Source organism: Microtus pennsylvanicus, chromosome 1 (assembly GCF_037038515.1).
Source record: "Microtus pennsylvanicus isolate mMicPen1 chromosome 1, mMicPen1.hap1, whole genome shotgun sequence".
Taxonomy (NCBI): domain Eukaryota; kingdom Metazoa; phylum Chordata; class Mammalia; order Rodentia; family Cricetidae; genus Microtus; species Microtus pennsylvanicus.
In genome coordinates this window covers 143,332,723-143,404,811 of record NC_134579.1, presented here as the reverse complement: position 1 = coordinate 143,404,811, position 72,089 = coordinate 143,332,723, and the positions used below count along the sequence as shown (strand labels likewise).

The following is a 72,089-nucleotide window of genomic DNA, read 5'->3' as shown; positions in this document are numbered from 1 at the left end:
TCTGAAAACATTCATCTGAAATATCTGGGGTGTTGTCAGAGTGGTTAATGCACTGATTCCTATCATATAGGGCCAAAGTTCTGTTCCCATCACGCACATGGCAGCTTATAGTCGTCTGTAACTCTAGATCCAGGAGATTCAATGTCCTCTTCTGACTTTTTTTGGCACAAGATTTGCTTGTGTTTGTAGATATACATGCGGCCAAAAATGGTGTACACATAAAGAAAAACAGAAGAAAGAAAATAACCATTGGTATTTCAGGAAATATCTATGCATGCTCCTTACCTGTGTGAGACAGGGCGTTGTTGGCTAGGTACCAAACAATGGTCCTGTTTGAAGGCTCTATATCTCCCATGCTGTAAGTACACCTGCTTACTTATTGTGACAAGGTGTGGTGGTTTGAGTAGGTATGGTTCCCATAAACTCCTATTTTTTAAATGCTTGGATAATAGGACAGAGTGATGTTAGAAGGTGTGGCCTGTTGGGGCAGGCTATATGGATTTATATGATCAAACTAGGGCTAGTTTAATACACTGTTTTTCCTGCTGCCTGCAGATCAAGATGTAGAACTCTCTGCTCCTTCTTCAACACCATGTTCTGCCATGATGATAATGTGTTAAACTTCTGAAACTGTAAGCCAGACTTAATTAAATATTTTCCTTAACATAAATTTAATATGAATTGCCATGGTCGTGGTGTCTCCTTACAGCAATAGAAATTATAACAAAGATACAATAAAAATGCTAATTGTTATGGCTTGTGAAGGAACTTTTCAGGCTCATTTTGGAGGGGCTTATGACAAGACTGAGACTGTGACAATTTTGTTGAAAGCAATCAGACCTTTTGTATCCTTATCAGAAACAGAACACAGTAGCAATTGCTGGGATCAATAAGTTGTAGTTGCCAGGATGTAGTGATATCTCCAAGTCTTCAGGGTACTAAAGATTAATGAATGTCTCAGGCCAACTAACTCTTCTGTCACCTATATGCTTTCTTAATTTCTAAGGGAACATAGAGAACAGTGAATGCCTCACTACCTGAGGTATCACATCAGATTCTCAGGAACTGAGTCACACAGTACTGTAGGAGTCATGAACTCTAACCTGAAAAAAACCTATGTCACATGCCTCTCAAAGCAGCTAGGAAGGGCCAACTCCATGGTGCCCTTCAATTTTCACTTTTTTATTTTTGTAATTTCAGGTTATACAAGTAAATATTTAAAACAGACATTGAGTAGCAAGTCAATCTCAAGGCTATAATGTTTTCCCATATAACTAACAAAAAATTGTAGAGACATTCCTATGGATTACATTTTAGAATAATAACTGGATATAGAAAAATAATGATCAAAAATCTTTAGGAGGTTTCATTCAGAAAAGCGGGAGTATAATTTATATATCTTTGAATGCTGAATTATTTTTCTTCATGCAAGGCTTGAACTTAAATTGTCAAATGACCATGTTCCTATAACATGATTACAAGTCTGACTCCAGTTAAACTGAGAATCATGATGAGGGCCATTAGCAACAAAAACCCAGGAATAATTAGCATGACACCTCAAGAAAATTTTCATTTTTGAGCTTTGTACCTCAATACCAACCACAAACGGAAATTGTTCTAATATATTTTAAAGCATTTCAGTTTCCTTTCTGCTGTAGAATATGCTTTTTCACTAGTGAATATATGTTACTGTGACCGGTTTAATAAAGAATCTGACTGGCCAGTAACAGAACAGGAAGAGATTGGGCAGGAAAGTCAGACTAGAAAAATGCTGGGAGGAAGAATAGGGTAGTCTGGAGTCACCAGCCAGATGTAGAGGGAGCAGGGGATGAATGTGCCATGCTAAGAAAAGTAACAATGCACGACAGAGTTTAAATAATGAATATGGTTTAACTTAAAATGTAAGAGCTACTTAATAATAAACCTGAGCTATTACATAATTTGGCTGAGCATTTGTAATTATTATTGTACTCAGTTTGTCTATTTGAGAGCAACTGTGGGACAAGAAACCTCAGCCTACAACTGGACTTTTAAAAACTGAGTCCATAAAGTGTATGAAAGAGTCTTAGAATGACCATTTACAAATCCAGCTATATGTACCTCTTGAGTTAAAGCTACTCCATTAATAGTAACAGAGGCTATGAGTGTAACAGTAACAGTAATATCTAGTAGAATCAATCTCCCAGTCTGCAGAAGAAAGGCCATCTTTGCCCAAATTTTAAAAATTTACAGTATATAACCAGGAAGATAAAATATTGTAAGGAGTAGCTGTAGAACACTACTCTCTTTATTTTAAATATCATTTTAGTCATCTATTATTTCATTCCACCAAAGATTCAGAAGGATAATATTGAATGCCTGCTATGGGACAATGGTCTTTTATCCTGTCACCTGAATTATTTTTAATAAATTGTTGATTGGCCAGTAGTCAGGCAGGAAGTATAGGCAGGGCAATAACAACCAGGCAGGAAGTAGAAGCATGACAATGAGAATTATGGGAGGAGGGAAGTTTCAGTCTGCAGTTATGACCCAGATGCAAAGGAAGGAAGATGTGACTGCCTCACCAAATAAGGTATTGAGCCATGTGGCTAACACAGACAAGAATTATTGGCTGATATAAGTTATAAGAATTTATTAATAGGAAGCTTGAGCTACTGGGACAATAAGTTTATGATTAATGTAGACCTCTGTTTGATTTCTTTGGCACTTAATGACTGTGGGAACTGGGCAGGACAGAAACTTCAGACAACAGAATGGCACCCTATGTGGGAAAACTGCAGCCACATAAAACCTGAGAGAGCTTGGGAAGTAATTCTAGACACAACAGTGTTAAGCATGCGCTCTTGATAGCTGCACTTTTTTGTGTGTGCTCTGTTTGCTAGAGGCAAGCATGTCTCATTTAAGAGAGGCTTCTTAACTCAGTTTTAGCTTCAAAACCTTGCAGTTCTTTTAAGAGGTCCTGCCACAAAACACTTAAATGGTGTAGATGATAAGCTGTCTGTATGCATTTTGGTGGTGGTATAGACCTTGAAATTATTGTTTATAAATATTTGTTTACAGTTAAAGGGGGATATGATATAGAAAAGGATACTTTGCATTGTTATAGATTTTGGTTTATTGATACAAATTTAAGGTCAATTTTGTTATACTGTGTATATGTATTTCTGCTCTTGTTTAAGGTATTGTGTATGTAATTCATTTAAAAATGTAATGTATAAGCCGGGCGGTGGTGGCGCACGCCTTTAAATCCAGCACTCGGGAGGCAGAGGCAGGTGGATCTCTGTGAGTTCAAGACCAGCCTGATCTACAAGAGCTAGTTCCAGGACAGGCTCCAAAACCACAGAGAAACCCTGTCTCGAAAAACCAAAAAAAATGTAATGTATAATTAAGAAATATAGGCTAATAGATTGTCATCTATAATAGTCAAACTTATAGTAAAGCTAGTTAGGTTTTCTATATGTTCAGGATATATTTCAGATGGATAGGTATTCTTCAGCTATTTCAAAGACTACAGAATATGGCACTTAAAACATTTTAAGAACTTAGGACTTTTCATGACAATGAAACACATCTGCTCCTGGCAGTACAAATCTACTTCAAGAGGATGATGGGCATCAAAGAATTTCCCCATGGAGCTTGTTAGCCATTTGGGTGAGAAACTGCTCTTCACTGGACTGCTTGATGTTATGCTGTATGAACTGAACTTGCAGGACCCACAGAGAAATGACTGCTGATCTTGTCTAAAGATGGTGAGACCATCTTTTGAGGTTCCTGATTCATGAAAGAGTCTGCCAGACATTCTGTAGGACCCAGAAGAAAGTTACTGACACACTGCCAATATAGGTGAAACTGTCTTTGAAATTTTCTGCTTTATGGAAAAGTCTGCCAGATACTATCAGCCTGTGGGCTGAAGACTGGATGCTCCAACAATACAGAACATCTTTGGGCAACTGACTGTTCCGGTAGTAAAATGTCTCTGACATTTTTAAATCTTTGGAAGTTGCCTACAATGCACTTCCTGTTTACTTAGGTAATATTATATCCTTCTGGAGTCTTTGATGGAGTTGAAGAATAGTTATAATTATAGTTTTCCTTAGCTATGATAAGAGATAAAGGAGATTTAAAAATTGTAACTATAATTCTTGCTTGGTAACTTTTGTTATATATAATTTTGTTATGTTAAAGTTGAAATCTTCCTTTTATTTAAACAGAAAAAGGGAAATGGCACGGGGAGTCCTTCTGTATATGTGTTGCTTTATTGGTAAATGAATAAAGAATCTGCCTTGCCTGTGATAGGGCAGAGTAATGCTAGTCAGGGAAAATTAAATTTAATGCTGCCAGAAAGAAGGCAGAGTCAGGAGATGCCATGTTGCCTCCTCCAGAGCAGATGAGCTGGAACCTTCCTGGTAAGCCACAGTCATGTGGCAATATACAGATTAATACAAATGGGTTAAATAAGATATAAGAGCTAGCCATTAAGAAGCTAGAGATAATAGACCAAGCACTGATTTAATTAATACAGTTTCTGTGTGATTATTTTGGGGCTGAACAGCTGGGAATAAACAGGCAGGCTCCTAGAACCCATTCTCTGTTTCTCCTTTTCTCCCATTTCTCTACCACATACTTGTTCATTGTAGTGGCACTCACCACTACTTTAAATATGCATGTATTTAAAGAACAACTTCCACTTTATTCTTCCATGGTATTTTTTTCTTCTATCCTTATAATGTTACCTCTTTACATAGACTTTTCTGGAGGCTGTGCTGCAACATTAATGGGTCTAAATAGTGGTAGGGGTGTTCAGTCTTTCTGTGCTTCAGGAGAATGATTACTGAATACCTTGTTATAAAATGGCACAGTCCGTGAAGTCATACAGCTTGACACAGTTTGGGAAGGACATAAGCATGGAAAACAGTTGTTTTGGATATGTACCTGACAGTGGAGGCTTCTTTAATGTTCCCTGTGATGAACTTCCTAAAGGCCTTGCCTTTGGACCCACACTGGGCACAGTTTGCACATTAATTTGGATTCACATGGCTGTGATTATTTTTGGTAATACTGTTTCTTCTTTTTTGTCATCTTGATGCCAAGAACCAAAAGAGCCAAAAATAAAAAAAAAATTAAATGCCATATTCAGAAATTTTTTAACAAGTCAGAGAACAATTATCTATGAACCTTCTGAGATAAATACACGTTGTTTGTTTTCAGTTGTTTTAGGTTTAACCTTGAAAAGATATACAGGAAGCTTAATAAAGCTTAATTCTGTAATGTACTTAACATGACTACAAGTATAATTTATAACATATTAAAAAGGATTTGATTATTTATGAGGTGACTTTTCATTAACTTTAATGTCTTAATTTTCTTTAACAGTTTATAATAATTTAGTAGTTTTATTAATTAAATATAATACTTATTTGACATACTGACTATAGCTTCCCCATACTCTCATCCTCTCTTCCATCTCCCTTTTGCCACCCCCATCCAGTCTTCCTCCTCTGATGGAGGAGTTACTTTCATTGGTTAATAAAGAAACTGCCTTGGCCCATTTGATAGGCCAGCCCTTAGGTGGGTGGAGTAGATAGAACAGAATGCTGGGAGGAAGTGAGGCAGATGCCATGCCTCTCCTTTCTGGGTCAGATGTGATGAAGCGCCAGCCCAAGATGGGCATATACTAGAATCTTCCAGGTAAGCCAAACCTTGTGGTGCTACACAGATTACTAGATATGGGTTAAAGCAAGATATGAGAATTAGCCAGTAAGAGGCTAGAGCTAATGGGCCAGGTAGGTTTAAATGAATACAATTTGTGTGTTGTTATTTCTGTGTAAAGCTAACCATGTGGGAGCTGGGCAGAACGAAAAGCAGGCCTGCCCGCAGCTCCTTCTACACTCCTCTAATGGATTTCAAAAAACAAAGGGTGCTGGGCAGTGGTGGTACATGCTTTTAATCCCAGCACTCAGGAGGCAGAAACCAGTGAATCTCTGTGAGTTAGAGGCAAGCCCAGTTTACAAGAACTATTTCCAGGTCAGACACCAAAGACATACAGAGTAACCATGTCTTGAAAAATGAAAAAGGGATCTAAATTTGCAATAGGACTAAGCACCTCATCTTGTATTCAGGCTGGGTAAGGCAGTCTGGTACTTGCAAAAGTCAGCTAAAGCATTAAGATAGGCCCTGTTCTCACTGTTAGGAGTCCCATGAGAAGTCTAGACTACAAAACGTCACATATAAGTAGAGGGCCTAGGTCAGCCCCATGCAGTCTCCCTGGATTTCATTTCAGTCTCTGTAAGCCCCTATGAGCACAGGTTAGTGGATTCTGTGAATTTTCTTGTGATGTCCTTGACCCCAATAGCTCATAGGATCCTTCCATCAACTCTTCCCTGGCATTCCTCGGTTTAGCATAGAAGAACCACAAAGGAAACTGAAGAAAGCAAAGAATGAAGATGTGGGCTCTAAGGGGAAAAAGTACACAAGAATCATAATCTCAAGCACAGTGTGCACAGTGCTTGACTGAAGGCAGTCAAGGCAGCCATGGAGATATCTCAGGCGAGAGCTCCATGCAGAGGAAATGATGCGATGATATTTTGTTTATACTATGACAAATAAAGCTTGCCTGAAGATCAGAAGGCAGAGCTAGCCACTAGTTAACCATAGAGGTCCAGAGAGCTGTACAGACGGTCAGAAAATGATGTGGCTCAGTGGAGAGAGTTAGAGAGAGATAGGAGTGCACTCTCTTTCTGGACTGTGGTGGGTTAGTTGTCTGTATGATTATACAATGCATAATTTAAAATATGAACTATTAAATCAACTAAAAGAAAGGATAAACAACTTAACTGGGATTGACATAATGTTAATTATCATCTTGATAATTCTTAGTTACCTTTAAAAATGTTAGTTGATATGAGTGTCAAGACACAGGACTTAGAAAAACTTATTAAACAGATCATAGAGATATTCAGATCCAGAGAGAGAAGAATTTAGTGAAGAACCAATTTTAGCCTTGCATTATAAGGTTAGAGAGGAAGAGACTAACATTTTAAAACAAGCAAGTTTAATTTGTCCAGTCACATACAGGAACAACTGACAAATGATAGATATCCCCAAGGCGCTGCAAAACGTGAAGAAACACTGGCGGAAATGTTAGGTTTAAGGAGATTCAAGAAAGTAATAATCTTGTAAGATATGCATTCGCATAGGCTTGGCAGAGAGAGGAATATAAGGCAAAAGGAGACAGGAACTCATTTCCTTTTTGGGCAGAGAGTCATAGAGGTAAGATTTCTAAGTGACTGCCTGCTCTTCTTCTCTGATCTTTCAGCTTTCAGCCCTTAATATCTGACTGCAGGTTTTCATTATTGTTACAAATTAGAACTTGTGCAACAAAATGGCATGTTCAGGGTCCCTGAGTGAATGGAAGTTGTGTTTTTGACTTCCACGAGGTGCAATAGAAACACCCACACCTGTATCATTAGGCTGAGTGAAGAATCCACTTGCTTAAGATGAAGGTTGTCATCTTTCTACCAAGCACAATAATCTTTGTGATAACGTTTTCTCTTTTCCCTTTCAACCTCTCTTTCTAGTTGCTGTGATGCTCTCAGCTATGGCCAACGCATAATGGAGCCAGTGTTACAGAATAATGCTAAAGGGGAAAAGTTTCTTCTCCTTGCTCATAATCAGCCAGAAGATCTGTGAACATTTTCTTGGCACAAACTGATGCAGTGCATCCAGATGTTTAAAACAAAAAAAAAATGGAAGAGCCAAAAATTCCATCTCTTGGGGGCCTGCACACAGCAAAAGAGACATAGTGTATACCAATAGACCTCTTCTGTTCCAGGGTTCCACTGAGGAAGAAGCAGAATTGTACACATTAGACACGTTAAGCAGTGATTAAAAGTACACATGTACAACTCCATGTAAACTGTAAATGATTCTCCACGGCAACCAGCTTCTGAGTGTGGCTTATCCTACTTGATACACTGGACTGCCAGGACCGGGATGTGCCTCATAACCCTTTCAGTATATTGTGTTCTTGTACTGCTGTTTGTGCCCTTCCTGTTGGCCACACATAGGGTAGAAAAACAGTGATAGATCATAACCACTCATCTGTCTTTACTTGAAGACTGCAATATCTGTGCTGGGTTAACTCAGTCCCAGGATGCCAGCTGCATCCCAGACACTTGGAGCTCTCACCATGCACATGCCCTCAGAAAGACTCTGTGGGAGTCAGGCAGTCCCTGATTGATGAAGACATAAGATCCTAACAGAGACATTAGTAAGCATTGGCTGCAAATCTCTGTCCTTGCCCTGGACTCAAGATGCCAAGTGGAAGATTTTTTTCACTGCATGGTTTTGATTTCCTGTGAGAAGTGATTGTAGGCAGAGACTGCTCATTTGTTTCCCAGCTTCCCAGACCCAAATAACCACACAGGAACTATATTAATTACAACACTGCTTGGCCAATGGCTTAGGCATATTGCTAGCTAGCCTTTACACTTTAACCTGCTTCTCTAATCTGTGCATTGCTACTATGTTGTGGTTTACCTGAACTGGCATGTTACTCCTTAGGCAGCTACATGGCATCCCTGTGACTCTGGCTACTCTCTCTATATATCTCTGTTTGGATTTCCCACCTGGCTTTGCTCTGCTAAGTCATTGACCAAAAACAGCTTCTTTATTAATTAATGTTAATAAAACATTCACATCATACAGAGAGGAATGCTAAATCAAGTGATAGGGGACAAGGCTTTATTGGTTTGAGGAGTCAGCCAGTGTTGGTCATGAGAGCTATGGTTAAGCTAGGTTCTTTGGTTTATCTTCCCCAGAGACACTACAAGGTGAGTATGGTTAGGTGCTGAGAACATTACTATACTGATGGAATTCTGACACACCACAGGAATGTCAGGGTCTCCAAGGGAAGGAACAAACAACATACGTTCTTCTTGTAAGTTACTGTCCTCTGGATTCCAGCTCTGGAATTCTTTTGTGCAGAAAAATAGTAACTGAGGTGCTGATCTGGACAATTCACAGACATGAGTGCAGTTCCTCTAATTAATCATTAGGTGGCAGTAGAAGAACACACAACACCTAGGAACATTTTAAGGAGTCATGAGCTTAATTGTTTTCAAGCTTCCACTCCTATCCCTACACAGCTGGAGGTCATTAACAGTGTCCTCATACCTACTGACTGTTTTCTGTGTTTCTAATAATTCTACTATACAAAACAATATTGGTTATGACCACCTCCCTCCAGGAACCTCAGGATATTCACCTAGGCAGAGGTTAGCTGTATCCTCGTAAAGACTGGAGAAATTCAAGGCATGACTCAGCCATCACAGAAAGTTGGGGGGTTCCTTGGAAGGTATTTCTAGGCTGATGTAGCCACCATCCTTTCTCCAGAACTCAAGTCACTTCCTGTTTCACATCCACATTCATCTTCTCAAAAAATCCTCTAAGATAGTAAGTACATCCCGATAGACATATACTTGTAATCCTTTCATAAAGCCATGCACAAGAAAAGGCCTGGACATAGCAACTCCATTTTTTTTTTCAGTTATATGTCTGGTTTAATGTGATTTAAAATCATATATAATGGTCACATTTTTGTTAATTAAACTACTTTAATATGCTACGCAATCCTTGACTCAACTGAATTTCAATTTAAAGCAGTTAATTCTATTTTTGCCCCTTCTCTCAGGTGCAGACTTTATTTATATTTTATTTATTTATTTATTTATTAAAGATTTCTGCATCCTCCCCACCACTGCCTCCAATTTCCCTCCCTCTCCCCCGATCAAGTCCCCTTCCCTCCTCAGCCCAAAGAGCAATCAGGGTTCCCTGCCCTGTGGGAAGTCCAAGGACCACCCACCTCCATCCAGGTCTAGCAAGGTGAGCATCGAAACTGCCTAGGCTCCCAGGAAGCCAGTACGTGCAGGAGGATCAAAAACCCATTGCCATTGTTCTTGAGTTCTCAGTAGTCCTCATTGTCCTCTATGTTGAGCAAGTCCGGTTTTATCCCATGCTTTTTCAGACCCAGGCCAGCTGGCCTTGGTGAGTTCCCGATAGAACATCCCCATTTTCTCAGTGGGTGGGTGCACCCCTTGCCGTCCTGAGTTCCTTGCTCGTGCTCTCTCTCCTTCTGCTCCTGATTTGGACCTTGAGATTTCTGTCCAGTGCTCCAATGTGGGTCTCTGTCTCTGTCTCCTTTCATGGCCTGATGAAGGTTAGTATTCAGGAGGATGCCTATATGTTTTTCTTTGGGTTCACCTTCTTATTTAGCTTCTCTAGGATCACAAATTATAGGCTCAATGTCCTTGGCTTCTGGCTAGAAACCAAATATGAGTGAGTACATCCCATGTTCCTCTTTTTGGGTCTGGCTTACCTCACTCAGGATAGTGTTTTCTATTTCCATCCATTTGCTTCCAAAATTCAAGAAGTCATTGTTTTTACTGCTGAGTAATACTGTAATATGTATATATTACATACTTTCTTCATCCATTCTTCCATTGAAGGGCATCTAGGTTGTTTCCAGGTTCTGTCTATTATAAACAATGCTGCTAGAACATAGTTGAGCATATACTTTTGTTGTATGATAGGGCCTCTCTTGGGTATATTCCCAAGAATGGTAATGCTGGGTCCAGAAGTAGGTTGATCCAGAATTTTCTGAGAAACAGCCACACTGCTTTCCAAAGTGGTTGCACAAGTTTCCATTCCCACCAGCAATGGATGAGTGTACCCCTTTCTCCACAACTTCTCCAGCAAAGGCTATCATTGGTGTTTTTTATTTTAGCCATTCTGACAGGTGTAAGAGGGTATCTTAAAGTTTTCTTGATTTGCATTTCCCTGATCACTAAGGAAGTTGAGCATGATCTTAAGTGTCTTTTGGCCATTTGAACTTCTTCTGTTGAGAATTCTCTGTTCAGTTCAGTGCCCCATTTTATAATTGGGTTGATTAGCATTTTACGGTCTAGTTTCTTGAGTTCTTTATATATTTTAGAGATCAGACCTTTGTCTGTTGCGGGGTTGGCGAAGATCTTCTCCCAGTCAGTGGGTTTCCTTTTTGTCTTAACGACAGTGTCCTTTGCTTTGCAGAAGCTTCTCAGTCTCAGGAGGTCCCATTTATTCAATGATGCCCTTAATGTCTGTGCTGCTGGGGTTATACCTAGGAAGTGGTCTCCTGTGCCCATGCATTGTAGCGTACTTCCCACTTTCTCTTCTATAACGTTCAGTGTGTTCAGACTGATATTGAGGTCTTCAATCCATTTGGACTTGAGTTTTGTGCATGGTGATAGATATGGATCTATTTTCATTCTTCTACAGGTTGATATCCAGTTTTGCCAGCACAATTTGTTGAAGATGATCTCTTTTTTCCATTGTATACTTTTAGCTCCTTTATCGAAAATCAGGTGTTCATGGGTTTGTGGGTTAAAATCCGGGTCTTCTATTCGATTCCATTGGTCGACTTCTCTGTTTTTATGCCAGTATCAAGCTGTTTTCAATAGTGTAGCTACATAATAGAGTTTGAAGTCAGGGATGGTAATGCCTCCAGAAGTTCCTTTATTATATAAGACTGTTTTGGCTATCCTGGGTTTTTTGTTTTTCCATATAAAGTTGATTATTGTCCTCTTAAGATCTGTGAAGGATTTTGATGGGACCTTGGTGGGGATTGCATTGAATCTATAAATTGCCTTTGGTAGAATTGCCATTTTTACTATGTTGATCCTCCCAATCCAAGAGCAAGGGAGATCCTTCCATTTTCTGGTGTCCTCTTCAATTTCTTTCTTCAATGCCTTAAAGTTCTTGTCAAATAGATCTTTCACTTCCTTGGTCAGAGTTACCTAAAGATATTTTATGCTATTTGTGGCTATCATGAAAGGTGATGCTTCTCTGATTTCTCTCTCTGCTTCCTTATCCTTAGGGTATAGGAAGGCCACTGATTTTTTGGAGTTGATCTTGTATCCTGCCACATTACCAAAGTTGTTTATCAGCTGTAGGAGTTCTTCGGTAGAGTTTTTGGGTTGCTTATGTAAACTATCATATCATTTGCAAATAACGAAAGCTTAACTACTTCCCTTCCAATATAATCTCCTTGATCCCCTTATGTTGTCTTACTGATATTGCTAGAAGTTCAAGCACTATATTGAAGAGGTATGGAGAGAGTGGACAGCCTTGTCTTGTTCCTGATTTTAGTGGGATGGCTTTGAGTTTTTCTCCGTTTAATTTGATGTTAGCTGTTGGCTTGCTGTAAATAGCTTTTATTATATTTAGGTATGACCCTTGTATCCCTAATCTTTCCAAGACCTTTATCATAAAGGGGTGTTGAATTTTGTCGAATGCTTTTTCAGCATCTAATGAAATGATCATATGGTTTTTTTCTTTCAGTTTATTTATATGCTGGATTACATTGATAGATTTTCGTATGTTGAACCAGCCCTGCATCTGTGGGATGAAGCCTACTTGATCATAATGGATAATTTTTCTAATGTGTTCTTGGATTCGGTTTGCCAGTATTTTGTTGAGGATTTTTGCGTCGATGTTCATGAGTGAGATAGGCCTGTAATTATCTTTCTTGGTTGGGTCTTTGTGTGGTTTTGGTATCAGGGTAACTGTAGCTTCATAAAAGAAATTTGGCAATGACTCTTCTGTTTCTATATTGTGAAATACATTAAGGAGTATAGGTATTAGCTCTTCTTGGAAGTTCTGGTAGAATTCCGCATTGAAACCATCTGGTCCTGGGCTTTTTTTGGAAGGGAGATTTTTGATAACAGTTTCTAATTCTTCGCGACTAACAGGGCTATTTAGATCGTTCGCCTGGTCTTGATTTAGCTTTGATATATGGTATTTATCTAAAAAAATGTCCATTTCTTTTGTATTTTCCAGTTTTGTGGCATACAGGCTTTTGTAGTAAGATCTCATGCTTCTCTGAATTTCCTCTGTGTCTGTGGTTATGTCCCCCTTTTCATTTCTGATCTTATTTATTTGCGTGTTCGCTTACTGTCGTTTAATTAGTTTGGATAGTGGTTTGTCGATCTTGTTGATTTTCTCCAAGAACCAACTTTTTATTTCATTGATTCTTTGGACTGATTTCTGTGTTTCTAGTTTGTTGATTTCAGACCTCAGTTTGATTATTTCCAGTCTTCTACTCCTCCTGGGAGTGTCTGCTTCTTTTTTTTTTAGAGCTCTCAGGTGTGCTCTTAAGTTTCCAATGTATGCTTTTTCTGTTTTCTTTAAGTGGGCACTTAGTGCTATGAACTTTCCTCTGAGTACTGCTTTCATCATGTCCCATAGGTGTGAGTATGTTGTCTCTTTATTTTCGCCAAATTCAAGGAAGACTTTAATTTCTTTCTTAATTTCTTCCTTGACCCAGGTGCAGTTTAGTATTTGACTGTTCAGTTTCCATGAGTTTGGCGGCTTTCTGAGGGTAGAATTGTTGTTGCCTTCTAACTTTAATCCGTGGTGATCTGATAAGACGCAGGTGGACACTGATATTTTTTTGTATCTGTGGAAGTTTTCTTTGTTTCCTAGTATGTGGTCGATTTTCAAGAAGGTTCCATGAGCTGCAGAGAAGAAGGTATATTCTTTCCTATTTGGGTGGAGTGTTCTATAGATGTCTGTTAAGTCCATTTGCTTCATTACCTTTAACAATTCTCTTAATTCTCTATTAGGTTTCTAATATTATGGATTGACCTGTCCATTGGTGAGATAGGAGTGTTGAAGTCTCCTACTGTTAGTGTGGGTGGTTTGATGTCTGCCTTGAATTTTAGTAATATTTCTTTTACATAAGTGGGTACTTTTATATTAGGGGCATAGATATTCAGGATTGAGACTTCATCCTAATGAATTTTTCCTGTTATGAGTATAAAGTGTCCATATATATATATCTCTTCTGATTGATTTTAGTTTGAAGTCAGTTTTGTTAGAAATTAGTATGGCCACACCTGCTTTTTTTTTTTTAGGACCATTTGCTCAAAATCCTTTTCTCAAGCCTTTACTCTGAGTAGATGCCTGTCTTTGTTGTTGAGATGTATTTCTTGCAAACATCAGAATGTTGGATCCTGTTTTCTTATCCAATCTCTTAGCCTGTGCCTTTTTATAGGTGAATTGAGTCCATTAATATTAAGTGATATTAATGACCAGTGGTTGTTTACTCAGGTTATTCTTATTGTTTTTGGCAGTAGAGTTCGTGTGTCTCCCTTCTTTGAGTTGTGCTGGTGAAGGGTCGCTAGATGCCTGATTTATTATAGCCAATGTTGGTTATGTTGGATTTTTTTGGTTAGTGATTTTCCTTCTATTACTTTCTGTAGTGCTGGAATTGTGGCTACATATTGTTTACTTATCCTGGAATGTCTTGTTTTTTCCATTGATAGTGAACGATAGCTTGGCTGGGTATAGTATTTTGGGTTTGCATCCATGTTCTCTTAGTTTCTTCAGTACCTCTATCCAGGACCTTCTGGCTTTCATAGTTTCCATCGAGAAGTCAGGTGTAAGTCTGATTGGTTTACCTTTATAAGTTACTTGTCCTTTTCCCCCTGCAGCTCTTAATATTCTTTCTTAAATCTGTATATTTTGTGTTTTGATTATTATATGGCAAGGGGATGTTTTTTTTGATCCAGTCTGTTTGTGTTCTGTATGCTTCTTGAATATTCAAAGGAATATCTTTCTTTATGTTGGGAAAGTTTTCTTCCATAATTTTGTTAAGAGTATTTTCTGGGCCTTTGTGCTGTGACTCTTCTCCTTCTTCTATCCCTATTATTCTTAGGTTTGGACTTTTTACTGTGTCCCGTATTTCCTGTATGTTTTGTGATGAAAATTTGTTGGCTTTGCATGTCCAGTTCAGCAGTTCAGGCAAGAGCAGTTTCTTGCCCAAATGGCTATCCAACTCCATAAGGAGCCTCTTTGATGTCCATCTTTCTCTTGAAGTATATTGGTGCTGTCAAGAGCAGATGTGTCTCACCATCAATAAAAGTCTTAAGTTCCTAAACATTATAAATGCCATAATCTGAAGGTCTCTGAAAGATCTGAAGAATACCTAACTAACTGAAATACATCTCTATACATCCAGAAAATCTAACTAAACTGACTAAAATATTAACTATTATAGATGACTTTCTATTAAACTATATTTTAAATCATACATTACATTTTTAAATAAACTATACAAACACAATACCTTAATCAAGAGCAGAAATATACATATAACAAAATGGACCTTAAATTTGTATCGATAAATCAAGAGCCATGCCTATGCATATTATTCATATCTATATCATATTCTCCTTTAAATGTAAAGAAACATTTACAAACGATGTTTGGGAATAGGGGCGTAGTTCTGTCCGAACTTCTTCTTGCTGCTTATTGGGTGAAGTATTTTGTTTTTGGTGATGTTTACAGCAACCTTTCAGGGACCTTGTTCCATAAAACCATATTGGTCTGGAAGGACTCCATAGGTTCTTATCTTCTGTGAAAACAAAAGAAGAGCTTCTTTTCCAAGGCAACATAACCTTAACTCAAATTTTGGAATCAAGATACCTTTATGTTAGTTTAACTTAGCAGTCTATACAATGAAATGTGTCTCTTAACTCCTTCACAGTCAAAAAATTTAAAGAAAACACAGTAATATACATAATCCATACTCTCTCTGTAAATTTTCCATCTTTATGTGGCTTATTTTTCTTTACTTCTTTTAATCTATGATTTCCTGTACTCTGTCTCTTTAAAGACTTTACCCCTTTTTAAAAGCATTAACTTTATTTTATGACTCTCTATACTCTTTTTCTTCTCTCTCCCAAGCTTACGTACATTTATCTATACTATGACCCATGTAGAATTCTTTTATGTCTGATCCCACTGCCTGCCCAGACAGGAAGCACAGAGACATCGGCATGGTCTCAGTCACTTTCCTCCCACACTAAGTGGGCTCACAAACACCTGGGCTCACAAATTCCATTTAAATGCTCCATAACCAGAGTTTGAGCTGACAGCATGGCCCAGGAAGCTGTGTTTTAAAACTGTGCGGATTTTTTTCTGCTGCAACTGAATCAAGAAAATCTCTCTTAAAGGAGCTGTGGCACACCACCAGCAAACAGCAAGAAGCTCTGTTAAGCTCTGTATTTTTGTGTCTAGAATTCCTTTACAAGCCCTCCAAGGTTTTACATTGTTGTGCCAATTTGTAGGATGAGGTCGCTTACTCTTCCTGGCTACCTGGGTAGCTTTGACCAGAAATAATTACACAGAAACTGTGTTCATTAAATCACTGCTTGATCCATTAGCTCTAGCTTCTTACTGGCTAACTCTTATATTAATTTAATCTATTTCTGTTAATCTGTATATTGCCATGTGGCAGTGGCTTGCCAGCAAAGATTCAGCATGTCTGACTCTGGTGACTCCATGGTGTCTCTCCTACTCTGCCTCCTTTCTCTTAGCATCCTATTCAGTTTATCCCACCTTCCTAAGTTCTGCCCTATTGACAGGCCAAGGCAGTTCTTTATTCATTAACCAATAAAAGCAATATACAGACAAAAGAACCTCCCACACCATTTCATTGTTTCCTAGAATATGAAGAATGGTCTTTATTTTGTGAAGATATCCTGAACTTACAGAACAAGGCTTTGAGGATCTGTCCCAGAAGACTCAAAGCTGTGAACTAGACTTATAGCATTTGATGTTTCTATGTCAGCTAACAACTGAGGGAAAGAATTAGTAGTCCTACTCAGTTGTGATATTTACAAGCCATAGAAATGACCAGCATGGCATGATATCCCTAAAGGTCCAAAGTGTCACTTATATCTTGCAGGTAACCAACAACTGTCTAAGTAGACTTAGAAGTCCTTGCTAGTAAGGAAATCATTTCTGGTATGGGATCCTAAATGATCACATTTGGCTAGTAAGTTCATTGATCCTAGAGGAGAACATAGCATGGCCAAATTTCTAAACTAGTATAATTTTTAGGTAAATTTATACATACCTATGCCCACAGCTAAATATGGCTCTCATAGACGTCAAGGAAAGCTCTATTTTTACAAATAAAGACAAGCAAAAAAATCCAAAACTTGTCCAAATGCATAGAACAACAGACACCACAGGGTGTCCAGCTCCAACTTATTTATCTATATTGATCCCATCGTTTGAACTCATAGAACACTTCAGAAAAGGGGCTGGAAAGGCTGCAAGAATCAGAGGACTGGGATGTTTATTGTGAGATTGTATGTTCTATATATGACCAGGAAGCTGCATCCAAGAATTTCCAACTATATGGTTGCATAAACAAGACCTAAACACTGACAACACCATCTTAAATTCCAGCATGAAAGAGAAAGTTTCCCAGGTCTCTACCCATAAATAAAGATCTACAGTAATTAGTGCGTGCTGAGGGAAAATCAGTATTTTTCATGGATGAGCCCATGATAGATTACCAATTCCAAATGGTCAGCCATAAAACCTCAGACCTTTATCCTAAACACACATGGGCAATACTAAATGGGTCCAGCATATTTTATTAATATATTTATTAATTTTCCAAAAGAAAAGTATAATAATAACAACATTTAAAGGACAGACATGAATTTGAGAGAGAGAGAATAGGCAGCATGGGAGGAGTTAAAGTGTGAAAATGAGGAATTCAAATGATATAAATACAGTATGTATGTAGAGATTTCTAAAAAATACTTTTAAAATCTTTAAAAATGAATAAAAATAAGAGTCAGCAAGTGATAGAGAACAAGAAACAGTTGCCATGGTAGAGATCATGAAGGGATATTTAAGGAACATATTCCGAAGACTCTCTCCATTTCTGGACAACATCATTGAGCAGTCTTTTCCCAATTCCTGACACAAAGGAATGACCTGATCTTTAATTTTATTGGACTGGAGAGAAGTTTCATACCATATATTTAGCTCTGTGTAGTGTAAGGGACAAGGAACATTCAGGAACTTTTATGGCAGAGTGAGAGTAGTCAGATCATAGCACTAGCACAGACAGCTCCAACACTGTATCATAGAGTGAGATGCAAAAGATGTGGTCTGATAAAGACTGTGGGGACCTGGCCTAAAACCTCAGATCTCTATCTAAAAAATATCAGAGGCCATGTTTTCACTGTATATAGTAGGAAGAAAACTCAGTGTATTACTGAATTCTTCTAAGATAGGAGATTGAGAGGGAACGAGGAGTTTATTCTCAAAACCCAAAAGGAGAACAGTGATTTCCTAGCATAAATCTCTTGGTGGACTGGAGGGGAGGGGGAGCCAGATTGTTTTCTTTTCAAAGTTTGTCTCATTGGTCATTGTTTACTAAAAATGGATGATCCCTAGTATGACAGGGTGCTCCTTTAAATGAAAATCAGAGAAGGGTGGGCCACCAAGATGCTTTAGTGTGTAAAGGCACTTGCTGCCAAAGATTTAATGCTGGCTTAAATTCCCAGATTCAACTTGATGGAATTAGAGAACCAATTCCCTCATATTTTCTTATCTTCATATATGTACAGTAGCATGTTCTTACTCATACACTGACATAGGCATGAGTAAACATATAGACATTCTTTCTCTGTCTCTCTCCACCTCTTTACACATAAATAAAATGCATAAGTAACTGTAAATTAAATGTCAAACTGTGGCTTTAGCCTATTTTGTTATCTACCAACATGAGATTCCTTTAAATCTGTTCTTTTCTTATATTTATTTATCCATTTATTCATCCATTCATTCTTCATCCACAGGTATTTGAGGCTTTTTCAGACACTGGAACATTCCAAAACAGTGGTGACATTCAGACCTCCAAAGCCCTAGTTGCAATGGACCAAAGGGAGACAGACATCTAAAAGGTGAAATAATGGGTAGACTGTAACCACAAGAGAACAGGTAAGTAAACAATAAAGAGGCATGGGGATTTGTCTCAAGGTTTAATAGCATATGCTGATCTTCCAGAATAAGCAAGATAAGTTTCCAGCATTTATGTATAGAAGATTTAAAACCTTACCTAAAACCAGTTCCAGATGATTTCCCATATCCCCTGAGCCTCCACTAATCACCTGGACATCTCCTTCTGAGACTCTATATGGTACAAAGGTGCTCAGGTTGTTAACCAACTGTTCTGATGCAATTAAGAGTTGTCACAGGACAGTCAGGATCCCCAAGGGGCATGACAGAGGACATAGTCCCTCCAGATGACTCAATGTCCTCAAGCATTAACTCTAGGCAAATAGGAACAGATGGTGCTGCAGCTGGCGAGTGGTAGGGACAGCACTCCTCCCCCTATGATCTTAGTCAGCTCTACTACCTGTCTCAGGTGTTACTGGGCAGGAGGTAGGGGAGGGCAATGCTTCTGTGCCCATGCTACCAGATATCTGATAAATAATGTGGACAGCTCCACTTTGTTCAAAAATTCTTAGCTGGGTTACCCTTAGCTCCAACCACTGGGTAGTTCTGCTGTGCTGTCTGGGTAAGGGGCAGGGCCTGTTTGCTCTAGTGCTACAGCTGGAAAGTGGGAAGGTCTAGTCTCTCCACTGTTGAAAATAAGTGGTCATAATCGCATCCTTGTATTGATGCTGGTCTTAGAGGGAAAGCAAACACAAACACAGAGTTGGTACTGTGTTTTCACATGTACCACTACTGCAATGGTGCAGTATTCTGTTTCTAGTTTGCCTTTGTTTATTTATTTATTTATTTATTTATTTATTTATTTAAACTACTCACTTTAGTTGGGTAGTGGTTGTGCTCACCTTTATTCCCAGACAGCCTATTCTATGGTTCTACAGAAGAGAGTTTGTGAACATTCAGTGATACACATTGAAACTGTGCTTGCAAAACAAAACAAAAGACTTCATTTTCATTAAATGTCTTCATTGATTCAGTTGTATTTGTTATTCATGGAATTAGACTTTTGCTTCTTCCTTTTTATAGGTTTTGTACTTCTAAGAATGTCTTTGTTTCATCTGAGTCACTTAACATTTAGATAATAAGTATTGAGTACTCATAGAATTCTAGAATTCTAAAGAATGGACTTTAAGGTGATAAAGTATTCTTATTTATTTATATCATTATGCTAACCCACTGGAATTCAGTTAGAGTTGATGCAAGAATGTTGATTCCTGGTATATTCTGTATGGTTTGCTTAGTTACCTTCTTCTTGTTTAGCCTATCAATTACAATATCCTCAGTGTTCTGGCCCTCAAAACCAATTTATTAGAAATAAATTATCCCCATATATACCCACATACTAAGCTGATAGAGGCAACCTTGAGGTTTCCCAGATGTCTCTAGGTTGTTTTAAGAGACACAAAGTAAACAGCACAACTGTCAAACATATTTGGGGCATCAGTCTAATATCATCAAGTTATTGACTATACATTTCATATGTCACATAGTCAGTATACATGTGAACCTGAAAAAAAGCTCTCTTTCTTGTTCAAACGTATGTGAGGAAGAGACTGTAAATGGAGACTGTGTGTTCATATATTGCCCATACAGACCTGAATAATTACACAAAACTATATTAATTACAGCGTTGTTTGACCAATAGCTTTGGCATATTCCTAGCTAGCTCTTACATGTTGAATTAACCCATTTCTATTAATTTATGTATCAGCATGAAGCTGTGGCCTACTGCCACACAACGCGGCCCCCTTCTGCGCTCTATGTGCTAGAACCCAGTTCATGAGTTTAGGGCAAGGAACTGGAGGTTGAGAATACACAGGCAGAGACAGACCGACACACAGACCTTCCAACACTGGTACCAAAAAGCCCCTCTTTAATAGCACCTTGGAGGCTTAAATACCCTAGGTCAATGGCCAACAGGTGAAAATCTCATCCTCGATCCTCTAGGCAAAGCACAGCTTTTAGTCCTTTCAATTAGAAGGCTCTAGACAGGGAAGAGCAGCTGAAGGCCAGGACGTGATTGGTCCCAACAGCCTACCAGTAAATTTCTGGAATCTTTCTCATTTGGCAACTGTATGACATCTGCTTGATTTCTTCTTCTTTCCTCCTCTATCTCTGCTTGGATTTCCTGCCTTGCTTTTCTGCCCTGCCATAGATAGCCTATTTATTAACTAGTGTTAATAAACCATATTCACAGCATACAGACGGGAATCCCACATGACTTTCCCTTTTCTGTATAAAAAAGGAAGGTTTTAACTTTAGCATAGTAAAATTACATGTAATAAGACAAGTATCAAGCAAGAATTACCCTTAAAATATTTAGACTACTTGTATCTGGCAAAATACAGACAATAGGTATCTGAATCCAAGATTCTTGGTCTGTACATTCAAACTTTGCCGGTCAGTTCACACATGACAAAAACTGTTTCTCCCACAGAACACAGGAGGCTCACCATCTCTGAGCACTCAGGTCCTCCGGTATCTGACTATGATTTTTCTTCTGCTTGGTTCTCTAAGGACATAGATTGAAGGAGGAGTTTTAAAAGACCAATGCTGGTTACTAAAGGGCCTTTGCAAAGATCAGGGATTCCAGAGGAGGCATCTTCTATATGGTGTCTGCATGGCACTGCTGCCTGAGGCCAATACCACAACTGGCCATTCTACCCTCATGGAGATTGATGATGGTATGAACCTAAGATTCAGAATACAAGCTAGCTGTCAGTGTAAAATGGTCAAAGTCTGCAAAGGGTGATAGGATGAACCTGTCAGAGGGCAACTGTACTCTCATTTATTCAGTATCACGAATGACAGAGGACCCTGGGAGTAGGTAATCTGGCAATGACTGACTGCCGCCTGAAGTGACCTATTCAACCTGAATGTTACCTGTGAGTAATTTCTGTTGCATCATGACTATAAGTGCCTCCATATAGAGGTCTGGAGCTGGAATGTTTGTGACATTCACCCATTACACAGATGCCTTGGCTGATCAAGTTGCCCTGGTCTAGACCAAGCACATGTAGCAAGGACCAAGGTCCAAGAGGTGCAATGGGGTGGAAGGACTTCTGCTTAGAGCAATTCAGGGTGATGGACACAGGGCATATCTCAGACTCAGCTCAGTGCACTCATGATGACACAGTGGGTATACATTATACATTGTACCCCTGATGGATCAGGTGCTTGTGTGTGCTACATAAGAAATCTTCAACTACAATCTGTACCCAAGCTCTGGTTGGGACCTCCTTATCTGAGGTCACACTGTAAATCAAAAAGTTGTTATTTTGTAGCACGAATTCTAATTGGTCTTAATAATAAAAACTCAGAGTCAGCTAACAGAGGGTGAAAGCTGAAGGATCAGAAAAGCAGAGTGGCCAGTCACCAGAGTTCTTACTTCTAATGATCACCAAAGGGGTGATCCTGTGTCTACAAATCCTCAGACTGCCTCAGACTGCATCCATCTCTATAAATCCTCAGACTGCCTGAGCTCCTGTGTCCTCCTGCCTTATATTACTATCTCTGCCCAACCACATCACTCCTGTCTCCACCTCCCTAGTGTTGGAATTAAAGGAGTGTGATCCCAACTGCTGGAATCACCTTTGTGTGATCTCTGTTTCTCTTTTATTCAGATTTATCTCATGTAGCACAAGGTAGCCTTGAACCCACAGAGATCTGTCTGCCATTGTCTCCCAAGTGCTGGGATTAAAAGTGTATGCCACCACTGCCTGGTCTCTATGGATAACTAGTGGCTTAGCTCTGCACTCTGATCTTCATGTAAGCTTTATATGTTATAGCATAAAAAAATACCACCACACTATTTTCTTCTCAATACCCAAATTTTTCCTTCCCAATGCTGACATTATATTTGGTTTTATTGTTTGTTCCAGATAGTTTGAATGTTTCAATCATGTTCCCCTCAGATAGTCATTTTCATCTAGGGGGCAAACCTCTACATCTCATGCCACACATCAACCAACACACATAAAACTCTTGACTTATCAATGGAAAATAGGAATCCACAGTAATCCTCCAAAAGTCTCTTTATCTAAAATGTAACTACCAATCCTGTATCTTCCTTGTCTAGAACATTTTGGCATCAATAGGGACAAAGCCTTGGTTTATGGGTAGATATAGAAATTAATTCACAGCTTGTCTCGAGGGGCAGAAACAAATCTCAATCTTCTTATGAGAGTCCACATCTTTTTTGTCCTCTTCTCTTTGAATCTCTGATTTCTCCTGGGTGACTCTTGATTGGTATGGAGATGTGAGGGGGTGAGCTCCTTTCAGGTGTGAGGAAATTCCCAGGTAAGGAGACTTTACTTAAGGTCAAGTAGATGCTTCTTTCTGTCACTCATTCCTTCCTTCCCCCCATTTGCTAACATGATTTCTATGACCCAGAAAGAACACTCAGAACTTTGAGCCATGTTCATGTTTCTTTACCCCAAATTCTCCCAGATCCTGTTTTGTCTCATCTGGTAATTGGCTTCTGCTCTGAATCCAATGGAGCTAGAAGAGGCAGGTGATGAACAAGGATGGGAGACCAGTCCTGAGTCAGGATGAAACAAATGTTTTAGTGATGCTCTTCACAGTGTCTGTGGTGGATATCAGAGTGCCCCTGGTTCAGAATCTGGAAGGAAGGAAAAGTAAAATACAGGGTAGATGTTCTTGAGCTGTGTGATGCTTCTTAGGATCCAGCTGTGTGGCACAGTGGACACCAACACATGTGAGGACCACAGCAAACAAAGAGGGCCACTCACTTGGAGAATGGGGAACTTCCTTGAAAATCTCCCTATGGAGGAGAAGGACTTAACTCTTTACAACAGGATCCTAGTTATCATCAACTGTTATCTTGACACAGCCCAAAATCAAGTGGGTGGAAACCAGAGTCTCACTGGAGTAATTCCTTATTAGTTCAGTCTGTGGACATGTCTGTGAGGGATTGTCTTAATTGATGTAGGAGCACCCAAGCCATTGTGGACAGCACCATTCCTAGGCAGAAGATCCTTGGTTTTACAAGAAAGCTATCTCAGAGTGAGCAATAGAGGAGGCCAGCGAATGAGCCAACAAGTATTGTGTTTTCTGCCTTGACTTCCATCAGTGCTAAAAAATGACTGAGTCCCAGAAGAAAGAAATGGACCCTTCTCTCTCTCCTAAGTTGCTTTTACTCATGATGTTTTTATCATAGCAAGAAAAAAAACTAGGACTTTGTATAAGGAGGAACAGACAACACATCCATTTGAATCAATGTTCTCTGTACTCAAAATCAGATCCCCTCAGCACCCTATATGCAAAGAGAAGGAAGGATTTAGATCACAAAGATGAACCAAAAAGTTCATTGAAGCCCCTAGGTTACTGTCTTCTCCTTAGAGTCTTAAGAGAAATTTTCTGAGCATAAAGCTCCTCCAAAGAGTGCCCATTCTCTGGATACACAATGTTTCAATTTTAGTGCAGGTCTTTGCAGGAATAATCTGAGGCCCTTTATAGACAAACCCTTTATGCAATATGAGTCCTGAAGAACACAGTGAACAGGATAACAGGCTCTCCATCCACTTGTGCTGATGGTATCAGGTCACTTCACATTTGAATTGTTGACAATCCATGCTATCGCCCCACACATTAGATTTCAGTTCTCCCATAGATATTCAGGGAGAGATATCAAGACACATGCTCAACACTTAGAAAATGTTTCTCTGAGCTATAAACTTGCCTAGCAGACTGGATTTCATATCTGTCCCTACTAACCTAAAGCTCTCTCCCAAGACCCTACTCTCACCTACTGGATGCTTCTTGTATCTGAAATCACCTTTCTGCAGGGCAACCTTAAAGCCCCATCCCTCCTGGCATCTCTCTAAGGGAAGACAGATTTCCCACTGGAGAATTACATAGACAAAGTCCATAGGAGGCTCAGGAAAATTGGAGAGGACATTGACTTACCTAATATACAGCTCAGCCAACACATAATGCTGAAAGTTGGCTTGAAGTTCTTTATAGAAAGAACAGTCTTTTCAATGACACACAAGTCACCTCTTCCCCAACACTGAGGACATGAAACTCATAAACTTCTCCCAGGACTCTGTTCTCGATCAAGAATTTGATTGGTGAAATTATTAATAAAGGCTTGCTCTTAATCCCTTGTCATTACTCAGCTGGTCCCTTTCCATCTCTCAGAGAAATTTCTGTCACCTTCCTTACAGGAGCAAATCCCACCTTCCCAGAGCACTGAGAACAGTGCACATTGGGTACTTAGCAAGGCCCCTCTGTCAAAAAGACCCATAGGCTGGATAGAGGCTCCCTCTTTGGTTCACAAACCCAAGACTATGACACAGTAGATGTCAGGCCTGGGATGAACTATTGTTCTCTGAGGGCATGGGGATGTTTATCAGTATTGTTGCTAATGTGTTTCTTGGAGGTGAAATATAAAGAGAGAACAGTTGAGAGGGATGTGGGGCAGCACTGAGAGTGGAAGGAATAGAGCAATGCCTTAGACTCAGCTCTCACCACCTGAAACCCACTTGATTATGGGAATTTCTACTGCCTGAGAGGAAGTTCAGATCAGAGGGAGGAAGAAGAGCAGAGGCTGGAGTTGGGCTGTAACTGAAGCTCTTCTCCTCAGAGGGAGAGAGGCACAGTGAGAAGAGAGATGGAGATGTTCTCTGTGATTCCCTGTAAGTGGTGTACCCCATGGCAGGGGCTCCTGTTCACAGGTAAGGATACCAGCTCTCTGGGAAATTAGCGAATTCTTGTAGTCTATAAAGAAAACGGAATTCTGAGAGAAGAGTCAAGATTTCCAGAGTCATGTTCTCTATCCTTCTGCTCCTCATTTGGACCTTCGGAACTCAGTCCAGTGCTCCAGTGTGGGTTTCTGTTTCTATCTCCATCCATCGCAAGATGAAGGTTCTATGGTGATATGCAAGATATTCATCAGTATGGCTATAGGACAGGGTCATTTCAGGTTCCCTCTCCTCAGTTGCCCAAGGAAGTAACTGGGGACATCTCCGTGGACACCTGCTAACCCCTCTAGAGTCAAGTCTCTTGCCAACCCTAAGTTGGCTCCCTTAATTAGGATATATATTTCTCTGCTCCTGTGTCCACCCTTCCTTTATCCCAAACATTCCATTTTCCAAAGCTCTCCCCATCCTCACCTTCTCACTTTTCTCTCCCCATTTCCCCTTACTCCCATCCCACCCCACCCTTGAGTTCCCAATTTTTGCCCGGCAATCTTGTCTACTTCCAATATCCGGGAGGATGACTATATGTTTTTTTTTTTTTGAGTTCACCTTCTTACTTAGCTTCTCTAGGATCACAAATGATAGGCTCAATGGACCATAAGGGGTGCACCCACCCACTGAGACAGTGGGGCTGATCTATTGGGAGCTCACCAAGGCCAGCTGGATTGGGAATAAAAAAGCATGGGATAAAACTGGACTCTCTGAACATGGTGGACAATGAGGGCTGATGAGAAGCCAAGGACAATGGCACTGGGTATTGATCCTACTGCATGAACTGGCTTTGTGTGAGCCTAGCCTGTTTGGATGCTCACCTTCCTAGACCTGGTTGGAGGGGGGAGGATCTTGGACTTTCCTCAGGGCAGGGAAACCTGACTGCTCTTCAAACTGAAGAGGGAGGGGGAAAGAAGTGAGCGGAGGGAGAGAGGAGTGAGGGAAGGGGGAGAGGAGTGGGAAGAGGGAGAGGGAAATGGGAGGTGGCGAGGAGCTGGGAATTTTTTCAATAAAAAATGAAATTAAAAAAAAATTTCTGTAGTCATAGGACATAAATACAGTGAGGGAGAGAAGTTCAGCTACTTGTAGCTGTGTGTAGACAGGAAGTGATAAATGATAAAAGCCTCATCTTCTCCCTATTCAAAGTCAAACACATTGGCTGCCATTTTTGAAGCCAGGTGTTCCCTATCATGACAGGGTGACTCTCCAAATAGAAATTAGACAGGGGTGGGTCACTAAGACAAGTTAATCTGTGGAGACATGAGAATCTGAATTCAGTCTTCAGCTCATACATGGTAGATGGAGAAAACAAACTCCTTCTGGCCTTTTTCTGCCTTAAAATATTTCGGAGCATGAATGTGCTCATACACACACTGAGAAGTATGCTTTCACAAGTACACACATATAATACATAAAGAAATGTAAAACCATTTAAGTCACACTTGAGTATATTTTTTTTTGTTGGCTACAAATCTGGAGCTATGTAGGTAATTTTTTTCTCCTGCTCTCCTTTTCTTCCTTACTCAGTTCCTCTCTTCATCCATCGCTCCTCCCTTCATCCATGCCTTTCTTATTTTCTTCCTGCCTACATTCTGCTTTTCCTTCCATCCTTCCTTGCTTGTTTCCTTCCTTCTTTACATTATTCCCTGGTATCTAAGTCTTTTCCTAGAACTGAACCTCCAAAAAGATCAGAGTAATCGCTGACCTCACAAAGCCCTGGTTCTAGTGAATCTGACATCAGCTTATATAGAAAATGATTTAAGGGTTTGACTGATACCACAAAGTATAAAGAAATAAAATTTAAAAAGTGAGGATTTTCTAGAGGAAGAGAGGCTTCCTCACACCAATTTGGGGCAATGGTAAATGGGAAGCCAGCCATACACCAGATCAGAGAATTCCTTAAAGATGAATTTCAATCAGAGGTTCTGAGGTCATGGAGGTCAAGCTGCTCATGTGTCATGGAGGGTACAGAAACCCCTACTCACACACCTAGGCTGAGTTATGATGTCAGCTGTTCAATATTGATTGTTTTTCTCTTTTCCCTTTTAGCCTACCTTTTAACCTGTTGGCACCTGCCCAACACTGTCCAAGTCATTGTTGATTTAGTGCCACCCCATGTTGTTGAAGGAGAAAATGTCTTTCTTCATGTCCACAATCTGCCAGAAGGTCTTGTAGCCTTTGTCTGGCACAAAGGGGTGACAAAGATGAACTTCAGAATTGTACCTTATTCACTGACCACTAATTCAAACATCACGGGGCCTGGACACAGTGGTAGAGAGATAGTGTACAGAAATGAATCTCTGTGCCTCCAAAATGTCACCCAGAAGGACACAGGATTCTACACGCTACGATCCTTAAATAGGCATAAAGGAATTGTATCAACAACATCTATATACCTGCATGTATACTGTAAGTGATTCAATGTGAACTATCAGTGCTGGGTGGGTTCATTCCACTGGACACACACAGGATGGTGGCCTGTGCCTACCTCCCCTCTACATTGTGTCCCCATCTTTGTATTTTGGCATTTAGTGTGTGACTTGCAGTGCAGACTTTCCTTTTTTGGGGGTTAGAGACACAGGATACAGCAGAGAGCAACTCCAGGGTCTGCTCCTATTTTCTTGGGTCAAAAGGATACTCATTAGCTTTGATAACTTGACTGGAACTACAAAAGGAACAGAACAATAACAAAAAGAGTAAAGGCACGAAGATGCAGGATCTGTAGGGGAAGAGGTCATGAAGACATCATGACAAAACTATCCTACTAAATTTGAGCAGAGATCTGACAGCAGCGAAATAGCAACATACAAGTGCAGGGACGCAAATTAGGATGATAAGATACTTACCTACACAGGTAGATGGAGCAATGAACACACCTGTTCAGGATATAGGGCTTCATCTCACCAAAATGCAAAGTTCTTACTATTGATGGATCTCTCTCTCTCTCCATTTCTAGCCTTCCTTTGAACCTGTGGACCCCTTTCCACCTCTGCCCAAGCCACTATTGAATCAGTGCCCCCCATAATTTACGAGGGGGGAAGTGTTCTTCTACTCATTCACAATCTCCCAGAGAATATTCGATCCCTTTTCTGGTACAAGGGGATGATTGTGTCCAATGATCTTGAGGTTGCAAGACACATAATAACCATGAATTCAAGTGTGCTGGGTCCTGCACACAGTGGTCGAGAGACAGTGTACAGCAATGGATCCCTTCTGCTCCACAATGTCACCTGGAAGGATGCTGGATTATATACCCTACGAACTCTAAGTACAGATATGAAAACAGAATTAGCACATGTGCAACTGCAGGTGAACAGTAAGTGATTCTCTGTGATCATTAGGTGCAGGGTGGGGCTTAGACACATAGGATTATGATGCCTGGCCTGTATCTCCCTTCCCTCTGCATTGTGTCTCAATGTTGGTGTTTGAGCACTAAATGCATGACACACGTTAGAGAAAAATGATCATACGTCAGACTGTATCTTCTAACTCTACCCCACACATGTCAAGGAAGACCTTGATGGAAAATAATTTAACTCAGTCTCTTGGTGGAATGTAGAACAGGAAGCCCTGAACTCTGTCATCTTTCCAAGGCTGGACGACTGTGAGAGAGGAATGTTTTGCTAGGACTCAAACTTTACTTTCTTGTATAACTGATAGGGAACAATGTTTTTTTTCACTGTCCATATCAAACTGGTGTATTTATTAACCCCAAGTTGAAAGTGTCATAAATAAAATCCATCAACTGAGGCAGGGATCATGGAGGTATGCTGCTTACTGGCTTACTTTACATGGCTGGTAAGTCCATTCTTATATATCATCCAGTACATCTAGCCCAGGAGTGAGAATGCCTGCAATAGTCTGAACCCTTCCACAATATTCCCCAATATATATATATATATATATATATATATATATATATATATATATATATATATGAAGATTGAGTGGGCAGCAGTAGAAAAAGGCCTATCTATAGGCTAATCTGGTAGTGCAATTTTCAAGTGATACCTTGTATTTCAAGAGGGCTCTACATTGTGTCAAGTTCATGTTAAACTACCCAGCCTAAGTGAGCCCTTTTGAAGACCTGAACCTTGAAGATCAGACTGGTCCGGACTTTCACTCAGTCCCAGTCCTGAAGAGTGCAGGACAGAGCAGAAAATTCTTCTGGGAGGTGAATTTAGGAGTTGAATGGAAACACAAAGAAAACAAACCAAAATAAAAATTAAAAAAACAGAAACAATAAAAACAGATAGTAAAACCTTGGAAGTTCAGGGAAAGCATCCTCTCAGACACCTCCAGTGTGCAGTGCAGTGTGTTCAATGTCTGCCTGAGTACAGTGAGGGTGCAGGCATGCAGATACTTGAAGGGAGATTTCCATTCTGGAAATTTGAGTAATAAATCAACACCTATACCTTTAACTACGCAAAACCCACACGCATAAATGACAGTGTGACAATATATTCAACAACATAAAAAGCAAAATGTCACCACCAGAACCTAGTGGTTCTACAACAGCAAGACCTGCACATTCCACCATAGATGAAGTAGAAAAAAACCTGAAATAATAGTATGAAGATAATAGAGGCCCTTAAAGGGGAAATGAAGGTAAAAACAAACAAATATTTGGAAGAAGTCAATAACTCCTTTAAGAAAGCAAGAAAGCCAAGATAAACAGTTGAATGGGTGAAGGAGACAGTTCAAGAATTGAAAATTGTAATAGGGGCAATAAAGAAAACAGAAACCACGGGAATTCTAAAAAAGGAAAATATAGAACAGGAACTACAGATGCAAGCATAAACAACAGAATACAAAAAAATGAAAGAGAGACTCTCCAGCATTGAAGATACAATAGAGAGAATTGATTCATTGTTCAAACAATGTAAAATCCAACAAATCCTTAAAACAATTCATCAGTGATATCTAAGAAACTGTGGAAAGATCAAATCTAAGAATATTAAGGATAGAAGAAGGAGAAGAACTCAAACTTAAAAACACAGAAAATATATTCAACAAAATCATACAGGAAAACTTTGCCAACCTAAAAATGGAAATGCCTATGAAGGTACAAGAATTTTATAGAACACCAAATAATCTGTCCCCCCAAATCATACATTTGCCACATAATAATCAAAACAGTAAACATACAAAATAAAGCAAGAATATTAAGAGTGGTAAAATAAAAGGCCAGGTAACCTATATAGGCAGAACCATCAAAATTATACTCAATTTTTCAATGGAGATTCTGAAGTGCTGAATATCCTGGACAGACATTTTGTAGACACTAAGAGATCATGGATGCCAGCCTAGAATACTTTACCCAGTGATGCTTTTAGTCACCATAGACAGAGAAAACAAGTTATTCCATGGCAAAACTACATTTAATCAATACCTAACCACGAATCTAGCCTAATAGAATGTATTAGAAGGAATTCTCCAATCCAAGGATGTTAGCTACACCCACAAAACACAGGCAATGGAAAATTATACAACAGCACATCCCAATGAAGAGAAACACAATCATATTACCATCACCACCAACAAAACCAAGAATAACAGGGATTATCAATACCTAATCATTAATATCCTTTAATACAATACACTCAAGTCACAAATAAAAAGACACAGGACAACAGAATTGAAATGAAAACAGGATACATCCTTCTGCTGCATACATTGAATACACTTGAACTTCAAAGACCTCAGAGTAAAGGGTTGGGTAAAAAATTCCATTCAAATGGATCTAAGAAACAAGCTGGTTTAACTATTCTAATATCTACCAAATAGACTTCAAAATAAAATTAATCAAAAGAGATGAAGAAAGCTGTTTCATAGTCATAAAAGAAAAAAAAAATCCATGAAGATGAAGTCCAAATTGTGAACATTTATGCACCCAAGATGAGGGATCCACATTTGAAAACGAAACCTTACTAGCCAGGTGGTGGCACATGCTTTTAATCTAAGCACTCTGGATGTCTGTGATTAATCTTCTGCCAGGTTCAGTAAGGACAAGGATCAAAGGCAGATATTAGAAAGACAAACAATGTTTGAATGAGGTTTTGTAAGGGTCAAAGTTCCCGCAGCAAGTCATCTCTGTTATCTTTGCAGCACTGTTACACAAGGCCACTATCAGAAGCAACAATTTTAATCTCATTGAAGTTGATGACAGTAGCCTGAAAGCCTATATGTTAGTGTCAGAATACAACCTACCTGTGGGGGATAAATGGTCAAAGCCTCTCAGAAGATTATAGGTTGAAACTGTGGGAGGGCAAGTGGGATTTCACATATTCAGTGTGACAACTGACACAGGAACCTGTGACCATATAATATGGAAATGAGTGACTTACAACCAAAGTGACCCAATCAACCTGAATGTTAACTGTGAATAATTTCTGTTTCCTCATGGCTATAACTACTTACATACAGAAATATAGAGCTACACTCATCCACTCTCAGGTATTGAGAAAGATTCCCCCTCCCCCAGGTAACTAGGCTGCTCTGGCACAAGCATATGCAGGAAAGTTGAGCATTGAGTTAGGATGGGGGGGATTCTTCTCCTTCCAGAAAAGCTAACGGTGATGAAGTCAGGGAACATCTCAGACTCAGGCTCAGTTCACGCATGTTAGTTCATTGAGAATGTTTGTTATGCTAGTGATTGATTAGGGCTTGTGTACGCTACATGAGTACTCTTCTACTAATCTAAACCCCCAGTTCTGGTTTGGATCTGTCCAACTGAGGTAAAAAAGCCAGATATCAGAGCTGCAATACATTAGGATTTTTCCATTTCTTTGGAGACATCACATGTGGCTTTATTCAGTATGCTCAATATTATTCAGGTGATGGGATAGTATCCACTTCAGATAACCACATGAATCCAGGGTCAAACCTCAAGCTCTTCCACAAAGTTGCTTCAATGCTGTTGGCTTAACAGTGGAGAGCCCCAAATATCCTGACAGGAGTTATTTATCCAAAACTTCATTACTAACATTTGTAAATCCTATATCTCCCTTGACTAGAACTCAGTTATTAGTGTCCATAGGACCCAAGCGAAGAAAATTACAGGTCCTGAGTAGCAGATCCCTGAAATGACAACATTGACCTTTGGGTGAAGCCTTGGTTTGATGGACAGATATAGAAATTAATTTCCAGCCTGTGGGACACAAACAAATACCAAACTACATTTGAGGTTACAGCTACATTTCTTTCTTCTCTCCTTACATCTCTGCTTTCTCTTGGCTCACCTTGGACTGTATTGGAATGTGAAGTGGTGGTGGGGCTTCTCCCAGGATGGAGGAACATCCCAAGTAGGGAAACTTTACTTAATGTAAAGTAGACTTTTCTTTCTGTCACTAACTCATGCAATTACCCCTTCCATCTGCTATTATGGTCTCTATGACCCAGAAGACATACTTAGAACTTTGACCCATGCTTATTTTCCTTTACCACAGGTGCTTCCATTTCCTGTCTTGTTTCAGGTGGTAATTGGCTTTTGCTCTGATTCCCATGGAGTCAGAAGAGGCAGGTGATGGATGTACCTTAGTAGACTGTCATAAGTCAGGATGAAACATGTCTTGATGATGCTGTTCCCTTAACTTTACACGATGTCTTTTGCGGACATCATAGCATCCCTGATATTAGTATCAGGAAGTGAGAAAAGTGACACTCAGTGTATGTGTCTTTGGGGTCTATTCTGGCTCAGATAGGACCAGCACATGTGATGACCATGGCAATCAAAGAGGGGTAGTCACTTGGAGAATGGGGAACATCCTCTGGAATCTCCCTATGGACTTAACAGTTTGAAACAGTGTCCTAGTTAGTATTAGCTATCATCTTGAGATTGCCCCAAATCACCTTATGTGAAAAGAGTCTTGAGGCACAGGCCACATTAGTTACAAAACCTGGTGAGTGATCTACCTGCCAGCTAAAATGCAACACTCCCTAGATTCTATTTCAAAGGACCCCTCCCACCAAGTAAACTGTCCCAAATAAATGCACTGCTCCTGGGCATTTTCCCTGCTTCTGGCTAAATTTTGATGCGTAGGCATAGGTCACATCAATCAGAAGATTTGCAGGCCACAAGAGTAAGAACAGAGTCCCCATGCTGCACCTAATGCAAAGCTAACTTTCTAAAGACTAGTTCCTAACCTCAACAGTGACTCACTTACAGATCAGAGTTAAGAGTTGGAGATTTTGCAATTAAACCTCCTAAGAAGCTAGATGGTGAATCTGTCCTAATATGACAAAATGACTTCAAACTAAAATTAATTAAAAGAGATGGAGATGGACATTTCATATATTCATCAAAAAACAAGCCTAGCAACATGATAATACAATTGTGAACATCTATGCGCCAATACAAGATCATCCACTACTGAATTTTTAAATTAATTTTACAACCAGTCAACCCAGGGAAGGTGTTTTTGAGTGTTAGGAATTCCCTGGTTGAATTTTTGGGTTCAGTTATATAGACAATCATATAATCTGCAAACTGTAATACTTAGAGTCAAACTGGACTCTCTGAACATGGTGGACAGTTAGGGCTGACTGAGAAGCCAAGGGCAATGGCACTGGGTTTTGATTCTATTGCATGTACTGGTTTTGTGGGAGCTTAGTCTGTTTGCATGCTCACCTTCTTAGACCTGGATGTAGCGGGGAGGACCTAGGACTTCCCACAGTGCAGGGAACCCTGACAGCTCATTGGACTGGAGAGGGAGGGGGATGGGAATGGGGTAGAGGGAAGTAAATGGGAGGCTGGGAGGAGGAGGAAACTTTTAAATAAGTAAATAAAATCAATAGTCTTCCTATATATAAATGGTAATGGGTTGAGGGAAAGAATCAGTGATAAAACATCCTTCACAGTTTCTACAAACAGTAAAATTGATCTTAGTGTAACTGTAACCCAATGTGGTGGTTTGAAAGATAATTTCAGACAAAGGGAGTAGCACTATTAGGAGTTTTGGTCTTATTGAAGTAGGTGTGTTACTGTGGGAGTAGGCTTTGGGGTCTCTTTGGCTCAAGATTTGTTTTTGTGACAGACATATCATTTCCTGTTATCTGGCTGATATAGGAATCTCAGTTAATTCTCAAGCTCTTTATCTGTCTGCACACTGCCATGCTCTTATCCATAATGTCAATAGTGGAACATCTGAAACTCTAAGTAAGCCAACTCAAATATATATGTTCCTTTATAAGAGTAATGATAATTATGGTCTCTCTTCACAGCAATATAACCCATAAGACACCAAGGATATGAAAGACCTTTATGACAATAACCTCAAGACTTTGGAAAAGATATCAGAATATGGAAAGGTCTCCCATGCTCATGGATCAGTAGGGTTAACATTGTAAAATCAGCCATCTTACCAAAAGTAATCTATAGATTCAATGTAATTACCACCAAATTCTAATATAATTCTTTACAAAGCTTCAAAAAACAATGTTCAACTCCTTTGGGAAAAACAAAGAATACCAAGAAAGCTAAAACAATCCTGTATAATAAAGGAACTACATGAGGTAACACCACCCCTAATTTCAAGATCTACTATAGAGCTATAGTGATAAAAATTGCATTGTATTAGTATAAAAACAGACAGGTGGATCAATGGATGGGAGAAGTAGGCAGAGAAACAGGAAGGAGATGTTGGAGAGGAAACTGTTGTCAGGGTGCCAAAATAAACAATAATACAACAGAAAAGAACACAAAATCTCAACCAAGTTAGGTCAGGCTATATATTTCTGTGAATGGTTGTCTTAATAATTGATACAGGAGAGCCTAGGCAGGTGGTCCCTGGTTGTATAAGAAACTAGCTAAGGATGAGCCATAGTCTGAGCCTGCAAATGAGCCAGAAAAGACCATGTTCTCTGCCTTGACTTCCTTCAGTGACACAATGTGACACAGCCTCAGTAAGGAAATGGACTCTAATCTGTCTTCTAAACTGCTCAATTTTATGGTATTTTCACGACAGGAAATGAAAGAAACATAGAACAGTGTATAGGGAAGACACATTGATTTGAAACAATTTGATTTGTACTAAACACATTCTGGATAATGAAGTGGTAGGTCCATGTCTTAGGGTCTTCTTTCTTGTCTTGGTTCTTTCTCTGGGATTGTGAATAGTAGGCTGGCTTTCTTTGGTTTATGTCTAAAAGTAGAAAAAGACAAGATATCCTTAGTAAATTTGGAGCATGCAGGCCATGGGAGAGAGTAGAAGCAGAGTGCAGAGGAAGGGAAGGGAGCAGAGAAAAATGTATAGCTCAATATAATCAATAAAAAATTAAAAAGAGAAATGATAGGATTGGCCAGAAAGTGCATGCTCATCCCCATAACTTAGTGTCCTCTCCTTTTTATTACCAGGCAGGATTTCTCTGGGTAACCCCAGCTGTCCTGGAACTTGTTACATAGCCCAGGCCTGGCTGGATATAAGAGATCAACATGCCTCTTCCTGAGTGATGGGATTAAAGACATGTATCACCATTCTTGACTCTGTTCTGTCCTTTTACTCTCAAGAGAAATGTCTGAGGACTTTACTCTGCAATTTCCTAGAAAAGGACTCCTGAGAATGCCCTTCCTCTGGATTCATACTGCTTCCAACTTTAGTTCAGGGCTTTCCAGGACAAATCAAGAATGTTGTTTTAACCAATCCTACAGCAGAAGGAATTAGGAGTACTAAAGTGTACAGTGATCTGGATGACAGGTCCTGCAACCCACCTGTGCTGAATGTATCAGGGAGGTTGACATTTGGATTATAGACCATGCTTTTGGTAGCCCTGGACATGAGATTGCAACTCTCTCAGTGATCTCCAGAGGTTGATAGCAGTGTACATGCTCAATGCTCTGGAAATTGTTTCACTGAGCCATGACCTAGCAGAATGATTTTCTTCTTTGTCCCTAGTAACACTGAGTTAGCTCACTAGACCCAGCTCTGGCCTACTGGTTACTTCCCTTGTGTGAGAAATTCTTCCTGCATGGGGACCATGAAGATCTCCTCCTTCCTTGTATCTTTTGTAGGGGAATACAATATTGCCACCAAGGAGTCATGTAGGAAACGGCAAATGTGATCAGAAAGGACATGTGTATACCTAACACATAGCGCTAGAATGTTGTCCTGAAACCCTCCATAAGAAGATGGAATCCACAGTCCTTTCAAGGACACAGAGGTCATCTCTTCCCCAAGGCTGAGCACATGAAATTCCTCATACAATTGTTCCTGGACCTCTGTCCTAGTTCATTAATTTGACTGGTGCCAATGGTGATAAACCATTGATCAACATTCCTAGTCATCACTCAGTGGGTCACTTTTCACATGTCAGAAAGATTCTGTCAACCTCTTACAGGGATTAAGTAAACACAGGTTAGATTGGGGGTTCAACTGTATCTCTGTGACACAAAGACACATAGGCATGATAAAGGCTATCTGGTACTGAAAGACCTAAGGCAAGGACACAGCAGATGTCAGGCCTGGGGTGATCCATTTTTCTCTGAGGGCATGGGGATTCTTATCTGAATTTTCCTGCGTGTTGCTTGAAGGAGAAACATAAAGGGGAGTTGAGAAGGATGCAAGACAGCACTGAGAGTAGCAGGGACTCAAACCCTATCTCTCACAATCCATTGGATTCTGTGAAGTGCTCCTGTCTAAGAAAAATCTCAGACCAGGGAGGAAGAACATCAGAGCCTGAGTTCTGTGCTCGACCCGAGGCTTTTCTTCTCAGAGGCAGAACAAGAAGTGAGAAGCTTGATGGAGGAGTTCTCTGTGCTTCTCCAAAGGGCACGTACACCATGGAAGGGGCTTCTTCTCGCAGGTAAGGATACCCACTCTCTGAATGTGTTGGGAGGGGAACTCAGAGGCAGGTCAGAGTCTCATAAAGACAAAACGATCTTGAGAGGAGACTCATGTTTATGATTGCAGTTATGGTGCAGAAGGTACAATGAGGGACAGAGGCTCAGCAAAGTGAAGTTCTCAGGAGAGAGGACTTGATGATGGTATGAGAAAAGCCTCAAACACTCCATAATAACTGTAAATTACATTGGCTCTAATGTTGTGAAGGCAGTTCTTCCACAACCATGTCAGCATGACCCTCCAAATAGAAGTTAAGCTGGGGAGAGCTAGAAAGATGTCTTAGTGTGGAAAGATATGACAATCTGAAACCAATCCTCAGCTCCCGCTCAGTAGATGGAGAGAACAAACTCCTGCAGGATCTATTCTGCCCTCCACATAGGTGTTGTGGCATGCACACACACACGCACACTCTGATACATGTGCTCCACATAGATTTGTGGCATATATCCACATATGTACACACAGAGACACCAGCTTCACAAATACACAAATATATTTACATAAGAAAATCTAAAGTTATTTATTTTAGAGTTGAATGTAATCATTGTCATAACCTCCAAACCTAGTAACTATAAAGAGAAATCCATGGAGGCACATTTCTCTTTCCCTCCTTCCCTTTTTCCTTTATTCACTTGTGCCTGAGTCTTTTCAGGGAACTGAACCTACCAATAAATTCTAACTACTCTTGGCCTTACAAATCCCAAATCTAAATGGGCGATGGTGTCTAAAGCCTTTAATCCCAGCACTTGGGAGGCAGACATAGGTGATCTCTGTGAGTTCAAGTATACCATAGTCTACAGAAGTAAGTTTCAGGACAAGCAAGGTTATACAGAGAAATCCTGTCTCAAAAAGCCAAAACTAAAACCAAAACCAAAACAAAAACAAAATGAACTAAGAAACAAAAAGTTCTGGTTCTAGTTTACCTGATGCCAGTTTATCCAAAAGATGAAGTCATGGCTCTACTAGAATCACAAAGAAAACAGAGTTGAAAATCAGAAAGAGAGGACTCTCCAGATCATGAGTTCAGAAAGGCATTACTCCTCACACCAAATACTCTATGTGAGGAGATATATGGGACACCAACAGGGGTGACCAGGCAGCTACCTAGGCGCCGCTGCCTTGTCGCGCGTCCCCGCGATGAGCCTCGTCCTCCGGCCTGCCCCTGCTGGCTGCCAGAATCCGCAGCTCTCCTCTCCGGAGCAGACACCTCAGAGAGAGACGCCATGCCCAGCTCCCAGGCAGACGCAAGCAATGAAGCTCCGACCCAGGATGGACATAGGCTAGAATCTTCCTGGTAAGCGCACCTAGGGGCACTACACAGATGATTAGAAATGGGCTAAATTAATATGTGAGAATTAGTCTAGAAGAGGCTAGATAGAAATGGGCCAAAGCAGTGTTTAAATGAATACAGTGTCTGTGTAATTATTTCGGGTAAAGCTAGCCGGGCAGGCGGCTGGGGTTTTGGGGACGTAGCCCCGACGTCCATATTACTACAACCTAGGCAGAGAACTCCTAAGAGAATTTACTGATACTCTTAGATACTTTGAGCCAACACTTTGAGTCATGTTGCTCTTGTCTGCAAAGGAAGGTGACCCATAGTCACACACCAAAGCTAAATGATGATCACACCTGGTTAATTGGTGATTTTTCTCAATTCCCTTCTAGCCTCCATTTTAGGCTTCTGGCACATGTCCACTACAGCCCATGAGACCACTGAGTCACTGCCACGCCAAGTGGTTGAAGGAGACAACGTTCTTTTGCTTGTCCACAATCTGCCAGCGAATCTTATAGCCTTTGCCTGGTTCAAAGGGCTAACAAATATGACACAAGGAATTGCAGTATATACAGTGCACAACAATTTAAGTGCACCAGGGCCTGTGCACAGTAGTAGAGAGACAGTTTATAGCAATGGATCCCTGCTGATAGAAAATGTCACCCAGAAAGACACAGGAATCTATACCCTACGAACCTATAATAGAAGAGGAAAAATTACATCAACAACATCTATGTACCTCCACGTGCATGGTAAGTAATTCATTGTGAACTATGTGAGCTAAGTGAGGTTCATTTCACCGGACAAATATAGGAGTGTTACTCTCTATGTGTGTGTGTGTGTGTGCGCGGGTGTGTATCTAGTTTTCCTATGCATTGTATCCCATGTTGTTATTTGAGCATTTACCGCAGGACACATATGTTATAGAACAATGGCAATAAATTAGAATCTTCCATTTCATGTCTTCTTGAACACAGGTGCATGCATGATATATAACTCATCCAAGGATATTAAACTGTATCTAGACTCTAGGGGTTCATACTAGGAATGCTTCCTTGAGAAAGACCTGGAGGGAGTGAATATTGGGCCTGATTGAGAAAAAGATGGGATCCTTATTGAGCTGTGAATAAGAGTCTGCCTTGTCTCCAGATCTCTGACCCAGACTCAACTCCATGTATCCATGAACAGCATTTTATAAGTGTTGGATTTTGACCTCATGATGGCAGGGAACAGTGATCCTTAGTTTTCAGTCTGGTGATGTATGCAATCAGACAGTACACTGTCATGAGAGTCTTGATTAGTCTACATTTCTTGGCAATCTTCTTCAGAAGGGGAACATAACTCAACAAGTGTTAACTTACTATCCTGTTGGTCATATGAGATTTCTTTCACATGAAAGTCATTGTCCCCAAGGAGAGGGACCAAGGATACAGGTTCTCCTGATAAGTGATTCTCCATTGGGTTCAACTCAAGAAATTCCCTCCTGTAGTCAAATGGCTACAAGATATGTTGATCTGACAGCTTCCACGACACGAGCTGCAGTTCACCAGGGATGTCACTAGGACACACTATGAACTGCAGTAATGTATTTTTCGAAACAGGAATTTCCCTAGCAGCCTTGTTCTATTCCTGTTTTTTCAGGCATGTAAATCATGGTCACTATGTTCTCAGACCTACTTACTGTTTTATATGTCTGCCACACTGCCAGGAGACCCTGTTCTGTTTCCCATTATATGTGTTTCCTTTGGAAAATCCATGGTATCCAAGGAAAATCCACTAGACAGAGGTCAAAGACCTCTTAGAAAGACCATGGAGCACAGGGGCAAACCCACTACAAAGTTCAGCAAACAGAGGAAGTGGGAGCATTGTCTTGAAAATCTTGCACAGGATGAAGGAGCTCACAGTCATTTTCTAGAAATCATGTCAATTCCTCCTAAACACCCAAGATGTGAAACTCAGGATAGAACCTGGACCTGTAAACTCTGTCAGAATCCAGTCTGATGGTGATTCCAGTGAGAACAGTTTTGTTCTTTTTCATACACATCACACACAAGTCCCTTTGGAGTCTCAAAGGTAGTTTTGTCACCTTCTTGTTGGGAGTAAATACCATGTTTTCAGAGCAATGTAAACACAGGGCAGACTGGATGCTCAGCGAGGTTAGTTGTACAGATTTTCCCTTTTTGGTGCTGATTAACTTAGGCCAGGACATACAGAGTGCAGTTCCATGGTCAACAGATATTATCTTTTGTCAATGGATGGTCAATGCCCTTGGTTACCATTTTGTGTTCTAGAGGACAGAAACATAAAGAGAGAATGGCATAAGAACATGAGGTAGGACTGAAACTGGAAGTGCAGATAAGTTTTTTAAACATAGACCCACTTACCGGCCATGGGACTTTGGGTAGTGCTCCTCCTGAGGAGAGGCTCAGCTCATATGAAGGAAGAACAGCAGAGATTGAAAGGTGTTGTGGAGCAGAGGTTCCTCTGGCGCATGACAGATCAGCATACTCAGACAAGGGAGGCCCCCTCTGTACTCCTCTGCAAAGGCTGTATCATATCTCAGTAACTTCCACTCACAGATGAGGAGACCAGGATTTGACAGTGCACGAAAGGAGAGGACTGAACATCATACTGTCTGTAGTCTCCTGAGTGGTACGAGAACACGAGATGAGTCTCAGTGTTTGTAGGGCAGGAGATACAGAGTGGGGGAGAGTCTCAGCAGTGGGACGCTCTCATTGAATGTGAAACAGTAAGGTGTGGGATACATTATTCTTGCATGAAGTTAGTAAGCATGAGCACAATATTTTGAAGACTGGTGCTCTCAACATGATGGCCAAAATAAAAAATCAAGCTGGTGTGGATCATTGACATTTTACAATGGATATAGGCATCTTTTTTGTTGTCTGACAATCTGAGACCAATGAACAGAAATCCTCTGACATTCACTTAAGTACTGTGTTCTGGACCCACCAACACATACTAGACAAGCCCTTACACTACTCACAAACAATTATAATATGTAGACATGTGTGAAAAATCAAAGAAATGGAATGATCCAATATTGTATTCCTAAATCTGTGAGTTTCTTAAATGAATCCATGGTCATACAGGATTTTGAGACATCATTTATTCATCTCCACACATATAGGAGTTTTTTTTTTCTAGGCATCATTATTTTTTTAAAATTGAAGACAATTCATGGATCTTATGATGTCCCAGTTTGGACGGACTTGAAATAAAGAAAGTTAGAATGTGAACACAGATGAAATTAGCTGCATCCTCAAGATGAATAGGAAAAGAAAAACAAAAGTCAGAGAGGAAAGACTCAGAGTCTATAGGGGAAGAAGTTGGGCAGACATCACCCCAACTCCTATCAATTGCAAATGTGAGCAGGGATCTGATGGCATTGAGCAGGGGCAATGTTGATGGTTGAAGAGAGAGTCATATACCAAACATAACAAGTGTGGGGACACTGAGAACATAAAGACCATGTGCTGACCTCTACCAAGTAAGACAAGGAGATGCTCACCCACAAATCTAGGCTGAGCAACAGACACAGTTGAAAAAGATACAGGGCCTTGTCTTAGTTAAGTACAAATGTTACTTAAATCGATCTATTTCTTTCCTTCTAGCTTTCCTTTGGAAGTGTGGGCGCCTTGCTACCTCTTCCCTGCCCACCATTGAATCATTGCCACCATGTGTTGCTGAAGGGAGAAGTGTTCTTCTACTTGTTCACAATCCCCCAGAGAATATTGTAGGCTTTGTCTGGTTCAAAGGAAAGACTGTGTCCAAGAACATTGTGGTTTCCCAGTATACACTAGGCAGTAAGTCAACTGTGTGGGGACCTACATATGGTGGCAGAGATACATTGTACAGTGATGGATCCCTGCTGCTTCATGGTGTCACTCAGAAAGACCACGGATTATACACCCTACGAATTCTGAGGGCAGATATGAGAAGTGAAGAAGCACGGGTGCAACTTCAGGTCCATAGTAAGTGATTCTCTGTGATTGTTCAGTGTTGGGTGGGGTTAGACACACCATACTGTCATGGCCGGTCTAGTTTTCCTTCCCTTAGCACAGTGTCTCCATGTGGAGGTTTGAGCATTTAATGCAGGATACACTGTTAGAGACAAATGGCCATAGATCAGTTTTCATCTTCTGACTCCACCTGCATCAAAGAAGGCCTTGATGAAAAGTAATTCAACCTAAGATGTCAGAGTCAGTACAGTCACCTGGGGCTCTAGACCAGGGAACCCTGAATCCTGTCATATTTCCAAGGCTATACTAAAATGATCTAGGGGAGCATTTTTCCAGTGCTCTACTCGTACCTCCTCTCAAAACTATGCTTCCTATTGGCTTGGTCTTCATGTTTGTTAAACCTGCTCTCTTGTAACAAAGGACTCCTAGCCCAGGGATAGGAACTGCCTGAATTGGTCTGAATCCTTTTGTATTAACCCCAATATAAAAAATATACTATAGTTTGCCCACAGACCAATCAGGTGATAGCATTTTCAACTAAGGACTTTTTTTGAAAAATGACCATAGCTTGTGTCAAGTTGACATAAAACCTGCCAGCCTAGTTCCCACGACCTTTAAAGATCTATGCCTGCCTTGAAGATCAGACTGTTCCCAGCCATCAAATGTTGTAGTAAGGAGTGGCCGGCTGCGTTCCTGGCACCCGGCCGACTGCAAGGCTAGCTTTATACCCGAAATAATCACGTGGAAACTGTATTCTTTTACGTATTGCCTGGCCCATTAGTTCCAGCCTCTTATTGGCGAGCTCTTTCATATTGATCTAACCCATTTCTAATATTCTGTGTAGCACCACGAGCTGGCTTACCAGGAAAGATCTTAACCTGCGTCTTTCTGGAGTGGGAGAATCTTGGTGACTCACTGACTCAGCTTCTTTCTCCCAGCATTCTATTCTGTTTTCTCTGCCTACCTAAGGGTTGGCTTATCAAATGGGCCTAGGCAGTTTTCTTTATTAATTAACCAATGAAAGCAACATATAAATACAAGACCCACTTCCATCAATCACACAGGCCCATAATGAAGACTTGACAGAATAAATCCATTTGCTCAAAATAGAGGTCAGAATCTATTCACCAAGCACAATGATCCCTACATGATGGCTTTTTTCTCTTTTCACTTCCAGGCTCCGTTTCACTATTCTGTAATGCTCTCAATTCTTCCCAACTCATTATCCAGTCAGTGCCTCTGTATGCTGCTGAAGGGAAAGGTGTGCTTCTACAAGTTCACAATCTTCCAGAAGATTCAAAAGGCTTTTCCTGGTTCAAATCAATATCTAGGACCCAGTTTCACAAAATTGTAGAGTACAGCAGAGTCAGTAATTCCATCACCTGGGAACCTGCACACAGAAGACAAAGGATGGTATATGAAAATGGATCCCTGATGCTCCAAAATGTCACTGAGGAAGATGCAGGAATGTACACACTAGCAGTTTTAAACAAAGATTTCAAAATTGAAAATGCATATGTGGAATTTTATGTGAAGAGTAAGTGACTTTCTATGGTCTTCAACTTCTGGGTGTGGCTTATCCTACTTCATATACCAAACTGTCAGGATTGGGCTGTTCCTGCTTTCTCCCTCACTGCATTGTGCCCTCCACTAGGGTTTGGGACCTCACCACAGGACACATATTGAGTAGACAATAGTAATAAATCAGAACCCCTCACCTCTGTTTACCAGTGGAGAGGAGGAACTATTCTGGGTAAACTTAACATTATGATGTCAGCTACAGCCCAGATCCTTGGGGCTCTCACCATGCACATGTCCCAGAAAGACTCCATGGGAGTCAGGCAGGCCCTGGCTGATGAAGTCATGGGGTCCTCACAGAGAGCACCATGAATCCCTGATTCTAAAACTTTCCCTGGGTTGGATACAGTATGACATTGGGGAGGATTTTTTTATAACTGTTTGTTTAGATTTTCTATCAGAGACAACTAGGCAGCCCTGAATACAAAACTGCCATGGCTGGATTCAATGTAATATTGAGTACCATTTTGTAAGTGTTTATTTATGTTTGTTAGATTTCCTGTCAGAGCTGACAGGGAACAAGACTTTACTTATTGCCCAAGTCAAGAGACTGATTGTCCCATGGAGTTTAGAATCAATTGGGTACTGCCATGACAGTTGTAGTTACATAGGTCTCCTGTGTATCTCCTTCTCCTGAGGTTTAGTGGGCATTTGTCGGTTTCATTAGCCTATTGTTCTAATGGGCTTGTGAAATTTCACAGAAACGTCAAAGCAGCAAGAGAAGAAACAGAAGTCAGTTACTCCAGATTCTTCCTTCTCCTGATGGGTCCAGACTAGGGAATTTTCTTCTGCAGTTAAGTAGAACAGATGGTGCTGATGTCAGCAACTCCCCATCCCAAGTTCATTGCTCAGAGCTAAGCTTACCTCATGGACATGGCAATGATCCTGCACTGTGTATCATATTACAGGAAAACTGTTCTACAGGAACAGCCACTAAATTAGAGTAGCACAGTCCCTGGGTGGGAGATCTCAAGAACAAGATATGCCTATATTCACAACTCCGAATTCTCTTTCATGAAACTTTCATAAAGTATGAATTTCAGTGGGCCTGGTCAAACTCTTTGAACTTCTGTCATTTGGTACCTTCCTTTGTTTTTTTCACAGAGAATGTAACACAGCCCTTTGTGCAAGTCACTGACAGTACAGTCACAGGACATAGATCTGTGACCTTCACCTGCATTTCACCTGACACTGATGTCTCCATCCAGTGGATCTTCAATAAGAAGAATCTGGAGATCACAGAGAGGATGACTCTGTCCCCATCAAAGTGTGGACTCAGAATAGATCCTGTCTGGAGCACAGATGCTGGACATTATCAGTGTGAAGTCTCCAACCAAGTCAGTTCAAAGACCAGTCCCCCAGTCTTCTGGTCATGATGAGTATGTGAGCTTTCCTCTCATTCTACAGCAGAGTGGGGGTATTACTTTATCAATGGGGTACAAAATGGAGAAAAGTTATGCGGTGAAAATGGTTAAGTACTACTCAGGTACAGCCAGCATGGTGACTCACACCTATAATCCTGGGATACACATGTGTACAAGGGAAGGCCAGGATTTAAAGTGAGGCAGTCTTAAAAAGAAAATAAAGATATCAATATAGGAAACAAAAATTCAAAGGCCTTAGGAGCTTAGGTGGTAGTTGAAATATTTAGTGATACCTCAGAATTCATGGGAACTAGCTACAGGGCCACTCAAACTTTTGGATGCTCTGAGTCTGCTGGGAAAATGGTGCCTGTTTGCATTGAGAAAACATCCTCTGATATACTCAAATACACCCCCTATTTACCTAATTCACCCCCTATTTACCTAATTCACATTAAGCCCAATGCTGCATGCACACCATTAATCCATGTGTAGTGAGGAAGAATGGCAGGATAAGGATCTGCTCATGTTTCTCTTAGGACATGGCTGGTTTCTAAGTAGCTTTGGCCCACTGTTTGTTTGATGCACAAATGTAAGTGTCTATGTGTAAGGGCAGATCATGCTGTTTTCATCCTGAAAGAGGCATTCACAGTGGGTCCTTGCATATGATTCTTTTTTTCTGTTAATAAGTATTTCTTTAACTTTTACCTCTTGTCATATATTACAGCTGACCGCAGTTTTCCCTCACTCACCTCCCTCAACCTTATTTCCCCTTGCACCAGATTCACTCACGTTCTGTTCCCCTTCAAAAAATTAGCAGACCTCTCAGGGCATCTACAGAATATTACACAGAAAGTTATATTAGACATGACACAATCCCTCATATTAGATTTGAGAGAAATAACCCAATAAGAAAAAAAGCATCCTAAGGGCAGGCAAAAGAGTCAGAGGTGTCCCCTACTTCTGCTTTTAAGTGTTGCACAAGGATACATGTATATATATATATATATATATATATATATATATATATATATATATATATAACCATACTTATATGCAGAGGCTGTAACTCAAACTCAAACCCTGTAGAGGGTCTGTGATTATCACTCCAGTTTCTTGATCCCCTATAAGCCCTGCTTAATTGTTTCTGTGTTCCATGTGTGCGGTTCGCCTGGTCCTACCAAGTGTTTGGCTGTCTGTCTCTGCATCTTTTCCCATATGTTGCTGGATGATATCTTTCTGATGAATTTCAGGGTGAAGACTGATCTAGTAGTGTAACAGAATATCATTAGTAATCTTTTCATTTAAATGTTTTTCCAGTCATCTTTGGTTCTTTCCTGAATTTCTGGGCTGTCAAGCCTCTGGTTCCTGGCCATCCAGCCAGTGTCGGGTCTGTGCTTCCTCTCAAGGCCTGGGCTCTAATTTTGGCCTGTCATTGGTTGGCCACTCCCACAAGTTCTGTTCCACCATTACCCCAGTATATATTTCAGGAAGGACAGGTTGTAGGTTGAATATTTTATGGCTGGATTGTGATCTCACTCCCACTACTAGAATTCTTCTTTGATGGCAGAAGATGACTGGTTCAGGATATCTATCCCTCACTACAAGGAGTTTTTCCTAGGGTTGTTCTTGTAGATCCTAGGGATTTTCCATCATAGTAGGCCTCCACATTGCTCCACAAAGTCCCACCATTCCAGTCATTACTCCAAATACTCTTTCCTTTCATCCCACCTTCCCCTTCCTGTTTGTCCTCTTCCTATTCCCCCTTTTCTCCCATTCATCCACAAAATCTTTCCTATTCTTCTTCCTATGTTGATACATGTCTCCCACTTGAGTCTTCCTTGTTACTTTGTTTCCCTATGCATTTGACAAAACTGGACTTCTAATGGGTTGTGTGCAACAGTAGTTTACAGTAGTAGAGTTAAGGTGGGTGTGTTTGTTTGCCAGTTCTAGAAACTTCTGTAGAATCTTTAGGATTTTCAATAAATAAGGTTATTTCATCTGCAGATCTACTTTCCAGGCAATCAATTGACAAAATTTATTTATTTGTGTCACCCTTTTGTTACTCCTAGGATATCTAAGGGAATGCTGAAGAAAAGTGTCCACTGCAGCATCCTTGTGTCGATCCTGGTCTTAGAGGAAAATATATCAGTGTCCCCACCGAGTACTGAGTTGGCAGTGGTTTTTCATGTGTGCCCCTCATGAACTGGTTTCTATTCTATTCCTGGTTTGTTTTCATCATTAAAAAATTCACTTTTTTTCAAATGTCTTTATTAATTCAGACTTATGAGTTATTCATGGAATCCATTTTGTGTTTCTTCATGCTTCAATCTTTGTAGGTTCTGGGATTCTAGGTATTTGTCTGTTTTATCTAAGTCATTCTCCAATTACCCCCATCACTGTCGAGTATTCAGGGAAATTTTTCGTAATGTGAATAACTGACAAGTTCTCAAATTTCACTTCTAGTGTTAATGTTACTCTTCTAAAAACAAAGTTAATCCAATTAAAGATTGTCGATGCCGTTAATCACTTTGAAAAATAAACTTTTTTCTTTTATTGAAAATAGATTCTTTACTCATAAAATATGTACTGTTTATAGTTTCCCCTTTCTCAACATTTCCCAGTTGTTACCCACATCTGTACCATGGGGATCCACTCCATTTCTTTCTCTCATTAGAGAAGAATAGGCCTTTACGAGATAATAAAAAATGACAAAATAATATGTAATAAAATAAAACAAAAGATATGGTATAGATATTGGACCCTACAACCCAAAGTGAGCATATGAGTCCTAAGAGCAGATACAAGAGACTCACTTGTTCTTAGAGTTGGGAGTCTCAGAAAAATACTCAGATAATAATTATAAAATATATGCAGGGGACCTGCTACCAATTCATGTATTTCCTGTGAAAGGTGATCTCATGCAGAAACTTTTTTCTGAGGACTAGACCTTATAGTCCTTGAAGATTCTATGTAAGTGGGTAACAGAGGAAAACCATCAATTGTCTTACCCAGTTATGATTCCTACAAACCACAGCAATGAACAGCATGACAAGATATCCCCAAATACACAAGAGTATCAGTTATGTCTTGGAAGTAACCAAAAACTGTCTAATTGTTTGTCAGGCTGCTCAAAAGAGGGATAATCATGACTAGTACTGAACTGCAAACAATTGCACATGGATAGTGATTTGATGGATATTAAAGGGTATCTATAATGGCCAGATTCCTAAATCAGTTTAATTTCTATGTTTATTCTAAATGCACATCCTTATTCCCAGAGACAAGTGTAGCTCTAGCCCTACATTAAAGATGCCTATTTTTTCATAGACTGAGGCTACCAAAGAAATCCAAAACTAATCCAAATGCAGGGAACAATAGATGCTTGGTGGTATAAATAGGAATGTCCTCATAGATTCACATATATTTGAATGTTTGGCCCATAAGGATCTGCGCTACTAAGAGATGGGGCCTTGTTTAGGTCAGTGTGGCCTTATTGGAGGAAGTTTGTCTCTATGAAGATAGACTTTGAAGTCTCATATTGTCAAACTATTCTCACAGTGGCACACAGTCTCATTCTGCTGCCTGAAATTGTAGATGTGGAACCCCCAGCACCTTCTCCAGCAGCATGCTTGCCTGTAAGTAACCATGATTTTTTTTTGCCATGATAGTAATAAATTAAGTTTTTGAAATGGTAAGCAATACCTGATTAACTGTTTTCCTTAATAAGAGTTGCTATGATCTCGGTGTCTTCACAACAACAAAATCCTAACTAAAATAGATACTGTGGGGTGTCCAGTCCTACCTGATTTATCTATAACACAACCCCTTTCTTTGATGTTCAGGTCACATCTCACAAGAGGACTGGAAATACTGCAGAAGACCTTCTGTTCACTGTAAAATTGTGTCTTCTATATGTTAAAAGGATACAACCCCCAAGGAAATTAAACCATGCATAAATAGGCATGAAAAATGACAGCACCAATTGACATGCCAGAAAATGAAATACATGAAAAAATCTCAAGAATCTCTACTCCTACATAAATAAGCATCTCCAGGTAATTAATGAGTTCTGGGAGAGGGAAAGTTCAGTGTTCTCCATCGATGAGCCAATGATAAGAACTCTAGTCCCACATGGTCAACCATAAAAATATATACACATGAACAACTCTAAGTGGACTCATGATATTGTATTTATATATTTATTGATTTAAACATAGCTCTATATATGTAATGATAATAATAATTAAAAATCCATGTAGTTGAGAGGGAGTCAAACTCCTAAGAGGAGGTAGAGTGGCATAGGGTGGGCTGGAAAGGATGTAATGTGAACACAATGTGAATGTAGGAAATTCTAAAAAGTACTTTTTAAAGTTTTAAAAATAAGAGTGAACCTAAGAGAATACTAGATAGAGTGAGAGAATGAAAATAGCTATCAAGACAGTGATCATGGAGGGTAGTTCTTCTAAGAATATTTTCCATTTCTGGGCAACATCCTGGAGCAGACTTCTCCAGATTCACAGAATAAAGGAAATCTCTGTTTATAATCTATTATCAGTGGTGAGATGTTTCTCATCACGTGATGCAGCTCAGTCCAGTGTAAGTGACAAGGAGCATGGAGGATCAAGCTATTGTGAACTATGAGTGGTCAGGTTTCAGCAAAGACAGCTTCTACACTTTGTCCTAGAGTGATCTTCAGGAAATGTGGCCTGAAATTGGGGTAATGGAATCTGGCCTAAAGCTACAGGCCTGTGTGTTCTTTTTTTTTTATTTTTCTTTTTCTTTTTTTTTATTGATAAAAAAAGAATAAAGAAAAAAAAATAAATTTCCACCTCCTCCCAGCCTCCCCTTTCCCTCCCTCTCCTCCCACTCTTCTCCCCCTCCTCCCACTCTTCTCCCCCTCCTCCCACTCTTCTCCCCCTCCTCCCACCCCTCTCCCCTTCCCCCCACTCCTCTCCCCCTCCCTCTCCAGTCCAAAGAGCAGTCAGGGTTCCCTGCCCTGTGGAAAGTCCTAGGTCCTCCCCCCTCCGTCCATATCTAGGAAGGTGAACATCCAAACTGGCTAGGCTCCCACCAAGCCAGCAGATTGCGTAGGATCAAAACTGTGTGCCATTGTCCTTGGCGTCTCATCAGCCCTCATTGTTCGTCATGATCAGAGAGTTCAGTTTTATCCCATGCTTTTTTTGGTAATAGTCCAGCTGGCCTTGGTGAGCTCCCAGTAGATCAGCTCCACTGTCTCAGTGGGTGGGTGCACCCCTCGTGGTCCCGACTTCTTTGCTCATGTTCTCCCTCCTTCTGCTCCTCATTGGGACCTTGGGAGCTCAGTCCAGCGCTTCAGTGTGGGTCTCTGTCTCTATCTCCATCCATCGCCAGATGAAAGTTCTAAGATGATATGCAAGATATTCGTCAGTATTGCGCTAGGATGGGGTCATTTCGGGTTCCCTATCCTAAGCTGCCCAAGGAACTAACTGGGGACCTCAGCTTGGGCACCTGGGAGCCCCTCTAGGGTCAATTCTCCTGCCCACCCTAAAGTGGGTCCCTTAACTAAGAATTGTGGTTCCGTGCTCCCCTATCCAACCTTCCTTTATCCCGATGCTCCTATTTCCCCAAGTCCCCCCTCCTTCCCTTCTATCTTTTCTCTCCCCATCTCTCCTTACCCCCTTCCCACCCCACCCCTAAGATCCCACTTTTCTCCCCGGCAATTTTGTCTACTTCCCTTATCCAAGAGGATAACGATATGTTTTTCCTTGGGTTCACCTTCTTACTTGGCTTCTTTAGGTTCGCCAATTGTAGATTCTGTGACCCCTATTTATGGCTAGAAAACAATTATGAGTGAGTACATCCCATGTTCTTCTTTTTGGGTCTGGGATACCTCACTCAGGATAGTGTTTTCTATTTCCATCCATTTGCATGCAAAATTCGAGAAGTCATTGTTTTTTACCGCAGCGTAGTACTCTAGTGTGTATATATTCCATACTTTCTTCATCCATTCTTCCATTGAAGGGCATCTAGGTTGTTTCCAGGTTCTGGCTATTACAAATAATACTGCTATGAACATAGTTGAACAAATGCTTTTGACATGTGATAGAGCATCTCTTGGGTAAATTCCCAAGAGTGGTATTGCTGGGTCCAGGGGTAGTTTGATCCCGAATTTCCTGAGAAACCGAAACACTGACTTCCACAGTGGTTGCACAAGATTGCATTCCCACCAGCAATGGATGAGGGTACCCCTTCCTCCACAGCCTCTCCAGCAAAGGCTATCCTTGGTGTTTTTGACTTTAGCCATTCTGACAGGTGTAAGATGGTATCTCAAAGTTGTTTTGATTTGCATTTCCCTGATTGCTAAGGAAGTTGAGCACGACCTTAAGTATCTTTTGGCCATTTGAAGTTCTTCTGTTGAGAATTCTCTGTTCATTTCAGTGCCCCATTTTTTAATCGGGTTAATTAGCATTTTAAAGTCTAGTTTCTTGAGTTCTCTATATATTTTGGAGATCAGACCTTTGTCTGTTGCGGGGTTGGTGAAGATCTTCTCCCAGTCAGTAGGTTGCCTTTGTGTCTTAGTGACAGTGTCCTTTGCTTTACAGAAGCTTCTCAGTTTTAGTAGGTCCCATTTATTCAATGTTGCCCTTAATGCCTGTGCTTCTGGGGTTATACCTAAGAAGCGATCACCTGTGCCCATCTGTTGTAGGGTATTTCCCACTTTCTCTTCTATCAGGTTCAGTGTTTTCGGGCTGATAATGAGGTCTTTAATCCATTTGGACTTGAGTTTTGTGCACGGTGATAGATATGGGTCTATTTTCATTCTTCTACAGGTTGACATCCAGTTGTGCCAGCACCATTTGTTGAATATGCTTTCTTTCTTCCATTGTATACTTTTAGCTCCTTTATCGAAAATCAGGTGTTCATAGGTTTGTGGGGTAAAATCCGGGTCTTCTATACGATTCCATTGGTCGACTTCTCTGTTTTTATGCCAATACCAAGCTGTTTTCAATACTGTAGCTCTGTAATAGAGTTTGAAGTCAGGGATGGTAATGCCTCCAGAAGATCCTTTATTGTATAGGATTGTTTTGGCTATCCTGGGTTTTTTGTTTTTCCATATAAAGTTGATTATTGTCCTCTCCAGATCTGCGAAGAATTTTGATGGGATCTTGGTGGGGATTGCATTGAATCTATAAATTGCCTTAGGTAGAATTGCCATTTTTACTATGTTGATCCTCCCAATCCAAGAGCAAGGGATGTCCATCCATTTTTTGGTATCCTCATCAATTTCTTTCTTCAATGCCTTAAAGTTCTTGTCAAATAGATCTTTCACTTCCTTGGTTAGATTTACCCCAAGATATTTTATGCTGTTTGTGGCTATCGTGAATGGAGAAGCTTCTCTGATTTCCCTCTCTGCTTCCATATCCTTTGTGTATAAGAGGGCGACTGATTTTTTGGAGTTGATCTTGTATCCTGCCACATTACTAAAGCTGTTTATCAGCTGTAGAAGTTCTTTGGTGGAGTTTTGGGGGTCGCTTATGTACACTATCATATCATCTGCGAATAACGAAAGTTTAACTTCTTCCTTTCCAATTCGAATCCCCTTGATCCCATTATGCTGTCTTATTGCTATTGCTAGAACTTCCAGCACTATATTGAAGAGGTATGGCGAAAGTGGACAGCCTTGTCGTGTTCCTGAGTTAAGCGGGATGGCTTTGAGTTTCTCTCCGTTTAATTTGATGTTAGCTGTCGGCTTGCTGTATATAGGTTTTATTATATTTAGGTATGACCCTTGTATCCCTAATCTCTCCAAGACTTTTAACATAAATGGATGTTGAATTTTGTCGAATGCTTTTTCAGCATCTAATGAAATGATCATATGGTTTTTTTCTTTCAGTTTATTTATATGCTGGATTACATTGATAGATTTTCGTATGTTGAACCAGCCCTGCATCTCAGGAATGAAGCCTACTTGATCATAATGGATAATTTTTCGGATGTGTTCTTGGATTCGGTTTGCCAGTATTTTCTTGAGGATTTTTGCATCGATGTTCATGAGTGAGATCGGCCTGTAATTCTCTTTCCTGGTTGAGTCTTTGTGTGGTTTTGGTATCAGAGTAACTGTAGCTTCATAAAAGGAATTTGGTAATGACCCTTCTGTTTCTACATTGTGAAATACATTAAGGAGTATAGGTATTAGGTCTTCTTGGAAGTTCTGGTAGAATTCCGCATTGAAACCATCTGGTCCTGGGATTTTTTTTGGTAGGGAGGTTTTTGATAACCTCTTCTAATTCTTCGCGACTAACAGGTCTATTTAGATTGTTCACCTGGTCCTGATTTAACTTTGGTAAATGATATTTATCTAAGAAAGTATCCATTTCCTTTACATTTTCCAGTTTTGTGGCATATAGGCTTTTGTAGTAAGATCTAATGATTCTCTGAATTTCCTCTGTGTCTGTGGTTATGTCCCCCTTTTCATTTCTGATTTTATTAATTTGCAAATTCTCTCTCTGCCGTTTGATTAGTTTGGATAGGGGTTTGTCAATCTTGTTGATTTTCTCCAGGAACCAGCTTTTTGTTTCATTGATTCTTTGGATTGTTCTCTGTGTTTCTATTTTATTGATTTCAGCCCTCAGTTTGATTATTTCCAGTCTCCTACTCCTCCTAGGTGAGTCTGCTTCTTTTTTTTCTAGAGCTTTCAGGTGGGCTGTTAAGTCTCCAATGTGAGCTTTCTCTGTTTTCTTTAAGTGGGCACTTAGTGCTATGAACTTTCCTCTTAGGACTGCTTTCATAGTGTCCCATAAGTTTGAGTATGTTGTTTCTTTATTTTCATTGAATTCTAGGAAGACTTTAATTTCTTTCTTTATTTCTTCCTTAATCCAGGTATGGTTTAGTAGTTGGCTGTTCAGTTTCCATGACTTTGTGGGCTTTCCGGGGGTAGCCTAGTTGTTGAATTCTAACTTTAATCCATGGTGATCTAATAAGACACAGGTGGTTAGTAATACTTTTTTGTAACTGTGGATGTTTGCTTTGTTACCGACTATGTGGTCGATTTTCGAGAAGGTTCCAGGAGCTGCAGAGAAGAAGGTGTATTCTTTCCTATTTGGGTGGAATGTTCTATAGATGTCTGTTAAGTCCATTTGTTTCATTACCTCCATTAATTGTCTTATTTCTCTGTTAGGTTTCTGTCTGATTGACCTGTTCATTGGTGAGAGAGGAGTGTTGAAGTCTCCTACTATTAGTGTGTGCGGTTTGATGGCTGCCTTGAATTTTAGCAATGTTTCTTTTATGTACGTGGGTGCTTTTATATTAGGGGCATAGATGTTCAGGATTGAGACTTCATCCTGATGAACTGTTCCTGTTATGAATATAAAATGCCCCTCTCCATCTCTTCTGATTGATTTAAGTTTGAAGTCAACTTTGTTAGAGATTAGTATGGCCACACCTGCTTGTTTCTTAGGTCCATTTGCTTGATAGGCCTTTTCCCAACCCTTTACTCTGAGTAGGTGCCTGTCTTTGTGGTTGAGGTGTGTTTCTTGTAAACAGCAGAATGTTGGATCCTGTTTTCTTATCCAATCTCTTAGCCTGTGCCTTTTTATAGGTGAGTTGAGACCATTGACATTAAGTGATATTAATGACCAGTGTTTGTTAACTCCGGTCATTTTTTTTTAGTCGTAGAGTTTGTGTGTATCCCTTCTTTGGTTTGTGTTGATGAAGGGTCTCTAGATGTCTGAGTTATTGTGGTCATTATTGGATTCCTTGGTTAGTGATTTTCCTTCTATTACTTTCTGTAAGGCTGGATTTGTGGCTGCATATTGTTTGAATTTGTTTTTATCCTGGAAAATTTTATTTTCTCCATTTATAGTGAACGAAAGCTTGGCTGGGTATAGTAATCTGGGCTTGCATCCATGGTCTCTCAGTTTCTGCAGTACATCTATCCAGGACCTTCTGGCTTTCATGGTTTCCATGGAAAAGTCAGGTGTAAGTCTGATAGGTTTACCTTTGTAAGTAATTTGGCCTTTTTCCTTTGCCGCTCTTAATATTTTTTCCTTATTCTGACTGCTTTGTGTTTTGATAATTATATGGCGAGGGGATGTTTTTTTTTGATCCAGCCTATTCGGTGTTCTGTATGCTTCTTGCACCTTCATAGGTATATCTTTCTTTAGGTTGGGAAAGTTTTCTTCTATAATTTTATTGAATATATTTTCTTGACCATTGAGCTGCACTTCTTCTCCTTCTTCTACTCCTATTATTCTTAGGTTTGGTCTTTTTATTGTGTCCCATATTTCCTGAATGTTTTGTGATGAGAGTTTGTTGGACTTGCTGTTTTCTTTGATCATAGTGTTTATTTTCTCTATGGTATCTTCAGAATCTGAGAGTCTTTCTTCTATCTCTTGTATTCTGCTGGTTATGCTTGTTTCTGTAGTCTCTTTTCGTTTACCTAGATCTTCCATGTCCAGCCGGCCCTCTGTTTGTGTTTTCTTCTTTGCCTCTATTTCAGTTTTCAAGTCTTGAACTGTTTCCATTATCTGTTTGATTGTTTTTCCTTGATTTTCTAGGGTATCCTTCACTGATTTATTCAATTCTTCAAACTTTCTGTTATATTTCTCATCCATTTCTATAAGGGCGTTTTTTACATGCTGTTTATGGGCATCAATCACTTTCATGAAGTCAATCTTTTCTCCTTCTTGATTAAGGTTTTCATGTCCTTCCGTTGTGAGGTCGCTGAATTCTGGTGGCTTCATGTTGCTTTTCAGTTTGTTGGGCGAATTCTTGCCTTGGCGTCTGCCCATCTCTTCTTCCAAATACTCCCTTATGGGTCTTCTTTTACCAGATCAGGTCTCCTTGCCTACCCAACGCGGCCTCCCCAATGTTGGCTCTCCTGGCACCAAGGGATCAGGTCTCCGTGCCCAACCCTGGCTCGTTCCAACGCTGGTTCTCCCCAATGCTGGTTCTCCTGGGGCCGAGAGATCAGGCCTCAGTGCTGGTTGGGCAGCTCGCAAACAAAGCGCCTACCCTGCTGGGTGCAGGCAGGCCACAGAAACAAAGGAACTGCAGCCCGCTTGGACGCCCCGAGGACTGGGACCCAGCGCCCAATGCCACGTGCCAAAAGAGGGCGGGGGGGGGGGGGCCAAGTGGGGAGGGCTCTGGACGGAAGCTGGGTGGGCCAGGAAGAAAGAGGCAGTAACCAGGGAATAGAGGTCCTGCAGAGAGCCCAAGAAAGACAGGAGTCCAATGGACCCCCGAGATCCCCGTCCCTGGCTGGCGCCGCGGGCCAGAAACTCACCCCAATGCTGGTTCTCCTGTGGCCGAGAGATCAGGCCTCCGTGCTGGTTGGGCAGCTCGCAAACAAAGCGCCTACCCTCCTTGGTGCAGGCAGGCCACAGAAACAAAGGGACTGCAGCCTGCCCGGGCGCCCCGAGGACTGGGACCCAGCTCCCAATGCCTCGCGCCAAAAGAGGGCGGGGGGCCCAAGTGGGGAGGGCTCTGGACGGAAGCTGGGTGGGCCAGGAAGAAAGAGGCAGTAACCAGGGAATAGAGGTCCTGCAGAGAGCCCAAGAAAGACAGGAGGCCAAGGGACCCCCGAGATCCCCGTGCCTGGCTGGCGCCGCGGGCCAGAAACTCACCCCAACGCTGGTTCTCCTGGGGCCGAGAGATCAGGCCTCCATGCTGGTTGGGCAGCTCGCAAACAAAGCGCCTACTCTCCCCAACGCTGGTTCTCCTGTGGCCGAGAGATCAGGCCTCCGTGCTGGTTGGGCAGCTCGCAAACAAAGCGCCTACCCTCCTTGGTGCAGGCAGGCCACAGAAACAAAGGGACTGCAGCCCGCCCGGGCCCGAGGACTGGGACCAGGCCTGTGTGTTCTTACACAGGTTTCCATGCATTAACAGTAGATAAGAGGAGGGAAATCATAAAATAGCTGTGATTTGTTAAATAAGAGCTTGGCAGGGGACTCAGTTTGTGTTGAGAGAGGACAGAGGAGAATAGTTGAACAGCAGGGAGCTTCTGGGAAGCAGGAAATATTAAGAGGCTAGGGTATGTCAGATTGTTCCCTACTCAAAGTTAATCACCATTGGCCATTATATTTTGACAACTGAAGTTTCCAACTATGACATGGTGTCTCTCCAAATAAAAATCCAACCATAGTGGGCCAAAGAGATAGCTTACTGGAGAAAGGCAATTGCTGCTAAGGCTGACATTATGAGTCAATCCCAATATCCAATATGGCTCAGTGATAGATCCAACTCCCTCATGTCTTCTAACTTCCATAATTGCACAGGAGGATTTTCCCAAGCCCTGAGTGATGAGAAAGGAGGGCTGGGGAGATTGCCCAGAGATTAAGTGTATTAGTTGCTCTTCCAGAGAACCTGAGTTCAGTTGCCAGAACAAATGTTCGGTGGCTTCATAATCAATCCCATGTATCTCTGCATACTGCTGAACTCACTAAAGAATCACTGCACACACAGTTGAAGGTGAGAATATTCTACTAGTTCTTATTTTCTATTTTTGGTTTCTAAAGACAGGGTTTCTCTGGGTAGCCCTGACTGTCCTGGTCCTCACTCACTAGACCAGGCTGGTCTCTAATTCAGAGATTCCAACTGTCCCTTTCTCCCTAGCAAGTTCTTGGTCTGCCTTCTACCAGTCAGGTCTGCTTCTGAAAACATTCATCTGAAATATCTGGGGTGTTGTCAGAGTGGTTAATGCACTGATGCCTATCATATAGGGCCAAAGTTCTGTTCCCATCACGCACATGGCAGCTTATAGTCGTCTGTAACTCTAGATCCAGGAGATTCAATGTCCTCTTCTGACTTTTTTTTGGCACAAGATTTGCTTGTGTTTATAGATATACATGCAGCCAAAAATGGTGTACACATAAAGAAAAACAGAAGAAAGAAAATAACCATTGGTATTTCAGGAAATATCTATGCATGCTCCTTACCTGTGTGAGACAGGGCGTTGTTGGCTAGGTACAAAACAATGGTCCTGTTTGAAGGCTCTATATCTCCCATGCTGTAAGTACACCTGCTTACTTATTGTGACAAGGTGTGGTGGTTTGAATAGGTATGGTTCCCATAAACTCCTATTTTTTAAATGCTTGGATAATAGGACAGAGTGATATTAGAAGGTGTGGCCTGTTGGGGCAGGCTATATGGATTTATATGATCAAACTAGGGCTAGTTTAGTACACTGTTTTTCCTGCTGCCTGCAGATCAAGATGTAGAACTCTCTGCTCCTTCTTCAACACCATGTTCTGCCATGATGATAATGTGTTAAACTTCTGAAACTGTAAGCCAGACTTAATTAAATATTTTCCTTAACATAAATTTAATAAGAATTGCCATGGTCATGGTGTCTCCTTACAGCAATAGAAATTATAACAAAGATACAATAAAATGCTACTTATTATGGATTGTGAAGGAACTTTTCAGGCTCATTTTGGAGGGGCTTATGACAAGACTGAGGCTGTGACAATTTTGTTGAAAGCAATCAGACTTTTTGTATCCTTGTCAGAAACAGAACACAGTGGCAATTGCTCTGATTAATAAGTTGTAGTTGCCAGGATGTAGTGATATCTCCAAGCTCTTCAGGGTACTAAAGATTAATGAATGTCTCAGGCCAACTAACTCTTCTGTCACCTATATGCTTTCTTGATTTCTAAGGGAACATAGAGAACAGTGAATGCCTCACTACCTGAGGTATCACATCAAATTCTCGGGAACTGAGTCACACAGTACTGTAGGAGTCATGAACTCTAACCTGAAAAAACCTATGTCACATGCCCCTCAAAGCAGCTAGGAAGGGCCAACTCCATGGTGCCCTTCAATTTTCACTTTTTTATTTTTGTAATTTCAGGTTATACAAGTAAATATTTAAAGCAGACAATGAGTAGCAAGTCAATCTCAAGGCTATAATGTTTTCCCATATAACTAACAAAACTTGTAGAGACATTCCTAGAATAATAACTCGATATAGAAAAATAATCATCAAAAATCTTTGGGAGGTTTCATTCAGAAAAGCAGGAATATAATTTATATATCTTTGAATGCCGAATTATTTTTCTTCATGCAAGGCTTGAACCTTAATTGTCAAATGACCATATTCTTATAACGTGATTACAAGTCTGACTCCAGTTAAACTGAGAATCATCATGAGGGCCATTAGCAACAAAAACCCAGGAATAATTAGCATGACACCTCAAGAAAATTTTCATTTTTGAGCTTTGTACCTCAATACCAACCACAAACAGAAATTGTTCTAATATATTTTAAAGCATTTCAGTTTCCTTTCTGCTATGGAATATGCTTTTTCACTAGTGAATATATGTTGTTGTGACTGGTTTAATAAAGAATCTGACTGGCCAATAAGAGAACAGAAAGAGATTGGGCAGGAAAGTCCGACTAGAAAAATGCTGGGAAGAAGAATAGGGTAGTCTGGAGTCACCAGCCAGATGTAGAGGGAGCAGGGGATGAATGTGCCATGCTAAGAAATGTAACACTGCACGACAGAGTTTAAATAATGAATATGGTTTAACTTAAAATGTAAGAGCTACTTAATAATAAACCTGAGCTATTACAGATATTGGCTGAGCATTAATTATTATTAGACTCAGTTTGTCTCTTTGAGAGCAACTGTGGGACAAGAAACCTCAGCCTACAACTGGACTTTTAAAAACTGAGTCCATAAAGTGTATGAAAGAGTCTTAGACTGACCATTTACAAATCCAGCTATATGTACCTCTTGAGTTAAAGCTACTCCATTAGTAGTAACAGAGGCTATGAGTGTAACAGTAACAGTAATATCTAATAGAATCAATCTCCTAGTCTGCAGCAGAAAGGCCATCTTTGCCCAAATTTTAAAAATTTACAGTATATAACCAGGAAGATAAAATATTGTAAGGAGTAGCTATAGAACACTACTCTCTTTATTTTAAATAACATTTTAGTCATCTATTACTTCATTCTAGCAAAGATTCATGAGGATAATATTGAATGCCTGCTGTGGGACAATGGTATTTTTATCTTGTCACCTGAATCATTTTTAATAAATTTTTGAATGGCCAGTAGTCAGGCAGGAAGTATAGGCAGGGCAATAACAACCAGGCAGGAAGTAGAGGCATGATAATGAGAATTATGGGAAGAGGGAAGTTTCAGTCTGCAGTTGTGACCCAGATGCAAAGGAAGCAAGAAGTGACTGCCTCACCAAATAAGGTATTGAGCTATGTGGCTAACACAGACAAGAATTATTGGCTGATATAATTTATAGGATTTTATTAATAGGCTTCTGCCTCCCTTCCCTCATCTGGCACATAACATCACCCAGCTCAGCCTGTCTGGGCACTGGGGCCGAATCCTGAGGACAAGCGGGTGGGCAGGAGTTTGTTTCAATAGCCTGTCTACAGCAAGCAAGGTAGGTGCTTTGTTAACAAACTACCCAACCAGCAAGGAGATCAGATCTCGGCACCAGGAGAGCCATCATTGGGGTGAGTTGCTTACCCATGGCAGCAGCCCGGAACACGGAACTCAGACATTCCTCATCCCCCTTATACTTCCTGGGCTTCCTGTAGGGCCTATACTCCCGCAAATACTGACTCTCTCTTCCTATCCCACCCAGCTTGCATCCAGAACCCTCCCCCCTTCTGCCTCCCTTCCTTCTACAGGCACATAACATCACCCTGCTCAGCCTGTCTGGGTGCTGGGGCCGAATCCTGAGGGCAACCGGGTAGGCAGGATTTCCTTTGTTTCAATAGCCTGCCTGCAGCAAGCAAGGTAGACGCTTTGTTTAAGAACTACCTAACCAGCATGGAGATCTGATATTGGCACCAGGAGAGCCATCATTGGGAGCTACCCAACCAGGAAGGAGATATGATCTTGGCACCAGGAAAGACATCACTGGAGTACCAGGAGAGCCATCACTGCAGAGTACCATCACAGGGAAGGTACATCAGTAGGCAAGGAGACCTGATCCTGTAAAAGAAGATCCATAAGGGAGTATTTGGAGGAAGAGATGGGCAGGGGCCAATGCAAGAATTCACCCAACAATATGAAAAACAACTTGAAACCACCAGAACCCAGTGACCTCACAAAAGGAGGACATGAACACCTTAATCAAGAAGAAGTAGAAAAAATTGACTTTATGAAAGTGATTGACGCCCTTAAAGAGCATGTAAAAAATTCCCTTATAGAAATGGATGAGAAGTAAAACAGAAAGTTTGAAGAATTTAATAAATCAGTGAACGATACCCTAGGAAACCAAGGAAAAACAATCAAACAGATAATGGAAACAGTTCAAGACTTGAAAACTGAAATGGAGGCAAAGAAGAAAACACAAACAGAGGGTCGGCTGGACATGGAAAATCAAGGTAAATGAATAGAGACTACAGAAACAAGCATAACCAGCAGAATACAAGAGATAGAAGAAAGAATCTCAGATTCTGAAGATACCATAAAGAAAATAAAGACACTGATCAAAGAAAACAGCAAGTCCAACAAACTCTCATCACAAAACATTCAGGAAATATGGGACACAATAAAAAGACCAAACCTAAGAATAATAGAAGTAGAAGAAGGAGAAGAAGTGCAGCTCAATGTTCCAGAAAATATATTCAATAAAAATATAGAAGAAAACTTTCCCAACCTAAAGAAAGATAGACCTATGAATGTCCAAGAAGCATACAGAACTCCGAACAGGCTGGATCAAAAAAAAATCCCCTCACCATATAATAATCAAAACACAAAGCATACAGAATAAAGAAAGAGTATTAAGAGCTGCAAAGGAAAAAGGACAAGTTACTTATAAAGGTAAACCTATCAAACTTACACCTGACTGCTCTATGGAAACCATGAAAGCCAGAAGGTCCTGGATAGATGTACTGTAGAAACTAAGAGACCATGGATGCAAGCCCAGACTACTATACCCAGCCAAGCTTTCATTCACTATAAATAAAGAAAACAAAATTTTCCAGGATAAAAACAAATTTAAACAACACGTGCCCACAAATCCAGTCTTACAGAAAGTAATAGAAGGAAAATCACTAACCAAGGAGTCCAACAATGACCACAATAACTCAGACATCAAGAGACCCTTCTCCAGTGCAACTCAAAGAAGTGAAACACACAAACTCTACTACTAAAAAAGTGACCGGAGTTAACAACCACTGGTAATTAATATCACTTAATGTCAATGTACTCAACTCACCTATAAAAAGGCACAGGCTAAGAGATTGGATATGAAAACAGGATCCAATATTCTGCTGTTTACAAGAAAACATACCTCAACCACAAAGACAGGCAACTACTCAGAGTAAAGGTCTGGGAAAAGGCTTATCAAGCAAATGGACCTAAGAAACAAGCAGGTCCAAACTGCCTAGCTTCCCCCAAAGCCAGTACGTACAGTAGGATCAAAAACCCACTGCGATTGTTCTTGAGTTCCCATTCTTCCTCATTGTCCGCTATGTTCAGCTAGTCCAAATTTATCCCATGCTTTTTCAGACCCAGGCCAGCTGGCCTTGTTGAGTTCCCGATAGAACATCCCCACTGTCTCAGTGTGTGGGTGCACCCCTCGCGGTCCTGAGTTCCTTGCTTGTGCTTCGTCTCCTTCTGCTCCTGATTTGGACCTTGAGATTTCAGTCCGGTGCTCCAATGTGGGTCTCTGTCTCTGTCTCCTTTCATCGCCTGATGAAGGGTAATATTCAGGAGGATGTCTATGTGTTTGTCTTTGGATTCACCTTCTGAGACCTGGATAGAGTGGGGCAGTCCTTGGGCTTCCCACAGGTCAGGGAACCCTGATTGCTTTTTGAGCAGATGAGGGAGGGTGACTGGATCAGGGGAGGGGGGGAATGGGAGGCAGTGGCGGGGAGGAGGCAGAAATCCTTAATAAATAAATAAATTTTTAAAAAAAGAAAATAAACACATTAAATATTTTAAAAAAAGAAACAAGCAGGTGGGACCATACTAATTTCTAACAAAGTTGACTTCAAACTTAAATCAATCAGAAGAGATGGAGAGGGGCATTTTTATTCATAACAGGGACAATTCATCAGGATGATGTCTCAATCCTGAATATCTATGCCCCTAATATAAAAGCACCCACATACATAAAGGAAACATTGCTAAAATTCAAGGCAGCCATCAAACCAAACACACTAATAGTAGGGGACTTCAACACTCCTCTCTCACCAATGGACAGGTCAATCAGTCAGAAACCTAACAGAGAAATAAAAGAATTAATGGAGGTAATGAATCAAATGGACTTAACAGACATCTATAGAACATTCCACCCAAATAGGAAAGAATATACCTTCTTCTCTGCAGCTCATGGAACCTTCTCTAAAGTTGACCACATACTCGGGTACAAAGCAAACTTCCACAGTTACAAAAAAACATTAGTACCAACCTGTGTCTTATCTGATCACCATGGATTAAAGTTAGAATTCAACAACAATGCTACCCCCAGAAAGCCTACAAAGTCATGGAAACTGAACAGGCAACTACTGAACCATACCTGGATTAAGGAAGAAATAAAGAAAGAAATTAAACTCTTCCTGGAATTCAATGAAAATAAAGAAACAACATACTCAAACTTATGGGACACTATGAAACAGTCCTAAGAGGAAAGTTCATAGCACTAAGTGCCCACTTAAAGAAAACAGAGAAAGCACATATTGGAGACTTAACAGCCCACCTGAAAGCTCTAGAAAAAAAGAAGCAGACTCACCTAGGAGGAGTAGAAGACTGGAAATAATCAAACTGAGGGCTGAAATCAACAAAATAGAAACACAGAATACAATCCAAAGAATCAATGAATCAAGAAGCTGGTTCCTGGAGAAAATCAACAAGATTGACAAACCCCTATCCAAACTAGTCAAACGGCATAGAGAAAATTTGCAAATTAATAAGATCAGAAATGAAAAGGGGGACATAACCACAAGCACAGAGGAAATTCAGAGAGTCATTAGATCTTACTACAAAAGCCTGTATGCCACTAAACTGGAAAATGTAAAAGAAATGGACACTTTTTTAGATAAATACCATTTACCAAAATTAAACAAGGACCAGGTGAACAATCTAAACAGACCTGTCAGTCGCGAAGAATTGGAAGCTGTTATCAAAAACCTCCCTACCAAAAAAAGCCCAGGGCCAGATGGTTTCAATGCGGAATTCTACCAGAACTTCCAAGAAGACCTAATATCTATACTCCTCAATGTATTCCACAATATAGAAACAGAAGGGTCATTACCAAATTCCTTTTATGAAGCTACAGTTACTTTGATACCAAAACCACACAAAGACTCAACCAGGAAAGAGAATTACAGGCCGATCTCACTCATGAATATCGATGCAAAAATCCTCAAGAAAATACTGGCAAACCGAATCAAAGAACACATCCGAAAAATTATCCATTATGATCAAGTAGGCTTCATTCCTGAGATGCAGGGCTGGTACAACATACGAAAATCTATCAATGTAATCCATCATATAAATAAACTGAAAGAAAAAAACCGTATGATCATTTCGTTAGATGCTGAAAAAGCATTCGACAAAATTCAACATCCCTTTATGATAAAAGTATTGGAGAGATTAGGGATACAAGGGTCATACCTAAATATAATAAAAACTATTTATAGCAAGCCAACAGCTAACATCAAATTAAACAGAGAGAAACTCAAAGCCATTCCACTAAAATCAGGAACACAACAAGGCTGTCCACTCTCTCCATACCTCTTCAATATAGTGCTTGAAGTTCTAGCAATAGCAATAAGACAACATAAAGGTTCAAGGGGATTCGAATTGGAAAGGAAGAAGTTAAACTTTCATTGTTTGGAGATGATATGAGTGTACATAAGTGACCCCCAAAAACTCCACCAAAGAACTCCTACAGCTGATAAACACCTTTAGTAATGTGGCAGGATACAAGATCAACTCCAAAAATCAGTTGCCCTCTTATACACAAAGGATATGAAAGCAGAGAAGGAAATCAGAGAAGCTTCACCTTTCATGATAGCCACAAACAGCATAAAATATCTTGGGGTAAACCTAACCAAGGAAGTGAAAGATCTATTTGACAAGAACTTTAAGGCACTGAAGAAAGAAATTGAAGAGGATACCAGAAAGTGGAAGGATCTCCCTTGCTCTTGGATTGGGAGGATCAATATAGTAAAAATGGCAATTCTACCAAAGGCAATTTATAGATTCAATGGAATCCCCACCAAGGTCCCATCAAAATCCTTCACAGATCTTGAGAGGACAATAATCAACTTTATATGGAAAAACAAAAAACCCAGGATAGCCAAAACAATTTTATACAATAAAGGAACTTCTGGAGGCATTACCATCCCTGACTTCAAACTCTATTACTGAGCTACAGTTATGAAAACAGCATGGTACTGGCATAAAAACAGAGAAGTCGACCAATGGAATCGAATAGAACACCCTGACTTTAACCCAGAAACCTATGAACACCTGATTTTCGATTAAGGAGCTAAAAGTATACAATGGAAGAAAGAAAGCATCTTCAACAAATAGTGCTGGCAAAACTGGATGTCAACCTGTAGAAGAATGAAAATAGACCCATATCTATCACCATGCACAAAACTCAAGTCCAAATGGATCAAAGACCTCAATATCAATCTGAACACACTGAACCTGATAGAAGAGAAAGTGGGAAGTACTTTACAATATATGGGCACATGAGATCGCTTCCTAGGTATAACCCCAGAAGCACAGACATTAAGGGCAACATTGAATAAATGGGACCTACTAAATCTGAGAAGCTTCTGTAAAGCAAAGGACACTGTCACTAAGACAAAAAGGCAACCTACTGACTGGGAGAAGATCTTCACCAACCCCGCAACAGACAAAGGTCTGATCTCCAAAATATATAGAGAACTCAAGAAACTAGTCATTAAAATGCTAATTAACCCAATGGAAAAATGGGGCACTGAACTGAACAGAGAATTCTCAACAGAAGTTCAAATGGCCAAAAGACACTTAATGTCATGCTCAACCTCTTTAGCGATCAGGAAAATGCAAATCAAAACAACTTTGAGATATCATCTTACACCTGTCAGAATGGCTAAAATCAAAAACACCAATCATAGCCTTTGCTGGAGAGGTTGTGGAGGAAGGGGTGCCGTCATCCATTGCTGGTGGGAATGCAAACTTGTGCAACCACTATGGAAAGCGGTGTGTTGGTTTCTCAGGAAATTCGGGATTAACCTATCCCTGGACCCAGCAATACCACTTTTTGGAATATACCCAAATGATTTCATATCATATGACAAAAGCATTTGTTCAACTATGTTCATAGCAGTATTATTTGTAATAGCCAGAACCTGGAAACAACCTAGATCCACTTCCATTGGAGAATGGATGAAGGAAGTATGGAATATATACACATTAGAGTACTACTCTGCGGTAAAAAACAATGATTTCTCGAATTTTTCATGGAAATGCATGGAAACAGAAAACACTATCCTGAGTGAGGTAACCCAGACCCAAAAAGATGAACATGGGATGTACTCACTGATAATTGATTTCTTCCCATAAATAAAGGTCACTTAGTCTATAATTTGTGATCCTAAAGAAGCTAAATAAGAAGGTGAACCCAAAGAAAAACATATAGTTATCCTCCTGGCTATGGGAAGTAGACAAAACTGCCGGGCAAAAATTGGAATTTTGGGGGTGTGACAGGATGGTGTAAGGGGAGATGGAGAGAGAAAAGTGAGTAGGGGAGGATGGGGGGAACTTGTGGAAACAGGATGATTGGGATAAAGGAAGGTTGGATAGAGGAGCAGGGAAGCACATATCTTAGTTAAGGGAGCCACCTTAGGGTTGGCAAGTTACTGAACCTAGAGTGGCTCCCAGGTGCCCAGGGCGATGTCCCCAGTTAGTTCCTTGGGCAGCTGAGAATAGGGAACCTGAAATGACCCTATTCTATAGCAATACTGATTAATATCTTGTATCTTAAATAGAACCTTCATCTGGCGATGGATGGAGATAGAGACAGAGACCTACACTGGAGCACCAGACTGAGCTCCCAAGGTCCCAATGAGGAGCAGAAGGAGGGAGAACATGAGCAAGGAAGTCAGGACCACGAGGGGTGCACCCACCCACTGAGACAGTGGGGCTGATCTATTGGGAGCCCACCAAGGCCAGCTGGGCTGTGACTGAAAAAGCATGGGACAAAACTAGAATCTCTGAACATGGCGGACAATGAGGGCTGTTGAGAAGCCAAGGACAATGGCAAGGGGTTTTGATCCTACTTCATGTTCTGGCTTTGTGTGAGCCTAGCCAGTTTGGATATTCACCTTCCTAGACCTGGATGGAGGGGGGAGGACCTTTGACTCTCCACAGGTGTAGTAGTAGGAGCGGTGGTGCTGCTTCCCCAGCACCCGGCCGCCCCCATGGTTAGCTTTACCCGAAATAATTACACGGAAACTGTATTCTTTTAAACACTGCTTGGCCCATTTCTATCTAGCCTCTTCTAGGCTAGCTTTCGCACCTGGACTAGCCCATTTCTAATAATCTGCTGTAGCCCCCCAGCTGGCTTACCAGGAATGATCTTAACCTCCATCTGTCTGGAGTGGGAGAATCATGGTGACTCTCTGACTCAGCTTCTTTCTCCCAGCCTTCCATTCTGTTTACTCCACCCACCTAAGGGTGGGCCTATCATATGGGCCTAGCAGTTTCTTTATTGCTTATCCAATGAAATCAACAGATTGATATATGACACTCCCACATCACACAGGGCAGGGAACTTTGGACCGGAGAGGGAGGAGGAGAGGAGTGGTGGGAGGGGAAGAGGGGCGGGAGGATGGGGAGGGAAATGGGAGGCTGGGAGGAGGCAGAAATTTTTTTTCAATAAAAAATAAAATAAAAAAAGAATTTATTAATAGGAAGCTTGAGCTACTGGGACAATAAGTTTATGATTAATGTAGACCTCTGTTTGATTTCTTTGGCACTTAATGACTGTGGGAACTGGGCAGGACAGAAACTTCAGACAACAGAATGGCGCACTATGTGGGAAAACTGCAGCCACATAAAACCTGAGAGAGCTTGGGAAGTAATTCTAGACACAACAGTGTTAAGCATGCCCTCTTGATAGCTGCACTTTTTTGGATGTGCTCTGTTTGCTTGAGGCAAGCATGTCTCATTTAAGAGAAGCTTCTTAACTCAGTTTTAGCTTTAAAACCTTGCAGTTCTTTTAAGAAATCCTGCCCCAAAACACTTAAATGGTGTAGATGAAAATCTGACTGTATGCTTTTTGGTGGTGGTATAGACCTTGAAATGATTGTTTATAATTATTTGTTCACAGTTAAAGGGGGATATGATACAGATAAGAATACTTTGCATTGTTAGATTTTGGTTTATTGATACAAATTTGAGGTCAATTTTGTTATACTGTGTATATGTATTTCTGCTCTTGATTAAGGTTATTGTGTATGTAATTCATTTAAAAATGTAATGTATAATTAAGAAATATAGGCTAATAGATTGCCATCTATAATAGTCAAGCTTATAGTCAGGTTAGTTAGGTTTTCTAGATGTCAGCTTTATCCCAGATATGCAGGGCTGGTTCAACATACAAAAATCTATCAATGTAATCCATCATATAAGTAAGCTGAAAGAAAAAAAATGCTGATTTTATTAGATGCTAGAAAAGCATTTGACAAAATCCAATACCCATTCTTCATAAAGGTTTTGGATCAACATAAGTATGCTTCTTTGGCTACTTTTGTTCAGTATTTTCTTAGAAGTGCAAGGCAGAACAATTAGGCAAGACATAGAAATGAAAGGTGACAAATAAATTGGCCATAAAAATATGTCTGCAGATAACATGAAATTATTTAGAGAAAATTTTAAAGATCCTACAAGAGTTTCCAGAACTTCTGAGAAAACATCGCTCCTTGAGTTGTGTTTCTTTAAACTAATATTGATCACAATTATATGTCCTGATTTGTCACTTGCTTAGAGAAAGAAATAAATGGTCTTCCACAGGGTTGGAGCAGACGGGTCAGGTTTTAAAATGCTATGGAAATGGTGATAGTCAGATGACTATATGGTTGTGTTCTTGTCACTTTGATTGCCCACTTGAAAATGGCCAAACTATGATACCCCATATGTGTCACAAAATATTAATAGGTAAGGGATCTTGCATGAAGACTCCCTATGAATGCGACTCTCTGGATAGAAATAGTTCAGGTTAGATTTTTCCATCTTTTTAAGATATGAGTTCATTAAGCAAAATGTGGAACAAAACCATATAATAACCAGTTAGGTGAACATGAAAAAGAGGTAGACCCTTTTTCTGTTGCTCTTGCTCACTTCATATGGATTCTTTATTATTTGTGTATAGAAGGACACTGACATTCAAAGGGGCTGTACCAGCTTGCATTCCCACCTTCAATGCAGAAGTGTTCCCTTTTCCTCACAACCTCTCAAGCATAAGTTGTCATCAGTATTTTTGATTGTGGCCATTCTTACAGGTGTAAGATGGAATCTCAGAGTTGTTTTGATTTGTTTTTCTCTGATGACTAAAGATATTGAACACTTTTTAAATTGTCTTTCAGCCATTTTAGATTTTTCTGTTGAGAGTTCTCTATTCATAGCAGCATTGTTTGTCATTGCCAGAACCTGGAAAAAACCTAATTGCCCCTCTACTGGAGAATGGATAAGGAAAATGTGGTACACTTACACAATGGAATACTACGCAGCAGAAAAATTAGCAACATCTTGAATTTTGCAGAAAAATGGATGGAGCTAGAATACATTATTTTGAGTGAGGTAACAAAAACACAGAAAGACAATTATCACATGTACTTACTCATAAGTGTTTTTTAAACATAAAGCAAAGAAAACAAGCCTACAAATCACAACCCAAAGAACTTAGACAACAATGAGGACACTAAGAGGGACTAACATAGATTTAATCTACACGGGAAGCAGAAAAAGACAAGATCTCCTGAGTAAAATGGGAGCATGGGGACCTTGGGGAAGGACTGAAGGGGGAGGGAAAAGACAGAGAGGGGAGCCAAGAAAAATATAGAGCTCAATAAAAATCAATAATATAAAAAAGACTACAGAAGGATATATTACCTAAGTAAACAGTGAGTACATTGTAAGCAACTTCCAAAACTTTAGAATTGACAGAGACATCTTGCTGCCTGGACAGCCACCTGAAGTTTTTCTGTACTAATAGTGCATCCATCTGAGCCTTCAGACACATAGTATCTAGCAGACTTTTTCAGGAAGCAGGAGATGTCAAAGAAAGTTCAGTCATTTTCTTTTGTATGCTGTAGCATGTCTCACAGACTCTTTCATGAATCAGGAACCCCAAAGAATCATCTCACCTTTAGGCAAGTTCAATAGTCATTTTTATGTTGGTACTGCATGTCTAGTCCAGCAGTTCAGGCAAGAGCAGTTTCCATAAGGAGCCTCTTTGATGCCCATCTTCCTCTTGAAGTGTATTGGTGCTGTCAGGAGCAGATGTGTCTCACCATCAACAAAAGTTCCTAAACATTATAAATGCCATAATCTGAAGGTCTCTGAAAGATTTGAAGAATACCTATCTAGTTAAAATATATCTCCATACATCTAGAAAATATAACTAAACTGACTACAGTATTAACTATTATAAATGACTTTCTTTTAAACTATATTTTAATTATACATTTTTAAATAAACTATACAAACACAATATGTTAATTAAGAGCAGAAATATACATATAACAAAATTAACTTTAAATTTGTATCAATAAATCAAGATCCATACCAAATACACATTATTCATATCTATATCATATTCCCCTTTAAATGTAAAGAAACATTTACAAACAATATTTGGGAATATGGGCACAGTTCTGTCTAAACTTCTTCCTGCTGTTTATTTTGGTTTTGGTGGTCTTGTTCAGGGGGTCTTATGATTCTTATCTTCTGTGAAAACAAAAGAAGAGCTTCTTATCCAAAGGAATATATCCTTAGACTCAAAATTTGGAATCAAGATACCTTTATGTTGGTTTAACTTAACAGTCTATACAATAAAATGTGTCTCTGTACTTAGCTCCTTCACAGTCAAAAAAGTCAAAGAAAACACAATAATATCCATAATCCATACTCTCTATAAATTTTCCATTTTTATGTGGCTTATTTTTCTTTACTCCTTTTAATCTATGATTACATGTACTCTTTCTCTTTAAAGACTTTACCCCTTTTTAAGAGCATTAACTTTATTTTATGACTCTCTATACCCCTTTTCTTCTCTCTTCCAAGCCTACATACATTTATCAACACCGTGACCCATTTAGAATTCTTTTATGTCTGATCCGGCTGCCTGCCCAGACAGGGAGCACAGAGCCATCGGCATGGTCTGAGCCACTTTCCACCCTGACCCTGAGTGGGCCCACAAACACCTGGGCTCACAAATTCCATTTAAATGCTCCATAACCAGAGTTTGAGCTGGCAGCATGGCCCAGGGAGCTGTGTTTTAAAACTGTGTGGCCTTTTTGATACTA

The 72,089-nt window shown here is 40.3% G+C and overlaps 1 protein-coding gene across 1 annotated transcript; it reads left to right on the top strand.

Annotated features, from left to right (window-relative positions):
* Positions 1-25,486: 25,486 nt before the first annotated feature.
* On the top strand, positions 25,487-49,135 carry LOC142855138 (pregnancy-specific glycoprotein 22-like). The gene is given in 6 exon segments (XM_075981839.1): positions 25,487-25,559; positions 27,624-27,983; positions 28,531-28,890; positions 43,842-44,201; positions 45,347-45,603; positions 49,085-49,135. Coding segments are annotated over 6 exon segments (1,452 nt in total). The 5' UTR covers positions 25,487-25,495.
* Positions 49,136-72,089: the final 22,954 nt, after the last annotated feature.